At 44.5% G+C, this 72,089-nt stretch overlaps 1 protein-coding gene across 1 annotated transcript; it reads left to right on the plus strand.

The window, feature by feature from the left end:
- The first annotated feature begins 1,065 nt into the window (after positions 1-1,065).
- Positions 1,066-56,949, plus strand: dlgap5 (discs, large (Drosophila) homolog-associated protein 5). Its single transcript, XM_070861709.1, has 18 exons — positions 1,066-1,424; positions 7,085-7,293; positions 8,735-8,845; positions 9,111-9,240; positions 19,557-19,643; positions 27,094-27,167; positions 30,931-31,241; positions 32,391-32,515; positions 32,912-33,005; positions 35,752-35,840; positions 37,987-38,147; positions 39,235-39,336; positions 41,894-42,134; positions 44,194-44,419; positions 46,303-46,345; positions 47,443-47,692; positions 51,813-51,910; positions 55,034-56,949. The coding sequence occupies exons 1-18, from the start codon at positions 1,196-1,198 to the stop codon at positions 55,157-55,159; spliced, it is 2,706 nt and encodes a 901-aa protein (XP_070717810.1). The 5' UTR covers positions 1,066-1,195; the 3' UTR covers positions 55,160-56,949.
- The last annotated feature ends 15,140 nt before the right edge of the window (positions 56,950-72,089 follow it).

Raw genomic sequence — 72,089 nt, forward strand, 5'->3', positions numbered from 1 at the left:
TGTCTGGGAGCGCAGCATCGGTGTGTGCACAGAGGCAGGCGTCATCCGCGTACTGTGTGTCGACGACAGAGGGTTGGGGTGGTCTTGAACCTGGCCTAGAGATGGCGAAGGTTGAACAGGTTCCCACTGGTTCTGTAGATTAGTTTCACTCCAGCGGGGAGCTTGTTGACTGTGAGGTGGAGCATGGCGGCGAGGGAGATTGAGAAGAGGGTTGGAGCGATGACTGTTGTAATGTGGGAAACGTGGCAGCGAACTTGCGCACAGCAAGCTCCCACAACCATCAATGTGATAATGACCAGATAATCTGTTTTTTGTTATGTTATGTTTTTTTGTTATGTTGATTGAAGGTTAAATATTGGACCCAGGACACCGGGGATAACTCCCCTGCTCTTCTTCAAAATAGTGCCTTGGGATCTTTTACATCCACCTGAGAGGGCAGACAGGGCCTCGGTTTAACATCTCATCCGAAAGACAGACAGAAAAAAGGGGGAACCTATAACCCTAAATATTAATATTGGGGTGCGTGTAGTGCCAGAGGACAATTGCTTGTCCAGTCTTAAATTCAAATCTACCGCCTTCAAATTCAACCAATCAGAATGGACGTCTGCTGCGTGCTTGGGAAATTATGGGACGCTGCTGCGTGAAGTCAACCAATCAGAATGGAGGCTTGTTAGTTGGGGGCAGCGACTGAAGGGAGCGTCGGGCTCACGTCCAATCAACTAATCGCTTTCTTACCCACGTGGGTCAAAGCAACCAATCGGAATGGAGGCTTGTTAGTTGGGGGGCCGCGACTGAAGGGAGCGTCGGGCTCGCGTCCAATCACCGAATCGCTTCCTTGCCCACGTGGGTCAAAGCAACCAATCAGAATGGTCGTCTTCTGAGCGGCTCGACGGCCAATCGGAATGGAGGTTTTCTTACGCGCTTGCGTCCGATCAACCAATGGGAATGGACGCGCTTGGCGAGCGAAGATGATGATTGGATGAGTTGAAGGCGTCGCGCGCTTATCAACGTCCCTTCCTGAAACCGACCAATGGGGAGAGCGAGAGGATTGGGAAACGGATGACGTCGACCGACCAATGAGAGCCGGCAGAGATTTGAAAAGACGGGTACAACCGCCGCTGACGGGGAAGCAGCCAATCAGCAGGCGCGGGGCAGATTTTGAACGTTTGGCGGGCGGCTGGAAATTTTCTGGACGATGGACGACACGATGCAGGGTCCGGGAGCGGCGGCGGCCAGCCGCTTCGCCGAGCGCTACAAGGCGGCGGGCGGCTCGCTGGGCCTGGACGTCGAGGCCGTGCGGCTGCGCCAGGCCCGGCGCCGCTCCGCCTCGCAGAAGGAGAACCGGCAGCGGCGCATGAGCCGGAGCCGCCGCCTGGAGCCGCCGCTGGTCGAGGAGCGGGAGGCGGAGAGGCCGCAGGCTGAGCGTGAGTGCACTGCGTTTGTATAGCGCCCCTCCGTTTGTATAGCGCCCCTCCGTTTGTATAGCGCCCCTCCATTTGTATAGCGCCTTTATATAGCGCCCCTCCGTTTGTATAGCGCCTTTATATAGTGCCCCTCCGTTTGTATAGCGCCTTTGTATAGCGCCCCTCCGTTTGCATAGCGCCTCTCCGTTTATATAGCGCCCCTCCGTTTGTATAGCGCCCCTCCGTTTGTATAGCGCCTTTGTATAGCGCCCCTCCGTTTGCATAGCGCCTCTCCGTTTATATAGCGCCCCTCCGTTTGTATAGCGCCCCTCCGTTTGTATAGCGCCTTTATATAGCGCCCCTCCGTTTGCATAGCGCCTCTCCGTTTATATAGCGCCCCTCCGTTTGTATAGCGCCCCTCCGTTTGTATAGCGCCTCCGGTTATATACAGTGGTTACGCCTTTTCCTGTATATAGTGCATTTCATTTACATCGTGCATTTCGCAACCTCAGTTCGCCTCACAGCCCCATTGAAACACCTTCTGAAGTCACTGCTGTAATAGTGGCCAGTTGATGCACAGCAAGATCCCACAAACACTATCAAGTCAGTGGATGCCACTCTTCTTGGCAAACGAGCTAAAGATGGGGGTAGAGGAAACGTTACAAGGACACCCTCAAAGCCTCCCTGATAAAGTGCAACATTCCCCACCGACACCTGGGAGTCCCTGGCCATAGACCGCCCGAAGTGGAGGAAGAGCTTTCGAGAGGGCGCTGAGCACCTCGAGTCTCGTCGCCGAGAGCAGGCAGAAACCAAGCGCAGGCAGCGGAAGGAGCGTGCGGCAAACCAGACTCCCCACCCACCCACCCTTTCCTTCAACCACTGTCTGCCCCACCTATGACAGAGACTCTGGCTCTCGTACTGGACTGTTCAGCCACCTAAGGACTCGTGTTGAGTGGGAAGCAAGTCTTCCTAGATTCCAAGGAACTGCCTATGATGATCTTGAGTCAGAATGGTTCAAGCCCCCGCTCCAAAGTCTTTCACAACCTCCGTATGCCTCACCGCCCCAATCAAGCACTTTCTGAAGTGTAGTAGCTGCTGTGATTGAGGCCAATTGGCACACAGCAAGGTCCCATGAACATTTGTCAGCTGTTGCCTCAGTGAGTAGTGCACTCTCTCACCATTGAGCCAGAAGGTCGTCGGTTTGAGTCCCACACCAGGGATTGAGCACAAAAAAGAATCTACAAGCTAATGAACTCAATTTAGCATCTAATCCGAAAGATGGTGCCTCCAACAGTGCAGCCCTCCACTGGAAGTGTCAGCCTAACTTTTTGTGCTTTAGTCTCTGGAGTGGAACTTGCACCCGCTCTGCCTGCTGACTCAGGCGAGGGTGCTACCCACTGAGCCACAGCTGATTTTTCTTCCCGTAATCCCTCCTGGGTTCTGTATAATCCGCCCACCAGTTCACCTCTGGGTAATCTGCTGGAATAGATCATCCACCCTTTGCTGAGAATGACTTGCATTTATATCATCATAGACAGTCCCTCGAAATCGAGGAAGACTTGCTTCCACTCTTAAAATGAGTCCTATGCGAGAGCCACAGACCCTGTCACAGGTGGGGCAGATGGTCGTTGAGGATAAGGGTGGGTGGGACAAGTTTGCCGCTCGCTCTTTCCGTTGCCTGCGCTTGATTTCTGCATGCTCTCGGTGATGTGTATTTATATAGTGCCTTTTTGACCATCGGATATTTCAAAGCACTTTATAACCAATGAAGTACTTTGTGACTGTTGTAATGTGGGAAATGCGGCAGCCAATTTGCTCACAGCAAACTGCCACAAACAGCAATGTGATAAGGACCTTTATAATCTGAAGTCAATTGAGATAAATATTGGCCCCAAAACACCAGATTTATCTGCGTGCTTTTTATTTTGCATTCTGAAGCTGGCGATAAAGATGTACACACATACAGAGGGCCGGCCTTTTTAATTCTCCTTTAATTTTGAGTGGAATCTATTTCCGTGCCAAAATTAGGCTGAACATTTCTATAAAGAAAAAAATACTGGTCTATGCTGGCAATTACGTTCCACACGAGCCTCCTCCCACCCTACTTCATCTCGCCCTACTCCTGCTCCTATTTCTTATGGTGAAAATATAGAACTCTCTACCACGGAGTGGTTGAGGCGAATAGTGTAGATGTATTGGGAGAGGCTAGATAAGCATATGAGGGAGAAGGGAATAGAGGGTTATGCTGTTAGAGTTAGATGAGGAAAGACTGGAGGAGGCTCGAGTGGAGCAATAACGCCGGCATGGACTGGTTGGGCCGAATGTTCTGTTTCTGTGCTGTATGTCCTGTGTGTGTACTCCTGTGTAAAGTAAGCATCTCTCTAGATGGTCTTGCAGCACATTGCTTAGACTATGGTGGGAAAAATACAGCCCGTCAAGTCATTCTGGACGGGACAGAAATAGAACGTGAGCCAGAGCTCGAGCTGCACATTCGTCTATCCACTTTCACTTCTCGTGCGTCAAAGACAAATCCGAACTGCAGCCAAAGACAAACCTTGGTAATACTTCATTCACATTAATAATTTGCATACGCAATTCATCTTAAAAAGATCTGTTCCCTGATTCTAGGCCCCAATGGTAGACGTCCGTGCCCAGAATGCACTGCATACTCGAATATGCCCTATCCAATTTAGAGTGGAGTCATGGCTGCTCAGCTTCACAACTATTTTACCGAAGAAACTGACCGGCACTGCATCTTGACTCTCCCGGTATTCAGAGTATGATGGCAGGGGAGTTTTTTTCTGGCACCAATTGGGACGACATTAGTAATCTTTGCAGAGGGGCATAAGGATGACTGAGGTGGGGAATTGATATTGATACAGGTACACCAACATCAGTGTCCTCGCCCAGGCTAACATCCCCAGCATTGAAACACTGCCCACACTCGATCAGCTTCGCTGGGCGGGCCACATTGTTTGCATGCCAGACACGAAGCTCCCGGAGCAGTTGCTCTCTGCGGAGCTCCTTCACGGCAAACAAGCCAAAGGTGGGCAGCGGAAACGTTACAAGGACACCCTGGTAAAGTGCGACATCACCACTGACACCTGGGAGTCCCTGGCCGAAGACCGCCCGAGGTGGATAAAGTGCATCCGGGAGGGCATTGAGCTCTTCGAATCTCAACACCGCGAGCGTGGTCAGGCAGCGGAAAGAGCGTGCGGCAAATCAGTCCCACCTTCCCCCGACGACTGTCTGCCCCACCTGTGACATGGTCTGTGGCTCTTTCATTGGACTGTTCAGCCACCAAAGAACTCTCCTTAGGAGTGGAAGCTAAGGAGTGGTTCCGAGGGACTGCGTATGAGATAAAATGAAAGAGGGTACAGTTCTATTTCACAGCACTGAAATTCAGAGACCAGAAGATACCATAACTTTGATTAATTTCTAAGCAGTACATGTGTACATAAGCTAGCATCTGACTATCTAAATTTATGTTTATGCAATGATCCCTCTCATTTTTGCGTGCATTCCCTTTAAATCTGCACGGCTGGCCACTGTGCGATCACACATGCGTAGTATCTCTTCCAGCGGCCTGCACGGGGCTACGCGATTGTTCAGCCATGCGGATTAGGGAGAAAGTTGGTCGGCTGTCCTCAACAGCTCACCAAAACTTAAGGGGCCCTCCAGGCCAAATAATTGCCCACCCCTGGCATAGAGCCACAAATCATCACACAATCCAACTTTGGTCATGGTAGCATTCGGCTCAGTTTCCATGGACTTTAGTTTCAAATATTGGATACGAGGGAAAATCTCTACTCAACAACCTGTCTGTAAAGATGGGGATGGCCCAGGCGAACTGATGGACAGAAAATCCCAACCGATCAAGGGGAGGATGGCTGTACCTTTTGGAGAAACAATGTCCCAAGAAGTCGACTCCCAACTGGTGAATAGCAGGAGATAGCTAGCCCATTGTATGGAAATAAGCCAGTTAACTAGATCAGTTTGGAGATCAAAAGCCATCACTGACCATTAAGGACATTAAAACGTATCAAGATGACATCAAACCTGAAGCACCTTTTGTTACCGTGGAGGCCAGGCCCCGCAAGGCGGAAGAGGCCACAAAGGACTCGAGTGGATGGCTCATCCAGACCTGGGAGGAAGCCCGGAAACCATGCCCTGAGTCCATTTAAAAATCTCTCTCTCTCGCTCTCTTTTTTTTCTCTCTCTCTCTCTCTCTCTCTCTCTCTCTCTCTCTCTCTCTCTCTCTCTCTCTCTCTCTCTCTCTCCAAGAAAAGGTGAGGCCTCACCAAGGACCTGTACAACTGCAGTAAGACCTCCCTGCTCCTAAACTCAAATCCTCTCGCTATTCGTTGCACCTCCCCTTTTACTAATCTGTCACCATTCAGCTGATATTCTAATCATTCCTGTTTTTGCCACCAAAGTGGATTACCTCTCATTTATCGACATACTGCATCTGTCCACTCACCGAACCTATCCAAGTCACCCTGCAGCCTCTTGGCATCCTCCTCACAGCTCACTGCCACCCTGCTTAGTGTCATCTGCAAACTTGGAGATATTACATTCAATTCCTTTGTCTAAATCATTAATGTATATTGTAAATAGCTGAGGTCCCAGCAATGAACCTTGCAGTACCCCACTAGTCAGTGCCTGCCATTCTGAAAAGGACCTGTTTATTCCGACTCTGCTTCCTATCTGCCAACCAGTTCTCTATCCATGTCTATATTACCCCCAATACCATGTGCTTTAATTTTGCACACCAACCTCTTGTGTGGGGACCATGTCAAAAGCCTTTTGAAAGTCCAAATACACCACATCCACTGGTTCTCCCTTGTCCACTCTGCTAGTTACATTCTCTCAAAATTCTAGAAGATGCTGTCTTGGACTGATCCTGTCACTGCTTTCCAAATGCGCTGCTATTACATCTTTAATAATTGATTCCAATATTTTCCCACTACCGATGTCGGGCTAACCGGTCTATAATTCCCTGTTTTCTCTCTCCCTCTCTCCTTCCTTAAGACCACTTAGCTGTGTGAAGGAGCATTGTATATCCTAGCCAAACTAGGGGTTTAGTCTGGGAAGGTTCTTTACTTGTGTACTGTATATTGTATGTTAGGCTGTTAACTTGATATGGCAGGGGCTTGTTGGACAAGCCAGGGTTGTACTTTTGTATTACATTACATCATTGTGTACTGTTTTACTAGTGGTGCGATTGAACTCTATTAACCACTATACGGTTGAGCCCGAAAATCATTGTCCGTGCCAGATCTGTCCATAGTAATCTCTATCGTCCAGAACTTGTAGTAGAAGGTGTGTTTCAGTACGCGCAAGCAAACCACTTACACCGTAGACAAGAAAGGGTTCCTTGTTCAGCAGCAATTTATTTTGGAGTTCCAATTTTGCACTTTGTAGAACTTAAAGCAAAGCCTGAGCCAGTTACTTGACCTACACGAGTCATTCAAGTATAGTCTAGTGGTGCACATTTTTCAGGTCCATTATTTCCTGACTACGGCATGATCACCAAGGGAGGTCCTTTGCCCTGCGCTACTCTCTACTTCTAGTGACATTAGTTACTGAGAAGTTGGAAGATGTTCTATCAACCAGGATATGGTATGTAGAAACTAGTAAGAGTGAAACCTTTTTTTAAAAACTAACTGACTCGCTTTCAGAATCTTCGAGGACTGCAGTGTCATCATCAAACTATCGCTTAGAGATGCTTCACCGTTACAAGGAGGATAAGCTGCTGCGCAAATTGAAGGAGGAGCGTGCAAAGCCTAAGCAAGTCTTCAAAGTTGGGATTTACAGACCGGATGTAATAACATTTCTGGATTTAAAACCTCTGTCACAAAACGCTGTGAAACCCAAACCTAAAGCCAAGGTACAGTGCTCATCTTTTTATTCATTCATGCAATGTGGGCGTTGGCAAGGCGGGCATTTATTGCCCATCCCTAATTGCCCCTTGAGAAGGTGGTGGTGAGCCACTGCCTTGAACCGCTGCAGTCTGTGGTGAAGGTGCTCCCACAGTGCTGTTTGGAAGGAAGTTTCAGGATTTTGACCCAGTGACGATGAAGGAACGGCCGATATATTTCCAAGTCAGGATGGTTTGTGACTTGGAGGGGAACTCTGAGGTTTTGATGCACCCATGCGCCTTCTGCCCTTGTCCTCCTAGGTGGTGGGGGTTGAGGGTTTGGGAGGTGCTCTCGAAGCTTTGGTGAGTGCATCCTGTAGATAGTACACGGTGCGCCGGTGGTGGAGGGAGTGTATAATTAATCTGGCAGATAGGGTGCCAATCAAACAGGCTCTGTCCTGGTGGTGTTGAGTTTCTGGAGTGTAGTTGGAACTGTGCTCATGCAGACAAGTGGAAAGTATTCCATCACACTCCTGACTTGTGCCTTTTGGGATGTTGGGGGTGGGGGTGTGAGTCACTCATCACAGAATATCCAGCCTCTGACCAGCTGGCTGTGTGCATAATCTCCGGCTCGGACAGTGGCAAAATGCATTAATGCAATTTATATTTGCATAGCAGCTTTTATGTTGCAACCTGTTGTTTCTGCGGGGGAAAGGAGGAACTGATGAATTCCAAGCAGGAGAGGGTCACAGAAGTAATAAATTTGTACAATGCAGTGGTTTGGCCACAGAACATTGCATGCCGTTTTGAATACCTGTTATGGAAAGGACATTTGAGCCAGAGAGTAGCCAGCATCCTGCTGAATCTATGCTGCCAGAGATAATAAACTCCTAGTTTGTGATCGTGCAGCCAATGGCTGTCGCAGGCACAATGGACCAAGTGGCTGTCTCCTGTTGGGTACATCTAACTCTGTTTCTGAGGTGGCATTTGAAGATGGAACAAGGCAGATGGGGTTGCAAAGAGAATTTGAGGGCAAAGCCATCATGGTGAAGGCTCTCCTGAGTGTTTGGAGCTCTTTGTTCCTAATGTGGAACACTTCAAAAAGTCACTAATCAGGCGGCATAGATGTAATGTGATTGGCAGAAGAATTAGAGGAGTTTTATGAGGAAATTGTGGGCCTGGTGTGTATTGTCACGCACTGCGTGTGTGGCTGGTTGTAAAAAATTATAGTTGAATTCAAATGAGGAAGCAAAATTAAATTGGGATATCAAAGTCTCCTGGACAAATGCATCGAAAATGGAGAGTTATTGGCGGACATTTATTTTTGTAACTTGCACTTCAAAGATTATTTAATGAAATGCACATGTTAATTAGCTTGTATTCCATAGCACTATGTATATACAATTTAGGATGAAATGTAGTGGAGTTACCATTTGTATTGCCTTTAATTGTCATTTTGTTCCTTTTGTAGTCTGTAGTGTCTTCTACAGCTGATTTGAGAGTGACGAGGTCAATGTCTAAGAAACCGGAGCCATTGATGACAAAGGCACCCAGTGCACCCAGATTCCCAGCTCCTGCAAAGGTAAGTGCTTCAAAGGGCAGCGCTGAAGCACCTCGAGTGATTATGCCAGCAATAGATCGTTTATTTAGAAATGTTCCTCAGTTGGTTAGAGAGAGCCTATTACTGGTATATCTCCAATATAACCTGAATTGTATCACAGTAAATAGTATTTTAGATGCGCACGAACAGTGATTTGCTCACTGTCATGAGGATGTTGTTTTGTTGGCTGTAAAGATGTGAATGAAATGAAGTAGCAAGTGTGAACCTGTTCACTGTTGCATTACAGGCGGGCCCTGTCAAAGACAAAGTGGCAACTAGTAGAGGAGGCTCCACGGTGGTCACTGCTGGGACAAGAAATCAGCATCAAGCCTTTCAACCTGCAGGACCGAACGTGCCAGCTGCAAGGGAGAAAAGGGGTAACTATTTTATGCTGCTACCTTCTTGGAAATGGTCTGGAGGAGTGATTTGCTTTTTTCTTTGGAGGGAGAGAGGAGATTTAAGAGCCAAAGAGATACTCTGGGAAGAAGGCTTGGCGATTTGAAGTATTCAGGGTTGTCAGGAGTCGAGATAAATCGAATGTATTTAACATAATTTCAAACTCTCTGAAAAGGAAGCACAGATACAAGGTCCAGTGAAGGAAGGTGAACAAGTTTCCGTTTAACTACTTTATAATGCAGCAGGTACGTGACTGTATGCACAGACTCACATGGGAGGCATGTGGTTCTACAAATTCAAGATTGAGCTAGAGGAATGTTTGGCAGGGAAAATGATTCTGGTGTAATAGTAAATTATAAATTTTGAGACTTGCCTAATTGTCTGGCATATCTCTTCCAGTCCTATATTAGTTATTATCCCAGTGGGTTGTAGCGGTTGTCATCTCAACCGATAATTCAGTTCCCTCGCACTGGCAGATTCTTTTGAACAAGTTCACTTGATGAAACATTCAGGTTTTCAACAAGAATATTAAACCTGGTGTATAGTACTGTCATTTGGGTGGGGCGGGAGGAACAAAAGGATGTTTGAGTTGCCTCTAATTTTTGATCATAAATATTTTACTGGTTTATCTTCGACGTGGCTTATTTGGGTCTGACTGACTTTATTTAAGAACAAAATCGTAGAAGCCGATAAATGTTTGCACACAAGTACGGGTGTTTTAGGACTGAATCCAGCTGTCAACAGCTGAGCTACCTTCACATGACTACGCAGGGATTCAATGTTCCTGTTAAACCGCATAGCGGTCTGGAGCTCCCACACATGCCATTCAGCGGCTTATAAATGGAAACACTGCATGTGTGGAAATTTGAATGGACCGTGTGCCCCCCCCCCCCCCCCCCCCCCCCAAAAAACAATTAGCGGGAACGTCGCAGGGATGTCATTGGAATTTTGGTAATGTGTAGCAATGAGGGCCATCTGAGGTTATATATTGCAAATCAGCATTGCACACCAGCATTTTTCAAAAGCTGACTTTTTATTTTGCCAAATTGTTTCCAAATTCCATCAGAAAATGTTCCTGAAATCCATAATTTACATGGTGCAGCAATTGCTAATGTATTTAGTTTTGCTTGTGACATGAGCAATCTGCAAGTTATTTGTTTGACGTTTAGCAGTCACATTTTTTCCAAATGTAAATCAATCGCCAAATTAATTTCCTGATTTAATTTTCTTGATGAAATTAGCATTTTTTTGGGGGGTGGAGGAACAGGGAGTTCTCAAAGCTCAATAAAATGTTTCACATGGGGGTGGGGGAATGGGAATACTGGGTCTGTGAATGTAGTGCAAGGACACGCAAGAGTGGTTTAACAGCACAAATGCAAAGAGATACCTTGTGTACATTGAGCTCTAGAATCCAAATGAAAGGGAAGATTTATAAGGCCCAAATTTCCCCATCCACTTTAAAGGGCTCAGCTCCGTCTGGTGCACAGACTTTGTAGATAAAAAAGCACGCCGAAAACCTACCTTCGAATTCTCGTCACTCCTCGAACGCTGTCGGCCCGTGGCATGGCACATCAAAAACTGAGGGGGACGGAGTAAGTGCCATGCTGGGTCCACACAGCCGGCAGGGGGGGGGGGGGCTAGTGGGCCAGCGTGGTTTTCATTGCCAGCAGCGTTGCGCATGCGCGTTGTAGCGTGTGCGCATGCGCAATGGGTCTTCAACCTTGGCAATCGGCCATTTAAAGGCAAAACGTGTTCAACAACATTGGCACGCGGACACATTTCAAGTTAAAGCGAGTTGTGTGATTTTTGGGTGCAGGAAGGGAAGGAGTGAAAAGTCTTAAGTGACTCTTGGAGTGCAAAGGTACTGCATAGGTGCATGCAAGGTAAGGACTGTGTTGTGAAACATCAGAGTGTAAATCCGGTACAGCAATGCAAGAACGTGCAGCGAGAACAAAGAATTTCTTTCATGAAGAAGTGGAGACACTAGTTAATGTCATTGAGGGGAGATGGCAGGAGCTGGACACCAGCAACAGAGGCCGCACAAGGGTGGTACCCAAAGAAATGAAGAAATGCTGGCACCTAGTTTCAGAAGAATACTGCGGAGTGGTGAATACCAGGCGATCTGGGAGCCAGTGTAAAAAGAAATGGACAGGACCTTGATCAAGTAGTTAGTGTAAGTAATATCTTCATTTTCTCAATGGAATTGCAATTGTAAATGTGACCATCTGTATATGTCCCACCCAGCAGAAAGACACCCTCTTTAAAAAGTTACATTTTCACCTTTGCAGAAGAAATTGGCCCACAACAAAAGGGAAAGAACACGAGGAGGAGGAGGCGGCCCGTCAAATCTGCACCAACTGACACCCTTGGAACAGAGTGTCGCTGCTTTGATTGTTTTTCTCCAGGTACGAATCAGTACTGCACAAGCTGGGGCCCATAGGCGTGGGGAAGGGTAAGTCCTGAAAATGCATTGTGACCCTTCAAATCAACCTGCTGCCTGGCCTGCTATGTGTGAGACTACTCATTTCACCCCTCCTGTTTTGCTAACCATTTGACTGGTTATATTTTGTCGAACATGATGCCAATTCAGAATCGTGCGGTCCAGACCAAGGCAGTGGGATGGAGATGGGGGGGCATGGATATGGGGAGAATGTTGATCGTAATATGGATCAGTCCACAGTGCAGGGCCTCACTCTGCCAGACACTTTCAACATTCCATTCCACTCTTTCATCCAACCCCATTCTTGCGTAGTGCTTTAAGTTCTGATGTGGCATGCCAGCGTCTCTTCACGTACCCATCTGCGTTTAGTGATGCAAGTTCTGGTCCGACATTCCATGGTTTCACATCTTCCGAGGTTGCGGGTCCCAGTGGTGGAGGTGAAATGCAGCATGGAACACCCAGGGCCCCACCGCCAGAGGAAGTGGTCCCAGTGGTGGAGGTGGAATGCAGCATGGAACACCCAGGGTCCCACCCTGCACCTCGCACTGGAGGGGTGCCGCGAGGCAGACCCGGGGTAAGGGGGAGGAGAATCCTAATAGGCTTTCCTGAGAAGCAGCGTTCATCAGATGCGCCTGAGGTTATTGCATTGGGTGTGGAGACCAATGACCTTACCTGTTCACTCGAGGGCACCGTCAGAGAGGTGGGTGATGAGTTAACGGTACTGTCGGGAGAAATAGCAGTAATGACACTGGCACTGAAGGTGGGAATGTCCGAGGCAGTGCAAACGATGGCAGAGGCCATCAGGAAGTTAGCTGCTGCAGTAAGGGAGCACAGCCCAGCCAATCAAATGCCACTCCCACTGCAATCCCCGTATCGGCCTCTAGAGACCCAAGCTAGGCCCCCCCCCACCACCACCACCCTGAGGAAGTGCACATTCACTGAGCTGGGTGCAGCCTTTCTTTGCTGCTGTTGTTGTAGTTGTTGCTGCCACTGTTGTAACTGTTTTCGAATTGAAATTGTTTACGAAGTTTTGTAACTTTACAAGTATATGTGTGATCTTTGAGTGTAAATGTTCTCACATTTAATAAGTTGTTTAAATTTACTGTGTTAAAAGTTATCTTAAGGTTTCAAATTGAAATTGTTTACTAAGTTTTGTAACTTTAAGTGAGTTTTTAAAGTGATCTTAGACATATTAAAGTAAAATTTGATACAAGAATGATTTTATTGCACTAATGTAAAGTACATTGTAAAGTTTTCAATAAAGTTTATTCTACATTAAAATTGAATCATGGTCCATTATTACCACACAACATTTACGCACACCTGCAAAAGATAGACATCCCTCCCCCCTTCAGTCATGTGTGCCTTTCGCACCTAGCCATGCCCAAGGAGCGTGCTGGTGAGGCGTGTCATGGCTCGGAGATCTCCTGCTGCATTGGGATGGTTGCCCGTGGACCGAGGAAGCCAGCGACTGATTGCCCTGCAGTATCTGAGACGCACAGATCTGTCCTGGTGCTGGCTGCGAGGGTGGGGGAGTGAGGAAGGACACGGGCCATTATTGATTTGTAGAGAACAATTTAAATGTAGATGGCTTGGCTTTTCGACATTTTGTTTCTCACAGCACAGACTGCTAAATAAAGGTGCATGTATATATTAAGTAGGGGCATATTAAAAGACTTAAAGTACATGGGTGGGGTAAAATACCAAGATGATAATCGGATGCATTACTGATCTCAAACAAACCCATTCGATTTAGAACACGCACTTGCTGTTCCCTCGCGCCAAAGGAGACCGTGGTGGGTTACATCCCATTACTCTTAACAGTCAGTCCCTGACAGGAACATTAATGCAAAAAAGTGAATTCTTAATGAGAGGTAATCTAGTCCGAGGTGAATTCTCCAAGTGATAGGTTGGACTAAATGGGTATGATGTTTTCTGAAGGATCAACTTGGCCACAATGAGGTGTTGTTGACCCATTACGCAACATGTAGCCCTGATCACAATCGGGACAGCGGTGCCTGCCTCAGCCGGGAGCCTACACTTGCTGCTGCTGTGACACCCCCAGCCCCCCCAATCTGCCAGGATCTGCACACAGCCAACTGCAGGCAATGATTGATGGCTGATAGACTTCCTCAACTCGACTGGAGTCTGTCCTGCAGCCAGTCTCAACAGATGACCCGCGACCCACTGCCCCCTCCCCACAATGAGGCTGTGTTGCCACAATGCGGGTGCAGGAACCTCTCCATTTCTTGGGACTTTAATAGCCCACTGCTGCGGGGAGATCCATCAAGCTCCACGCAACGCAACTAAACCAGTGGACAATGCATGGGGGACTGGAGAAATGGGAGGTCCGTCAAGCTCCACGCAACCAAACTGGTGAAAAACTTAAGTCGTGGACAATGCGTGCTGAACAAGGGAACTGGAGAATGGGAGAACTGGAGCACTGGGGAACAGGATACCTGGAGAACTGAACCATGAAGAACGGCTACACTGCTGGGAGTATCCTACACCTAGCCCTGGTCGAAGGACATTGTTGGTGCATGCTCCAGTTGTGAAGGTAAGACTCTTTCTACTAATGATTTATTTTACATTTTCTATTATTTATTAAATGTTATAGTTTATATGGTTCTTGGTTAAAGTGATGTTTTAATGCTTTAGTACTTTAATGTTTAATGCTTCCCACCCCCTGTCTCTAGCTATCTGCGCTGAATTCTTAACTCACTGCAGAGTTTTTCAGAACGTACAAAAGTGGACACTTACTCTGGCCTAAGTTAGTTTGGAGTAAATTTTAACTGTCTAAACTCTCATAAATGGCCAAAACAGGGGTAAGTGGTTGGTAACGCCCCCTTTTTTTGGGAAAAAAAAACCTAACTAACTCAATTACACTGGAGCAACTTGAATGTGGAGAATTGAGATTTTTAAGTTACTCCAATAAAATCTAGTTGCTCCAAAAAAAGGGAGCCAGTCATGGGGAAATTTGGGTCCATAAGCAGCTTCTGATGTCATTAACTCTTGTCCTTTGTGTATTCTGTGCCAAGTGCTGCACAAATCCAGCGAGTTTAAAGCACTTCATATGGTTTGTTATCTTCACTCGAATATTTTCAGTGGCTGGTAGCAACACCAATAAACCACGTACTTACTACATTTAATGACGTCGCATTTGCTTTCTGTTGCCTGATCAGTTCCCCAGCTTCCAGTGTGCTGGATGCTGGAGTTTACCCATCAATTGTTTACATTCACCAAAAGTAATTCGGGTTGTCAATTAATCGCAGTTAATTTTAATGACGCACATTCATAGAGGAAGTTGCGCGGATAGTACCTGCGTAGTGGCCGAGAAATTAGTTGAGGCCAATTTTTGAAATTAAGCACAAGGCCTCTGTTTCCAGCGAGTTGCAGGCGTTTGTCAGTCTCCCGAACTCCAACTTGCCCCCTCGGATAAGTCGTGGGAGATTGGGGAGGAGAACGGGAACGGGGTTAGCATGAGCCAGCAGCGGCACACTGGGAGCTGCATTGTTCCAAATGTGGCCTAACCAGGGATACTTGAAAGGGACCGCCGGAGGCCGCCCAAAAAAAAGTTTTTGCTAAATATAAAACTTGCGTAGATGTGGAGCCATCCTTTCAGGATCCCTGGTTTGGCCACATCTAGAATAAGCAAGCCTGAGCAGAGCGTGCTTTCTGCTCAGCACTGATGAGTTTCCAAGAGGAATCCTCTCGCATGTGTTAGGCCCCCTTATTAACTTGTGCAAGACTCCTATTTTCTGCTGAAGCTGGCCAGAATATCATCTGACTCAAAATGGCATTGGACATTTTTCAGGTGTCCTTTTGATACAGGACATGGCTCCTGTATCAAAATTGGACCGTAGCGCACATTTCATGCTTAAAACCAGTTAAAACCAATTATCGAGATTTAACATTTTTAAGTGAGATGGATCATCATTTTTGTTAATCACTTGGCATTCCTAATGTCTTGCCAAACCACAAAGGGCTATGGCAGATTAATTTTTGTTGCCATGTGAATGTTAAATGGACTGGAGGTCCGATATTTGATTTATGGAATAAAACCCTTTGCCAAACTAGTCTGAAGACAAGATTGTTAAATTTCAAAGTAACAATGTGCCAAATGTGAGTTGTATAAAACAGTTTCTAAACCTGTGCAAATGCAATTTATTGAAACCCTCCATCATAGGCAGTCCCTCGAAATCGAGGAAGACTTGCTTCCATTCTCAGTAGACTACAGTCCAATATGGGAATTACAGTCTCTGTCACAGGTAGGACAGACAGTGGTTGAAGGAAAGGGTGGGTGGGGAGACTGGTTTGCCGCACGCTCCTTCCGCTGCCTGCGCATGTTTTCTGTGTGCTCACGGCGATGAGACTCTAGGTGCTCAGCGACCTCCTGGATGTTATTCCTCCACTTGGAGTGGTCTTTGGCCCTATTTCATTGATGTGAACTGACTGATTAACCACTTAATTGATTTTTCCAGCTGGCTTAACCTTCAACTAGTGGTCTCTTGCTTCAAGTACCTGGAAAACTAACAGGAAAGCAGTACTGAAAGCAAGCTATATCCTGCAACGTAACTTGAAGCCAGCTTTATCGACTCGTTTCTGCATTCTCAAACGTACATGCCTCCAAGACACTACCTAACCATTGCTCCTCCGCAAATGGCAACATTGATCAGACATGGAGTACGTAGACCTGGATTGGCATTTATAAGTGCAAGATTTCAAACTGATTTTCTTGCGCAGCTGCTTGGTGAGAAACTGCAGGAGCCAATCTTGCTGTGCCCCAATAGACACTTGAATGATAGAGGGATCGGGGGGGGGCGGTCCTTGCACATGAAACACAAAGTTAGCATGCAGGTACAGCACGAATTCGCAAGGCAAATGAAATGTTGGCCATTATTGCAAGGGGGATGGAGCATAAAAGTAGGGAAGTCTTGCTACAACTGTACAGGGTGTTGGTGAGACTACACCTGGAGTACTGCGTACAATTTTGGTCTCCATATTTAAGGAGGAATATACTTGCATTGGAGGCTGTACAGAGAAGGTTCACTAGGTTGATTTCTGGGATGAAGAGGTTGTCTTATGAATGGTTGAGCAGGTTGGGCCTAAACTCATTTGAGTTTAGAAGAATGAGAGGTTAATTTATTGAAATGTATAAGATTCTGAGGGGGCTTGACAGGGTAGATGCAGAGAGGATGTTTCCCCTTGTGGGGGAATCTAGAACTAGGGGGCATAGTTTCAGAGTAAGGGGTCACCCATTTAAAACGGAGATGAGAAGGAATTTCTTCTGAAGGTCGTGAATCTTTGGAATTCTCTGCCCCAGAGAGCAGTGGAGGCGGGGCCATTGAATATATTTACGACATAGACAGATTTTTAAACGATAGGAAGTGGAGTTGAGGCCGAGAACAGATCAGCCATGATCTTATTGAATGGCGGAGCAGGCTCGAGGGGCCCAATGGCCGTCTCCTGCTCCTATTTCTTATGTTCTTATGACAAAGTAATGAAACCATCGGGGGTAAATTCAAAGCATTCTAATACCAAAGATTATCTGCTCGAGTAGATAGCGAGGATCAATACAAGCAAGAAAACTCAGTGTAGAAGGGGTGTTCAAAACCAAACATACAAATTTAGATTTTCTATGGAAGTCGAGATAAAATACTTACAATTTTGTTAATCAGGAGGGAAGGAAAAAGTGTGTATAGCGTCACCAATTTCAGAAAGATATTAAGCTTTGTCCGGAAGACCATGGACAATAATGTATGAATTTTGTAGTTCAGTATTTACAAGAGGGAGTGGCAATTTAGGGGCAGAAGCAAAGTGGCTGTTCCAAGGCAGTCGGCATGATTAAGTTTGTGGCACAGAAGAAGGCCATTTGACCAATTTTGTCTGAGCCGGAAAATAGTTCAAATGCTAAGAAGCAATGCATCAAACATGTCATATAATAATGACACGGATGGGAATCAATAATGAGAAGAATGGTATTCAAACCCATGTGTGCAGACACAATGGATTAACAATTCATCATCATAACTGCTCTGCCATCTCATGGCATATAATGGGCGTAATAAAACTCCTTTTGCAGCTGAATCTATGAATAGGATTCGAATAAATAAATCAACTGGGCCGTGTGGGATTTATCGTAACCATCACCTGGAGAGAATAGGTTTGTATTGGAAAGAAGTTGAGCAAACCGATCGGGAAAGCGATCATGGACTTGTGGTTGGATCCCTTACGGCATCAAGTCAATATCTGGCTGCTGTCCAAGAAGCTAATAGGATGTTGAGTTGTGTAGCATAGATCAAAAGAAGTAATCTTACTGCTATTGTAGAGCGTTGGTTAGGCCGCACCTAGAGTATTGTGTGCATTTTTGAAGTGCCCATTATAGGAAAGATTTCGCTGAGCTGGGAAAAAAGTAGAGAAGAGCTACTGAAATCATAAAGGGGCTAGGAAATTAAAGACATGAAGATAGACCAAAATTAGCTGGCCAGATCTGGGGGTGGGATGAAATTGAGTTTTCAAATGAAGGTCCTGAGTTGTAGAGGACCTTCATTATTTATTTGAATTGGTATGCACCAGCAGAACCGCAGGCCTCGAGAATAAACCAGGAAGCTTCAGCTGTGGTATTGTGTCCAATTCTGGGCACCTGATTTTTTAGGAAGGTTGTCGATGCCTTGGAGTGGGTGCAGAGGAGATTTACTAATGGTATCTGGGATGAGGGACATCAGTGGAGCGATTAGCAAAGTTGGGATTGTTCTCCTTTTACAGCAGAGAAGGTTATACAGAGATTTAAGATTATGTTCAGAATTGAGTTTTGGAAAGAGCGCAAAAGAGTCGGTAACCAGAAGACGCCGATTTAAGATAATTGGCAAAAGAACCAGAAGGGGCATGAGATTTTTTTAAGGTATGATCTGGAATGCACTGCCTGAAAGGGAGGTGGAAGCAGATTCAATTGTAACTTTCAAACGGGAATTGGATAAATACTTAACCCTGCAAATGTTTCCTTTATGGAGAAAGAGCAGGGGAGTGGGACTAATTGATAGCTCATTTAAAGAACTCGCTCAGGCATGACCGGTCGCATGGCGGCCTCATGTGCTGTATCAGTCTTCATTGTAAGAGATAACTTGAGGGGGTCTGAAGGGGACATTTCATTATCCAAGAGGTTAAGTCAGTTTGGAATGGCTTACTAAAGCAGATTTTAGAACAATGGATCTCCAAGGTAAAGTTGGACAAGTATCTGATAGAACTGCAATATACCTATGATCTCCTCCAGTCTTGGTGTTTTCTGTTCCTAAAACAAAAAGACTGCAGCGCGTCAGATAGTGCGGATGTAAATAAATAGCAGCAGGCCTACAGATTTATAACACTGTTGGTTTATGTGCCTGAATTGTAGCAGGGTACTGTATTTATAAATAATACAATGGGGCTCGTAAAAGCTTTTTTAAAAATCCCTAGTCGAACTTTAATGTTGAATAGAATCAGAATTTTTAATTTGCTGCCTTTTAATAAAAACTGGGAACTGAAGCATTTATATGAATAATTAAAATTGTAATCCAGCATGAGCCATTTTGATTTCTAAAGTACACACACAAATTAAAATGTTATCCTAAGTTCTGTTCCTTGCTTTGATATCCTTATCTCCATTCAAATCCCATCGTGGCATTGTGTGCAACCTATTTTGCGTAGTAATGAATTTTAATGCAGACTAGATATTTTTCAAATTGCCTTTTGTACTTTACCTTGTAAATAATAGCTGATGGCCTTTCTGCCTTCCAAGTTGAAGGGCTGTATGAATTTGCTGTGCTGTGTTAAGTTATTTGTAATAGCTGCCGCCTTTAATTCTTCCCAAAAATAATTTAGCTGTCCAAGCTGCAGCCGTCAAACCACCACAGACGAGGGGACGGGCTGAGCCAAAATCTGCACCGAGAGCTCTTGGACCTGTACAGGGTAAGGGCAGCATGAGCGAGCGATGGCATGTAACGGCTGTTACGTCTAAGCGGCTGCGCAAGAAACCCAGGATCTGATCCCTTGGCCTGTGAATAGGGGGTGTTAAGTTTGTCTAAGTTGGGGAAGGGAAAGGTCATAGAAACATAGAAAATAGGTGCAGGAGTAGGCCGTTCGGGCCTGCACCACCATTCAATAAGATCATGGCTGATCATCCCCCTCAGTACCCCTTTCCTGCTTTCTCTCCATAACCCTTGATCCCTTTAGCCTTAAGGGCCATATCTAACTCCCTCTTGAATATATCAAATGAACTTGCATCAACAACTTTCTGTGGTAGAGAATTCCACAGGTTAACAACTCTCTGCGTGAAGAAGTTTCTCCTCAGTAAATGGCTTACCCCTTATCCTTAGACTGTATTCCCTGGTTTTGGACTTCCCCAACATCAGGAACATTCTTCCTGCGTCTAACCTGTCCAATCCCGTCAGAATTTTATATGTTTCTATGAGATCCCCTCATCCTTCTAAACTCCAGTGAATACAGGCACAGTCGATCCAGTCTCTCCTCATGTCAGTCCTGCCATCCCGGGAATCAGTCTGTTGAAACTTCGTTGCACTCCCTCAATAGCAAGAACGTCCTTCCTCAGATTAGGAGACCAAAACTGAACACAATATTCCAGGTGAGGCCTCACCGAGGCCCTGTACAACTGCAGTAAGACCTCTGCTCCTATACTCAAATCCCCTAGCTAAGAAGGCCAACATGCCATTTGCCGCCTTCACCGCCTGCTGAACCTGCATGCAAACTTTCAATGACTGATGTACCATGACACCCAGGTCTCGTTGCTTCTCACTTTTTTTCCTAATCTGCCGCCATTCAGATAATAATCTGCCTTTGTGTCTTTGCCCCCAAAGTGGATAACTTCATATTTATCCACATTATTTGCATTTGCCCACTCACCTAACCTGTCCAAGTCACCCTGAAGCCTCTTGGCATCCCCCTCGCAGCTCACACTGCCACCCAGCTTAGTGTCATCTGCAAGCTTGGAGATATTACACTCAATTCCTTCATCTAAATTATTGATGTATATTGTAAATAGCTGGGGTCCCAGTACTGAACCCTGTGGCACCTCACTGTCTGCCATTTTGAAAAGGACCCGTTTATCCCGACTCTCTGCTTCCTGTCTGCCAACCAGTTCTCTATCCACATCAATACATTACCTCCAATACCATGTGCTTTAATTTTGCACACCAATCTCTTGTGTGGGGCCTTATCAAAAGCCTTTTTGAAAGTCCAAGTACACCACATCCACTGATTCTCCCTTGTCCACTCTACTAGTTACATCCTCAAAAAAATTCTAGAAGATTTGTCAAGCATGATTTCCCTTTCATAAATCCATGCTCACTTGGACCGATCCTGTCACTGCTTTCCAAATGCACTGCTAATTTTATCTTTAATAATTGATTCCAACATTTTCCCCACTACTGATGTCAGGCTAACCGGTCTATAATTCTCCGTTTTCTCTCCTTCCTTTCTTAAAAAGTGGTGTTACATTAGCTACCCTCCAGTCCATAGGAACTGCTCCAGAGTCGATTGACTGCTGGAAAATGATCACCAATGCAGCCACTATTTCTAGGGCCACTTCCTTAAGTATCCTGGGATGTAGACTATCAGGCCCTGGGGATTTATCGGCCTTCAATTTCCCTAACACAGTTTCCTGACTAAGAAGGATTTCCTTCAGTTTCTCCTTCTCACTAGACCCTTGGTTCCCTATTTGTGTCTTCCCTCGTGAAGACAGAACCAAAGCAATTGTTCACTTGGTCTGCCATTTCTTTGTTCCCCATTATAAATACGCCACCTGATTCTAACTGCAAGGGACCTATGTTTGTCTTCACTAATTTTTTTCTCTTCACATATCGAAGCTTCTGCAGTCAGTTTTTATGTTCCCAGCAAGCTTCCTCTCATACTCTATTTTCCCCCTCCTAATTAAACTCTTTGTCCCCCTCTGCTGAATTCTAAATTTCTCCCAGTCCTCAGGTTTGCTGCTTTTTCTGGCCAATTTTTATGCCTCTTCCTTGGATTTAACACTATCCTTAATTTCCCTTGTTAGCCATGGTTGAGCCACCTTCCCCGTTTTATTTTTACTCCAGACCGGATGTACAATTGTTGAAGTTCATCCATGTGACCTTTAAATGTTTGCCATTGCCTATCCACCGTCAATCCTTTAAGTATTGTTAAACTGCTATTCTAGCCAATTCACGTCTCGGAATTCCTGGAGCATTGGAACCGGTTCTGGGGGAGGTGGGACCAGTACAAACCGGACGGTCTGCACCTGGGCAGGACCGGAACCAATGTCCTAGGGGGAGTGTTTGCTAGTGCTGTTGGGGAGGAGTTAAACTAATATGGCAGGGGGATGGGAACCAATGTAGGGAGACAGAGGGAGACAAAAAGGAGGCAAAAGCAAAAGACAGAAAGGAGATGAGGAAAAGTGGAGGAGGGCAGAGAAACCCAAGGCAAAGAACAAAAAGGGCCACTGTACAGCAAAATTCTAAAAGGACAAAGGGTGTTAAAAAAACAAGCCTGAAGGCTTTGTGTCTTAATGCAAGAAGTATCCGCAATAAGGTGGATGAATTAACTGTGCAAATAGATGTTAACAAATATGATGTGATTGGGATTACGGAGATGTGGCTCCAGGATGATCAGGGCTGGGAACTCAACATCCAGGGGTATTCAACATTCAGGAAGGATAGAATAAAAGGAAAAGGAGGTGGGGTAGCATTGCTGGTTAAAGAGGAGATTAATGTAATAGTTAGGAAAGACATTAGCTTGGATGATGTGGAATCTATATGGGTAGAGCTGCAGAACACCAAAGGGCAAAAAACGTTAGTGGGAGTTGTGTACAGACCTCCAAACAGTAGTAGTGATGTTGGAGAGGGCATCAAACAGGAAATTAGGGGTGCATGCAATAAAGGTGCAGCAGTTATAATGGGTGACTTTAATATGCACGTAGATTGGGCTAGCCAAACTGGAAGCAATACGGTGGAGGAGGAATTCCTGGAGTGCATATGGGATGGTTTTCTAGACCAATATGTCGAGGAACCAACTAGGGGGGAGGCCATTTTAGACTGGGTGTTGTGTAATGAGAGAGGATTAATTAGCAATCTCATTGTGCGAGGCCCCTTGGGGAAGAGTGACCATAATATGGTGGAATTCTGCATTAGGATGGAGAATGAAACAGTTAATTCAGAGACCATGGTCCAGAACTTAAAGAAGGGTAACTTTGAAGGTATGAGGCGTGAATTGGCTAGGATAGATTGGCAAATGATACTTAGGGGGTTGACTGTGGATGGGCAATGGCAGACATTTAGAGACCGCATGGATGAACTACAACAATTGTACATTCCTGTCTGGCGTAAAAATAAAAAAGGGAAGGTGGCTCAACCGTGGCTATCAAGGGAAATCAGGGATAGTATTAAAGCCAAGGAAGTGGCATACAAATTGGCCAGAAATAGCAGCGAACCCGGGGACTGGGAGAAATTTAGAACTCAGCAGAGGAGGACAAAGGGTTTGATTAGGGCAGGGAAAATGGAGTACGAGAAGAAGCTTGCAGGGAACATTAAGGCGGATTGCAAACGTTTCTATAGGTATGTAAAGAGAAAAAGGTTAGTAAAGAAAAACGTAGGTCCCCTGCAGTCAGAATCCGGGGAAGTCATAACGGGGAACAAAGAAATGGCAGACCAATTGAACAAGTACTTTGGTTCGGTATTCACCACTAAGGAGGACACAAACAACCTTCCAGATATAAAAGGGGTCAGAGGGTCTAGTAAGGAGGAGGAACTGAGGGAAATCTTTATTAGTCGGAAAATTGTGTTGGGGAAATTGATGGGATTGAAGGCCGATAAATCCCCAGGGCCTGATGGACTGCATCCCAGAGTACTTAAGGAGGTGGCCTTGGAAATAGCGGATGCATTGACAGTCATTTTTGAACATTCCATTGACTCTGGATCAGTTCCTATCGAGTGGAGGGTAGCAATGTAACCCCACTTTTTAAAAAAGGAGGGAGAGAGAAAACAGGGAATTATGGACCGGTCAGCCTGGACCTCAGTAGTGGGTAAAATGATGGAATCAATTATTAAGGATGTCATAGCAGCGCATTTGGAAAATGGTGACATGATAGGTCCAAGTCAGCATGGATTTGTGAAGGGGAAATCATGCTTGACAAATCTTCTGGAATTTTTTGAGGATGTTTCCAGTAAAGTGGACAAAGGAGAACCAGTTGATGTGGTATATTTGGATTTTCAGAAGGCTTTCGACAAGGTCCCACACAAGAGATTAATGTGCAAAGTTAAAGCACATGGGATTGGGGGTAGTGTGCTGACGTGGATTGAGAACTGGTTGTCAGACAGGAAGCAAAGAGTAGGAGTAAATGGGTACTTTTCAGAATGGCAGGCAGTGACTAGTTGGGTACCGCAAGGTTCTGTGCTGGGGCCCCAGCTGTTTACATTGTACATCAATGATTTAGACGAGGGGATTAAATGTAGTATCTCCAAATTTGCAGATGACACTAAGTTGGGTGGCAGTGTGAGCTGCGAGGAAGATGCTATGAGGCTGCAGAGTGACTTGGATAGGTTAGCAGAGTGGGCAAATGAATGGCAGATGAAGTATAATGTGGATAAATGTGAGGTTATCCACTTTGGTGGTAAAAACAGAGACACAGACTATTATCTGAATGGTGACAGATTAGGAAAAGGGAAGGTGCAACGAGACCTGGGTGTCATGGTACATCAGTCATTGAAGGTTGGCATCCAGGTACAGCAGGCGGTTAAGAAAGCAAGTGGCATGTTGGCCTTCATAGCGAGGGGATTTGAGTACAGGGGCAGGGAGGTGTTGCTACAGTTGTACAGGGCCTTGGTGAGGCCACACCTGGAGTATTGTGTACAGTTTTGGTCTCCTAACCTGAGGAAGGACATTCTTGCTATTGAGGGAGTGCAGCGAAGATTCACCAGACTGATTCCCGGGATGGTGGGACTGACCTATCAAGAAAGACTGGATCAACTGGGCTTGTATTCACTGGAGTTCAGAAGAATGAGAGGGGACCTCATAGAAACGTTTAAAATTCTGACGGGTTTAGACAGGTTAGATGCAGGAAGAATGTTCCCAATGTTGGGGAAGTCCAGAACCAGGGGTCACAGTCTGAGGAGAAGGGGTAAGCCATTTAGGACCGAGATGAGGAGAAACTTCTTCACCCAGAGAGTGGTGAACCTGTGGAATTCTCTACCACAGAAAGTAGTTGAGGCCAATTCACTAAATATATTCAAAAGGGAGTTAGATGAAGTCCTTACTACTCGGGGGATCAAGGGGTATGGCGAGAAAGCAGGAAGGGGGTACTGAAGTTTCATGTTCAGCCATGAACTCATTGAATGGCGGTGCAGGCTAGAAGGGCTGAATGGCCTGCTCCTGCACCTATTTTCTATGTTTCTATACCACCGAAGTTACCTTTCCCTAAGTTCAGGACCCTAGTCTCTGAGTTAACTCTGTCACTCTCTCTATCTTAATAAAGAATTCTACCATGTTATGGTCACTCTTCCCCCAAGAGTCCTCTCACAAGAAGATTGCTAATTAGTCCTTTCTCATTATACATCACCTAGTCTAGGATGGCTAGCTCTCTACTTGGTTCCTCATCATATTGATCTAGAAAACCATCCCTAATACACTCCAGGAAGTCCTCCTCCACCGTATTGCTACCAGTCAGAATCCCGGTGTTGGGCGCTATCCAGTAAAGCTGATGAGCGGATTGGTCTCAAATAGGATCCCTCCTGCAGTTGAATAGTCTACATATTAGCAATGGCTTAAATATGAATAGCCACTTGGGTGAAGTACTGAGCACCATAAAAGCCCAGGGATCCATATTAATGGGTGTGGGGCGGAGGGGATCATCAAAATTTGAAGCACAGGAGGAGGCCATTCGGCCCATCGTGCCCGTGCTGGCCAACAAAGCTATCCAGCCTAATCCCACTTTTCAGCTCTTGGTTTGTAGCCCTGTAGGTCACAGCACTTCAAGTGCCTATCCAAGTACTTTTTAAATATGATTAGGGTTTCTGCCTCTCGGGCAGTGAGTTCCAGACCCCCACCATCCTCTGGGTGAAAAAAGTTTTCCTCTAATCCTTCTATCAATTGCTGAAAATCTGTGGCCTCTGGTTAGCTCTCTGCTAATCTAATTCGAATAGTGCAAGTTTTAAAAACTTTAAATGCCCTCCTATTATGTTTTTATTCCCCCCCCCCCCCCCCCCTCAAGCCCTGTTGCTTCTGCATGAGGTTACTAGACCATAAGTCCCTTCAGCTGTCAGTGCCTGGACAATGCATTAGTTACGTGCTTGATCAGTGTTCAAACGACACTATGTAATGACCGGATCAGAAGCTGCTCTACAATTGGCTGTAACACATCAAGTAAACAATGCTATGAAAAAGTGGACTCTGCTGTCATCTTTCCACTCCTAAAGCCTTGTGATTCTAAACTAGAATGTAGCTGCTAATGATGTCGGGGGAGGAGAGTTCTGCCTGAGATTTAGCTACTACTTTTGCTTTACTGTCAAGTATCCCCTCAAAACACGCAACTGTTTGTCTTTTGGGAGGAAGAACCTGAAGGTCTTGTCTATAAATAATGGATTCGACTTTTTTCACAGACACAGGATGCCATATTTGAGAAGAAATAACACACTTGTTTCGCAATTTGATTCAATCTCCAGAGCCATATATCGAACGTTATCACACTTTGGGATCTTAGACTATTTTATCATGGGATGAATTTGTATGAGATTACACTTGAGGTGCCTTTTTTTTTCCTCAGGGCCACGTGTTGGAGCCACTGAGACAAAGAGCAGACTGGTCTGTTGGAGCCAGGGATTGAAGTGGTTATCCACAATGTTAACACATTTCAGACTTTCACTAGGTCATTTACTGGAGGTGGTATTTATGCATACAATCATGGGGCTTGTATGGTTCGAATCCACTCTTGGGAGAGGAGTATCTAGTTTCATTGGCGTACCAGCCACTGGAAGGATGGCCCTCCCTCTTCCCACCCACACCCTACTTCCTGTGCTTAGAAGCAACAGAAGGAGAACAAAGACCCACATGGGGAAGACTATTTTGATCTTCCCCCCCCTCCCCCAGTCCCATTTGAAGTTTAAATTTAATATCCTCCCCTGAGATTTTTAGATCTGTGCTCTATTTGAAGTGCTGGTAGGGTCTCCTTGAACACAACATTGAAGATAGTCGCCTGGCTGCTATTTATACACCTAGTTGTTTGCAGCGCTGCCATTGATGTCAATAGCTCAGTGCTAGCTGAAACTGTGTGGTGATTTCCTGTTGACCAGTTTGATTGTGTTTGGCAACAATTTGAGTTTTTTTTTGTTTTCTGAGAAGGAATAAAGACTAATTTGAGTTTATTGTTTGTCTTTAGTCACAAAGCCTCAAATGGCTAATAGCAGAACAAGGAAACCAGGAAAGACTGGAGAGAAATCCAACTGCAAACCGGTGAGGGCTGTCTTACGTTCTTCTGGAGTCTCAACTCTTTCAAGATCAAACTATTTGAGAATATTTCTCCTTCCATTTTTCTGTTTGTGTCTCTTACCAATGTCACCAATATCAAAATGCAGATTTAATTTTAATTTTGCAATTATGACAATCCCCTATATTTTACAATATAATTCTGATATCACTGCTAGTCAAACCACAAATCTTACAGGAGCATGATGTGCCGTCCCTTGGGGAAAAATAAAGCACTTCATTAAGTTTAAGTATATACTAGTAGATCTCCTGTCGTGCTGCACGTGATAGCCAGACAATGTGCTGTTGTACAAGGACAATGCAGCATACAGCGCATTCTTGCTGAAGTGCAACAGTGTATAACTTGGAGTGTGCCTTTTAAAGACCATGGTGGATGTCGAGCATTTAAATCTGAATGGATCTTCTCCCTCAGGTCATTTTAATTTGTTTGCTTGGGCTCTGGTTATTCTTTGAAGGAATGGCACTATGAAGATTGCGGATCTTGAGGGAGCATCTGGAAACATGACTGCAAAATGCTGATAAGCCCGTGGTTTGGTTTACTGTCCTTTTCTGCTGTCTCTTTCTCTGTCCATGATAGCAATGTTTGGTATCTGAAACGAGAAAATCAGTACAAATACTTTTATAAATCACCAGTTAAGACCCTATGGGAATATTTACTTCTATTCCCATATATCCCCTCTTACCCTGTGTAGGGATTTTTCTATTTCCTTCGCTTTCCCACCCCTCTCCCAATCCACGGAAATATTAAATGTACGTCCAAATGTTGCTTTTGATGTTGATGTAATCAGCTGTGCATGCCCCACGTCGGCCATGGTGTCTGGTGCTTGTAACCAGGGTGGTCTCTCTGTTTCCCCGTGTCTCATCCAGTTTTTTGACTCCAGCCTTCGTATTGAGGTAGCTTGAGCTAATTAGGAGGTTGTATGGATTGACCTCGGTGAGCTGTCTGAGGTGGGAAAATTATTTATTACAATATTGGCAAAATGGTCCTCCCACACTCTGAGGCGACTATTTTGTTGGTCCAGTGTATAGTATGAGGGGCATTGCTGCAAAACAAGCCTGATCAAAGTTCTGCTATATATTCAACAAGGGTAATGCGCACTCTACAACAGATCTTCCTTGGCATAGCTTGCAAAGAGTGTTTCGGAGTGAGTTGCATATTGCAACTGACAATTGGGAAATAATTCAGTGAAAATGAAACAATTATTTCTTGGCTCCTATTAGTATTTTCCTACCTGCTCAAGTAGACAAGTCTTGTTCGCCTTGCATCACAGTTGTGTAAATAAATCTGTATGTAATGACTGCAGTTACATAAATTAACAACTCCTTGGATCAAATTACCTTTGTTCAAAAGTTAATGCTTTGCTATTTCATACAAAAATGCAGTTACCTTTAAATTATTGACTCATAGCAAAAGGCCATGGTAGCTTGTATTGCTGGATAGGTGAAGGTTGGACCTAACAAACCAGTTCCTGGACTGTTCTGTGAATGGACAGTGCTGCTATTATCAATCTCCATCTTCTCCACATTCCTTTTTTAAAAATTGGGCTCCAGTGTGGTTGTTCATTACATTCACGAGGGAGGCAGCTGCAACAACAACTTACATTTGTTGAGCACCGTTAATGTAGAAAAATGTCCCGAGGTACGTCACGGAAATAGGCACCGATATCGGGAGAGTGTTGTCAAAGAAGATGGGCTTTGAGAAAGAGCAGTAGTTAGGGAGGGAATTTCCGAGCTTTGGGCCTATGTAGCTGAAGGTGCCATTGATGGGGCGAAGGACAAAGGAGCCAGAGTTGAAGGAACACTGCTTAAGGCTGGGGAACGGCGAGGCCATGAAAGGATTTCAGCACGAGATGAGAATATAAAATTTGAGGCATTGGGGAGGACTGGAAGCCAATACTGTGTGCTGAGAGCTTACGCCACAGACTGCTTGGTTATACTTGTGCATGCTGGCAGCTACGTTGTTGGGGCTTTGGTCTACCCCATGAGTTCCAGCCACGGCTCCCAAATGAAAACCTGGCGAGAGACATTTCAAACCCATGGGATCATTTTCCTTCAGCTTTGTTTCCAGTTGTAAATATTCGGCTTCATAAGAACGAAGATTGCAGCCGAAAGCCTCCTTTAAAAAAGGGTCCCGACTGCTGCCAACGAGTCGGAAGTAATTGCGTGTGCACAATCCCAGTGTGTGTCTTCGTTTGTTGTCGCTGGACTTCCTAAAATAAGGAATAAAGAAGCGACTTTTTTTAAAAAAAAACCTTGTTCAGTTGTAGTTTTATTTATTAATTGTGTGAATTGTAGGATTTATTCAGGTATGAGCTGCTTGTTTGTGCACTAAATTAGTCGGTCAGAGTTGGCTGTTTTCAGGTGGGGGATAGTTTGGCCTCCACACCGTCTATTTTGCCCACAGGTAGTTGGATTTGAATGAGACACCAGAAGTATTGGGAGATTCCTGTAACAGATGTAGGGACGGTGGATTGGGGAATCTCTAACACTAATGAGACATTATTCGTGATGAGTTTCAGCGCTTCAGATCCTCCCGTCTGTTGTGAACATTATTTATTTAAATCTGGGTCCTGACCGTTATGCGCAGAACCCTTCTGCACAGCTTCCAGTTAGTTGGCAGCAGTCTCTCCATTTAAAGTATTCATAGCGTTTGCCCTTTTTATGGTGGGCTTTGCTGACTGTTCAATCTGGATTGTTCCGTGCACCCCCTTCTCATTGGGAATTTATTGACTTGCTTTTCCCTCTTTCATGTTTCTCAGTTGTGATTTGTTGCTGTTCTCTGTGAAATTTGAGCTAATTGGGTGGGACATTGAAGCAGAAAATTGTACTTGTGATGACAAAGTGCACATGGGATGTAATGTTTGTGTTTTAAGATGCATCTGTTGCAGTTCCAGAATTGCATTTTTCAAATGTGCAAATTTAGTTTCTTCTGACCAATCTGACCAAGCAAACGTTTGTCTTTAGGACATGTCTATTTATGACATGTGACTTTAAAGATTACACACACTGCTTACTCAGAATAATATGCTAAGCTACTCTCCACTCCAGGGACTTGAGCACAAAAAATCTAGACTGATACTCCGGCGCAGTACTGAGGGAGCGCTGCACTGTCAGAGGGGCCATCTTTCGGATGAGACGTTAAACCAAGGCCGGTATGCGCGCTCAACTGGACATAAAAGACCCCACGGCACTATTTTGAAGAAGAGCGGGGAGTTCTCCCTGGTGTCCTGGCCAATATTTATCTCTCAATCAATATAAAACAGATTATCTGGTCATTATCACATCACTGTTTATGGGAGCTTGCTGTGTGCAAATTAGCTGCCACGTTTCCCACATTACAACAGTGACTACACTCCCAAAGTACTTGATTGGTTGTAAAGCGCTTTGGGATGTCCGGTGGTCGTGAAAGGTGCTATATAAATGCAAGTCTTTTTCTTCTAAAACTGTCCTCCGATTTCATATGTGCAGCATCACAGGAGCTCCATTGGAATTTGCTTAAATAGATGAAGTGGAATTTTAAAGTCTTGAGTTTGTGTTTTGGTATATGGGGAAAATAGAATAAAATTGTGTTATCACTACTCAATGTTACATCAATTTTATTATTTAATGAGCACCGTAGATGACTGAAATATATTCCTGTAGCCTTGTACATCATCTAAAGAAGCTTAGTTGGAACCAGTTAATAGTGGAATTAAGTACTTTGATGCTTTGAATCAAAACTGCTTTGCAGGTTGCTGTTGATAAGCTCGCGTCTGCTCCTTGTAGAGAACAAGAAATGGAAATCATCCCCGAAAGGGAAGTTCAACCACTAAGTTCCGAGGAGCTGATTGCACCAACTGAGAGTGAGGAGGGACACCAGATTCCACCTCGTACACCGGTATTACATGTCGGTCGTGCGGGCAAGAAAGTCTCCTTTGCCCCTGAGAACTATGTCTTTGCACCTATGGATGGGTTGGCTCCATTCAAATTTAACCCACTCAGCCCCCGAAGTGTAGATGGTTTCTTTGCATCGCATACCTGGAGTCCCATCGTACGCAAATCGTAAGTATTACTTTGTGCAAAATTCTTGTTTCTAACCAGAGGGTTTTTTGATGAACAAGTTTTTGACAAACCTTTTGGAATGGGGACAAAAGTTGAGCAATGTTTTTATCACTATCACTCAATTAGTGTTCTTTGCAGTTTCCATTTGTAGATTCTGTGTCTGTCAACCCTCTTTCAACATGTTTTCTTCAAAATAACATCTGTTAACTGGAAGCGTCAATGTGGGGTACCTGCAAGGAATGTTCTGCAGCTAATTTGTTTTATTCCTTTTTGTTTATATTTACAGCAGTTATAGTTTTTTTTTTTGTGATGGGGACTTTCTGGTTCTGAAAGGGTTTATAAAGAAGACAGCATGTAATCCCACTAAGACTGTGAACATTTGTAGTGAATGGTCTACTCCTGTCCTTGTGTTCCATGCTCATCCACTCAGTTGTGCCATTTTGTTAGCTCTGTCTGCTCCATTTCCATCTTCTGCCCTGTCTTCCTGCATAAACATCGCCCTTTTAGATGTCTCTGTTCAATTCTGCACGGGTGGCAGTCATCATTGATGTTCCCATGTGCTGTGCCATGCACTTTAGACTGGTTATCCAGAGTGGCTACGAGGAGCTTTGCTAGAGGTGTTTGAAATCATGAAGGGTTTAGATAGAGTAAATAAAGAGAAATTGTTTCTTGTGGCTGAAGCGTCGCTAACCAGGGGGCACAGATTTATGGTGGTTGACAAAAGGACCAGAGGCAACACAAGGAAAAACCTTTTTACACAACGAGTGGTTAGGATTTGGAATGCACTGCCTGATTGGGTGGCGGATGCAGATTCAATAGTAGCCTTCAAAAGGGAATTGGATAGTTACTTGAAGGAGAAAAATTGCAGGGATATGGGGAAAGAGCGGGGGAGTAGGACTAACTGGATTGCTCTTCAAAAGAGCCAGCGCAGATTCAATAGGCTGAATGGCCGCCTGTGCTGTACTGCGCTATGATTCAAGTGTCATTATTTTGGCTGGTCCCTATCTTTTTGTCTCAAACTTGATGATCCACTTGCATAGGAGGCTGTGTTTTGTCACTTTAGTTAGACTCAAGATCTAAATTCTCATACTTTTGCTCTCATCCTGCCAAAACAAACGCTCAATTGTATTTCTGTTTCCCTTTGTCCAGGAAAAGTAACTTTGGTTCTCCTACAGCAGTGACCTCAGTAACCAGAACTCTGAGAAATAGGATTGCACCAAAAATTGAGTCTGAAAGTCTCCCTGAACCAACACGTGAAGACCCTGTTAGTACTGGTGAGCATCTGATGGGCCTAGTTGAGTGAATAATTCATTTTATGGCACTATAATCTTTGTGCTTGTGTCATAAATGCTGTAAAATCTCATACTGGCATCCTTTATAGCTTGAAGCAGAATGAAACACTGCATTTAAATTTGTTTTTTTAAACTAATTTACAAAAAATAGTCCTAGCTTTTCATTTGCGTTAACTGCTAGAATTTTATCTTAGAATTAATTATTGCTTTAAACTGCCAAGCATCTTTTTATATAGCATCTTATTTATCGTTAACACTTTTTTTTTTGCCATTAAAATTGTGTTTGGATTTGTTTTTGATATTCTTCTCACCTACCAGTTTGAGCTTCATTTGATCATCCAGTGATTTTTAAACTTTTTTTTTACCCCTTTCCCTTAGTTGTCGAAGTACCGACGTTGGACAAACCGCAGGATTCTTTTGCAAGCTGTACAGCTGATGTCAGTGGACCAGTGCACGATGTTGCCTATTTCAGGTTAGGCACCTAATCAATGTTAGCATGCAGTGACAATCCTCACAGCACTGACGTGCAGGTTGCATTGGATGTGGCAAACCAATTTTGTGAGCATTGTAGCTTCCTGGCCTTCTATCTTTAGTCAGATGACAGGGTAGAGGCAGAGTGAGCTTCCTAAATAGCCTGCAAACCAAGCGGCGGCGACTTGGTAAATTGGGTGGTTTGACTGGATTTAGTTTCTTTTGGGTCCGAGTTTGGTTGAGTTACCGCCGACTACCGCAGAGTTTTCTCGGCGGTCTCCGTTTTCTGGGTGTGTTTGGTGAGGTCCTCACGGGGACAGAAAACCGCTGGGGAGCGTGCGCCAGCGTGCAATGCCGACAAAAGTCCTCCCTCCCGAGATTGGTCCGGGCGGTCTTCTGCTCCAGCAGCAGAAGAAACCGCCACGTGGGGGGCAGGTCTTACCTGAACGGTAAGTATGAAGACCTGCAAGAAAAGGTGGGTGCACTTGTTTTCTTCTTTTCTTTAGCAGCGATTTTGGTGGATGGGGTCCTCTGAAGGATTTGTAGGTTTTTTTTTCATTTTCATTTTCCTCTTTTTCCCCCTCCCTGAGCCCGACTCTATTCTTGGCGTTACTTGGCCGAGGATCGCATTTGCCGCCCAGATTTTGACCTGCCGCTCAATCGGCGCCCGAGGCCCATTTTTTTCCACCAAACTTCCACCCAAAGTACCGTCAGGATCTTAGCAGTCCTTTCGACGGTATGTGGGCGGAACTTAGGTTTGACCAAACTCGGGCCCTTTTACCTTCCTTGTTATAAGAACATAAGAATTAAGAGCAGGAGTAGGCCATACGGCCCCTCGAGCCTGCTCTGCCATTCAATAAGATCATGGCTGATCTGATCATGGACTCAGCTCCACTTCCCCGCCTGCTACCCATAACCCCTTATCCCCTTATCATTTAAGAAACTGTCTATTTCTGTCTTAAATTTATCCAAAGTCTACCGCTCTCTGAGGCAGCGAATTCCACAGATTCACAACCCTCTAAGAAATTCCTCCTTATCTCTGTTTTAAATGGGCGGCCCCTTATTCTAAGATTATGCCCCCTAGTTCTAGTCTCCCCCATCAGCGGAAACATCCTCTCTGCATCCACGTTGTCAAGGTCCCTCAATAATCTTATGTTTCTATAAGATCACCTCTCATTCTTCTGAATTCCAATGAGTAGAGGGCTCCTTTGCTCTTCCAGATTTTGGGGGGAATTTGATACTGTCGTGCTGTTGTGTCTGTAGGGCAGTTGGAGAATGTTGAATCAAAAACCGAGCCCTATCTTTAATCTATGCACAAGATCAGGTTTTTATTTTCTACATTGGCTACCTATGACCGGCAGTCCCAGACCATTTTTGAGAATATTTTTGGTGTTTTTCCTTTTTTTAAAAAAAAGTAATCTATTTTGCAAAGACCATTGATTGGATGCCAATTTGGCCTGATGGTTTGTGTACTAGCATCAACACACTTGTTAACGCACACTTGCAGCAAGTAATAAGGCCTAAATATTAGCAGCTGATCTGAAGATGGGTCTCTGTTGCCGTCAGCTGTGAACAGGCTTGTTAAGTTAATTGTCTGCAGTGTCATCGACCATGCAAACCTTGTACGCCTGGTGGCACTGCAATAAGGTGGAAATCCATTAATACACTCAAAGTAAATGTCTGGCTTGTGTGAGCATTTTATAAAGTCTTCATGCCTGCTAATAGATATCAGCATGCAATGAATTCAGCAAATGGCAATGAAAAGCCTGTGAAAGTGATTTTTTTTCCCAAATGTTTGATAGTCGCCTGATGGTAAAGCCAGAATGTAACTGAACCGTACAAGCCAAAATGTCCTACTCAGTGGTGAGTTAGCTGATTTCAACTGTATTGCAAGAGGGCTTCTGCAACTTGCCTCCATGCACTGGCTTATAAAGGGGATAAATTGGCCACTCCTAGTCCTGACAACAATCTAGTGATCCTTAAAATTGCATTTGTGTGGCCATAACCTAGCACCTTTTTACAAAAGGGCGTAGTAAAACTAATCTGGGCTGTTCAGACTAAAAAGTGAATTGTTTCCCTCTTTTGAACATACCAACAGTGTCCGCTGTGGCTCACTGAGTTGCACACTCGCCTGAGTCAGGGAGAAGGTTGTGAGTTCATGCCCCACTCCAGAGCTTGAACACACCGATCTAGGCTGACACTCCAGTGAAGTGCTGAGGGAGTGCTGCACTGTCAGAGATGCCGTCTTTCGGATGAGATGTTAAACCGAGGCCCCGTCTGCTCTTGGGTGGACATAAAAAATCCCATGGCACTATTTCGAAGAAGAGTGGGAGAGTGGTGTCCTGGGGCCAATATTTATCCCTCATTCAACATAACACAACAGATTATCTGGTCATTATCACATTGCTGTTTGTGGGAGCTTGCTGTGCACAAATTGGCTGCCGTGTTTCCCACATTACAACAGTGACTACACTCCAAAAGTACTTTGTTGGCTCTAAAGCGCTTTGAGATGTCCGGTGGTCGTGAAATGTGCTATATAAATGCAAGTCTTTCTTGAACAATACCATCAAATCTCAGCACAGCATCTTTATAATGCTTATTTCTGAAATAGTTTAACACAGTACCTGTCTATTCTGATGTCACATTATAGTGGACCACATGCCCATCGAGAACCAGCTTGACTATCTGGAAAAAGAAAGTGTGGATCACTTTAATGTGAACGTGTTTGTAATTCCTTTCCCTTGCAGAGGAATCATCGTTTCTGAGACTGCGAATTTGACTGGGCTTTGCCAGCAGTGGGAAGGATGGGCTAATGCAGATGAGGTTCCAGATGGCGGTAAGATGAACTTTACCAATGAAGCCCATTGTAGAAAAGCAATTCTCAAACTACTTTGTCTTGGAACCCTTTTAATGCTGTAATTAAAAAAAAAAAATAATAATTCTGGTTTCAATTACACACCAAAAATTGCTCTGCATGTACCAGTCTCAAATTCTGTTAGTCTATGACTTTTTGCATTTCCTAAATTGCATTTCGCACTGGGTTATTCCAAACATTAAATTAGTGACCATTTACTCATGCTGAAAATGGCACATTGTTTATAAAATACCCAAATGTTTAGCCAACTTTCTTTTTATTTGTTCACGGAATGTGGGCGTCGCTGGCAAGGCCAGCATTTATTGCCCCTCCCTAATCGCTCTGGAGAAGGTGGTGGTGATGAGCTGCCACCTTGAACCGCTTCAGTCTGTGTGGATACTTCTCCGTCGCGGTTTGGTACAGCTGAGTGGCTTGCCAGGCCGTTTCAGTTAAGAATCAACCATATTGCTGTGGGTCTGGAGTCGCATATAGGCCAGACCGGGTAAGGACGGCATCGTTCCTTCCCTAAAAGACAATAGTGAATCAGATGGGGTATTTTTTTTTTATGACAATCCGGTAGTTTCATGGTCACCATTACTGATGCTAACTTCTTTTAAATATCAGATTTATTTAATTAACTGAATTTAAATTCCCCAGCTGCCGTGGTGGGATTTGAACTTGTGTCTGGATCATTAGTCCAACACTGGATTAGTAGTCCAGTAACATAATTACTATGCTACTGTACTGTACATTAATGTGCATTCCTTCATTTTATCGGAAGAGGTGATTAAACATGTTTGTTCACAACTGGAAACTACATTTAAAGAAAAATTACATTGCAGCCCAGATGGGTGGAGATTGTTGGGGAAAGTATAATTCTGTACATCTTAAAACAAAACATGCACAAAAAATAAAGCTGTTTGCATCACATTCTTTACAGGCACTTGGTTGTCATCCCTTAGATTTCAATGTTTGTATTCTTGGCCATGAGGTTTGGTTTCCTGTTTAACAGCAATGAATAAATTCATGTTTTCCCCCCTCCTTTGCCTCCACTGGGTGGCACTGTGTGCTATGGTACGGAACAATATTTGAAAGGAAGCTTGAATCAATCTATAAGGGTTAAAATATCCTTAAACATTTTTTTTTAATCATTGAGTGACAGCACTGTTACATGAACTTGTCTTTCATAAATCTTCCATGATGTATGTGAATTTCTAGTTCAGACCTGTCCTCAGTGAGAGCTGTGATTTGTCATGGGAATTCTTGCAACCATGCCTTTTGAAGTCTGCTGTCACACTTTGTGTAATTTCCAATAATTCAGCATAATTGGACTAGAGTATTTTCCCTGTTAATCTGCATCAAATGGTCAGTCCTAGCCAAAAGGTCATTTTTGACAATTTCTGAATAGAGGCGTTGATGCAATGAAAATCCATCAAAGACGAACTTCTCCCATTGCCACAAAGATTGAGCTTCGAAGCATTTATTTCTAAAGTTATAAAAATACAGAAATGTCATACCACCGTCTCAAGAAAACCTTCATTCCTTCCTCTAAAAACTGATCTTGTTGCCTCTTGCCCTCATTTTTCAAATGTTGTTCTTTGAGTAGCACTGGCAAGTATGACCATCTTCCTTTGTGTTAGGAAAGACTCCAGCCACTGGTGGGGTTTTGTTCCTTTTTACCTCCCTCCGCTCTTTTTCCCCCCCCCCCCCCCCCCCCCCCTCCCATTGACCTCTGCTTTGCTCGGTTGGTTGATTGCTGACTTGATGTAGAGGGTGGCTACTATTGCCACGATCTGTTACAGCAGGTAACTTATTCCACAAGTAGAATTCATTTTTTGAGTAAAATGGCGTCCACCTCATGTCCTTGCTTTTAACTTGTGCATCCCAGTCAGCACAACTGTAATGGAATGAATGACATGTAAACTGTGGTTCCATTTAAATCTTTTGCTTTAGTGAATAATTTGCTGTGATCAAATTTGTCCGTTTCTCTAATCTTGGGTGCTGCCATCAGTCTACAAAATCATTCTTTATCCAAAAGAAACACATTCCTAGTTTTAGTCAGAAATTACTTAAAGGGTATCCTCTCAAACATTTGTATTCCGTTTCAAATTATTCTTTTGTCGTCCAGTTAAGGATTTGCTTCGCACGACTGTGGGACAAGCGCGTCTCCTGATGGCTGAACGATTCAAACAGTTTAACGGGCTCGTTGACAACTGTGAGTTCAAGACAAGCGAAAAGGAAGTTACCTCGACAGATCTGGAGGGATTTTGGGACATGGTCTACTTCCAGGTATCAACTGTAGGTTTCCTTTTGAGCACCAGAGTCGAAGTTGAACCAGTCGCTGTGATTAAACACTGGAGCTAGCTGTTGTTCCCCCTTCGAGTCTTCTGGGTGAATGGTAGATGCTATAACTTGAGATTTAAAAGGAGTTGATAAAGAATAACTCCACTCTCCATTCGTTCTGCAATTCCTCTTCTGAAGGCACTGACTTCTATTGGAGTACAATTCTCTGGGCACCAGTCATCCTCGGAGCTCCCAAGTAACAAACCTCAACAAAGATAATTGGCAAGGACTTTGTTTTGGAGAGAGAGAGAGAGAGACTGGTGGCATTCAGGCATAATCCTGACCTTGCCCATTATTTGCTTGCAATGGGGATCACTGGGTATTGGTCAGAATTAGCAGTCCTGGTGACTACCCAGTTCCCCTCCCCATGGCACAGAGGCTGCTCCGCTAACTCAGCACGGTCTGAGGATCAACCGGAGATCTTCAAAAGTCACTCGTCGGGAACCAAGAAAATTAGTGGTAGACAGTTAGCAGGAAATGGGATCACAGCAAGATGGGGAAGAAACTGCTCGTGCTTACTGAGGTTTCAGTATGTCATGCTGACGGAAGAAGTTTTTTTTTATGCAAGTCATTGAGCGAAGCATTAGAAAATAGACAAAGGGAGAAAACGGGTTAACAAGGACCAGTTAGCTACTATAGGGTGACTGGTAGTAGGCACTTAATGTAGAGAGGTGAAACCCCTGAATTTTTATCAATCAGCTGTAACTGTTGGATCAACTGAATTCAGCAAAAATGAGAAACTGGAGCCAACACCACATTGGGAAGGAATCAAACGGGAAAAGAAGTCTCAGAACAAACATGAGAGTTGCTGCCAGAAAACAACATCCCAATATTCTCTCTCTCCCAGTTTGGAATATAAATGGATAAATGTTTTCTCTTTTTTTTTTTTTCCCCCCCCCCCACACACCCCTGAAAACCACCATATTTTGTGCTATTTCCTGTGGCTCTCAGCTTGCTTTCTATTTTCCTCCTGTTATGCTGATCTGTCGGTTCTGGGTTTATTACATCTGAGCTTTATTTGTCCCTTCTCCAGGTCGAAGATGTGAACAAAAAATTTGAGCGTTTGAAGGTGCTTCAAGAGAATAGCTGGCAGGAACTGAACGTGTTGCCACCATTACCCAAAAAAGTGGCCACGGTAAGAGACAAGAAATTGTTAGGGAATCTGTCACTCACTCCAGTGCAGATAACACGGTGCTTAAGAACATAAGAAATGGGTGCATTAGTAGGCCATTTGGCCCCTCGAGCCTGCTCCGCCATTCAATAAGATCATGGCTGATCTGATCGTGGCCTCTGCTCCATTTCCCCGCCCGTTCCCCCATAAACTTTTATTCCCTTATTGCTCAAAAATCTGTCTATCTCTGCCTTAAATATATTCAATGACCCAGCCTCCAAAAGCTCTCTGGGTCAGAGAATTTCACATATTTACAACCCTCAGAAGAAATTCTTGCAGCCCCTTATTCTGAGACTATGTCCCCTAATTTTCGTTTCCCCATGAGTGGAAATATCCTCTCTGTAACCACCTTGTCGATAAGATCACCTCTCATTCTTCTGAACTCCAATGAGTATAGGCCCAACCTATCTTCATAAGTCAACCCCCTCATCTCCAGAATCAACTTGGTGAACCTTCTCTGAATAGCCTCCAATGCAAGTATATCCTTCCTTAAATACGGAGACCAAAACTACACGCAGTACTCCAGGTGTGGCCTCACCAATACCCTGTACAGTTGTAGCAGGACTTCTCTGCTTTGATACTCTCTCCCCCTTGCAATAAAGGCCAACATTCCATTTGCCTTCCTGATCACTTGCTGTACCTGCATACTAACTTTTGTGTTTCATGCACAAGGATCCCCAGGTCCCTCTGTACTGCAGCACTTTGCAATGTTTCTCCATTTAAATTATAATTTGCTTTTCTATTTTTCTTCCAAAGTGGATAACTTCACATTTTCCCACATTATACTCCATCTGCCAAATTTTTGTCCACTCAATTAGCCTGTCTATATCCCTTTGCAGATTTTTTGTATCCTCACAATTTGCTTTCCCACCCATCTTTGTATCACCAGTAAACTTGGCTACATTACACTCGGTCCCTTCATCCAAATCATTAATATAGATTGTAAATAGTTGAGGACCCAGCACCGATCCCTGCGGCACTCCACTAGTTACTGTTTGCCAACCGGAAAATGACCCATTTATCCCGATACTCTTTTTTCTGTTAGTTAGTCAATCCTCTATCCATGCTAATATATTACCACCAACCCCGTGAACTTTTATCTTGTGAAGTAACCTGGAATGTGGTATCTTATGTACCTTCTGGAAATCCACATTTACTGGTTTCCCCTTATCCACCCTGCTCGTTACATCCTCAAAGAACTTCAGTAAATTTGTCAAACATGATTTCCCTTTCATAAAACCATGCTGACTCTGCTTGATTGAATTATGCTTTTCCAAATGTCCTGCTACTGCTTCCTTAATAATGGACTCCAGCATTTTCCTAACGACAGATGTTAGGCTAACTGTTCTATAGTTTCCTGCTTTCTGTCTGCCTCCTTTTTTAAATAGGGGTGTTACATTTGCGGTTTTCCAATCCGCTGGGACCTCCCCAGAATTCAGGGAATTTTGGTAGATTGCAACCAATGCATCCACTATCTCTGCAGCCACTTCTTTTAAGACCCTAGGATGTAAGCCGTCAGGTCCAGGGGAGATTAACCTGCAGTTTATTAACAACCCCCTTCCCGAGATGTCTGCGCTCCTCTAATTCTGCCCTCTTCAGCATCTATGATAATCGCTCAACTGTTGGTGGCTGTGCCTTCTGTTGCCTAGGCCCCAAACTTCTCCGCCTTGCTACCCCGCTTTCTTCCTTTAAAACGTTCCTTAAAACCTACGTCTTTGACCAAGCTTTTGGTCACCTGCACTAATTTCTACTTGTGCGGCTCAGTGTCAAATTCTTATCGCATAATACTCCTGTGAAACGCCTGGGAAGTTTCACTTTGTTAAAGGAGCTATATAAATACAAGTTGTTGTGTATTTAAACTGGCAAAAGCAAGAATATTGATGGTCACTGGGTACTGATGAACTTTTTTCTTAAAGAATAAAGGGGTATTGACCAAAAAGTACAAATGGTAATTTTCTTGCTGTCCATTCTCTCTGCATAAGGCCAGTATCTTTATCATTGGACCAGGACCCATTAGTGACTGGTCTGATAAAGCAGTAAATTTATCTTTTTTTTTAAAGAAGCTACTTCTACAAGCTTTTTATACACTACCTCCAAACATCAGCAGTATGTTCAAAAAAAAAATGTTAAAGTTCCTACAAAAGCACTCTCTTTTAAGCATACCGAGTTACTGTAATGCGAAGGGTAAAGTAATCACTAAAGAGGTGTGTGCACGAGTCCTGAGACAGTTCAAAGGGAATAGCAGGCGTCAGCCAGCCAGACATTAGAAGGGAGCTAATTGTCATTGTTAAATGCTCGCTCCCAAGGTTTTTTTGTCCTGTAATGGAGGTGTAAACAATTTGTGTTGCAGTTGTCGTTTTAATCCCTATATTAAAAGTAGCTTTATTAAGGTAACACTGAATTTGGGTGGTAAGATTATAGAAGATGGTAAAACAAACTGCTAAATGTAATTTAAATGGTCTGTTGTGGATTTGGCCAGGTGTGCTTTGTCTGAATTTGATAACTTTGCTTTTCTTTTTAGAAAAAGGCTGCCATGCCGAAACCCACAGAAGGCCTTGTAATAAAAACCAGCAAAGCTCCAGCCCCGAGCCGCCTTGCTGCTTTGAAGGCAGCTATGAAAGCCAAACTGAAACAGGAAATGACAGACTCCAGCAATAAAGAAAGTCGGAACGATGACGTGATTGTGTTTGACGCAGGATTCTTCAGGGTGGAGAGTCCTGCAAAAAGCTTTGCCAAGATTTGTTCCACACACATCCATTCAGGTGGCTGTAAATGCCCTATTTTAAAAATAACTGCCAAAACAACCTTTGTATATCGACCATGTGTCACACATGTTTAGTGGAAAAACTGCCCCCGACCTGAGCCAAATTCCTGTTTTGAGCCTCACTTAAATGCTGCCAGCGCCCCACTCCAGCTCGCCAGTCGGGAAGGATGCTCCTCCTAGGCCCCAAAAAATCAAAACTGAACACTTCTTGGGCCTTTTCATATTTGAACAGCCACCTTTTTTTTTTAAAAAGGATCTTTGGTAGCTCGTGACCTGATGCAACTAGGCGGAGCATGCATGGCACAAGCTCTTCCCATTTGTACCTGAAACATGCATTTGGGGTTCTGCGCGCATCCTAGGAGTCTAATGCCTGTTTCAGGCAGGTATCCTGGACAGCAAAGCCAGTATAATGTCCAGGTCAAATGCGACAGATTATGAGCGATTTGGAGGCGTACCACCCATTTTATGGGTGTCAAATGTGCCATTGTACGCTAAATTTCTCCCCCAAAGAGTGTGAGTGCAGTGAGGTGTGAGCTTTTAAGCTGTCCTGTGGCACCACCCAACACTTTACTGTAATACAGTTAGCAGAGGTGACTTGGCAATTGCTGCAGGAGGGATGTAAATGAGTTATTTTCTTTGGGGGGTGGGGGGGGGGGGGGGGGAGTGGTATGCCTGTCTGTTTTCTCTTTACCTACCCCACTCCCAAATTGTACATTTTGACACTTGTTTTTTTGGTGCATATTAGCATTTTGGGATCTGCTGTAATTGAGTGTCAATCGGTTTGATTTTCTTTAAGTTAATAAAATGATTGCAACACCAGTCAAGGTGGAGATCGGTAGACTGTAGGGGAATCGAGGGATATGGGGATTGGGCGGGAAAGCGGGAGTTGAGATCGAAGATCAGCCATGATCATCTTGAATGGCGAAGCAGGCTCGAGGGGTCGTGCAGCCTACTCTTGCTCCTAATTCTTGTAGTCTTACATTATGTTCCTCTTGTATTTCCAAACCGTGGCAATTCCACAAATAAATGAAACCAATTAGTGCATTTACACCAGGCAGTTTATCTATATATCTATCTACATATATATATCTTGCTACATGTATGTATATATGTGTGTTATATTCTCCAGATGTGGGTATTGGCAAGGCTGGTATTTATTGCCCAACCCTAGTTGCCCTGAGAAGGTGGTAGGGGGCTACCTTCTTGAACCACTGCAGCAGCGAATAATGCAACTGAGTGGCTTGCTGGGTTAAGAATCAACCATGTTGGTGTGGGACTGGAGTTGCCAGACTGGGTAAGGACGGCAGATTTCCTTCCCTAAAGGACATTAGTGGGTTTTAACTGAATTCGAATTCTCAGACTGCCCACGGTAGGATTTGAATTCGGGTTCCCTGCATTTAGTCCAGGCCTCTGGATTACTCATTCAGTTACATGAACACTACGCAACCACATTCACTCACGCCAAGGAATAGCCACGTTATCTCTAAAACAAGCAGCTGCAGCCAATATTGAAGGAAATAAACCAGACAAATAAAAGATCAGCCAGGCATCCCTTTTTGGGAATAATTAAAAAGTGCTTGTAAACTATAGTAACAATTTATAACTTTGGGGATCAATACCAATTAAGCACATCACATCAATAGCTCATTGAAAATTTATCTGTGTCAAATTTGTGCACACCAAACAAAATGAGACAGTAACATCTGCTTCCAATCCTGCTCTCCACCCTATCTAGTTCTGACATGCTCTAAACCCACCTCTCAAATGATCTGATTGGTTGATACTGACAACCTCCAGTGTTTAGAGATGTTCATTAATAGCACTAGGAATTCCAAGTGCTGAGATTATCTGGAATTGTGTCCAATATAGACCAGATAAATCTCAACGCTGAAGACAAGATCTTGCATTTGTGGAATTTGCTCCATTTCGTTATCTCCAAGTAGCAAATTTGCAAAAACATTTAGCCTTGAATTCAAGTTGTTTGGTGCATAGAGGTTTGAAGTGACAGCAATTCACTGAGATGTTAATTGGGCTTGCTCTAACTAATGTTTGTGCAGAATCTCCCAAGACTTGTCCTACAATCGATCAGGCATCAAGACAGCAACTGAAAGAACAATGCCCTGCTACTGAATCAAGTGTGCACAACTCCACTGCCCCTACTTCTCCCGTGCCCTGTATGGCAGACGGTCCAACCCAACAGACTTCTGGAAATCCTAACAACTTGCCAGAGACTGAATCGCCCGCAATGATGATAAACGTCATTAGTTCCATGGCTGGAGAGAGGTGAGTCTTCTGCGTGCCTACTTCATTTTATTAAAAACTGACGATTTAAGAAAAGAAAAAAAAAATTCTATTTTCAATCATTTTGGAATTGTGTTGGTCTCCCGTTCAAAACAGTACTAGGCCTTAGCATCGACTCACCTGGCCACATAGCTTCTCATGTCCAATTGAAAGCTATTTTTATCACTGCAGGTTGTAATGTGTTTTTTGTAATTTCCTAACCTGGCATTTCCAAAATTTTAAATCCTTGCAGTAAGGAGGCCACTTTATGTGGTAATTTTAATGTTTACTGCTCTGCAACACATTCTTCATTTTAAAATGCGACCACTTCCTGGTTGCTGACAGTAGTACACAGTCAAGACTAACTTTGCTGGGTTAGGAACAGGAGGAGGCCGTTCAGCCTCGAGTCTGTCCTACCATTCAGTGAGATCATGGCTAATCTGCGACCCAACTCCATATACCTTGGGTTAATATAAATCTAACTATCTCCAGATTGAATACTAACAATTAATCTAACATCAGTTGCCATTTTTGGAAGTGTTCCAAACTTCTACAAACCTCTGAAGTGTTTCCTAATTTCACTCTTGAAAGGTCTGACTCTAATTTTTAAACTATGCCCCCTAGTCCAAGACTCCCCAACCAGTGAAAATAGTTTCTCTCTCTCTCTCTCTCTCTCTCTCTCTCTCTCTTTCTCTCTCCCCTACCTGTTCTCCTTAATGTCTTGAAAACTTTGATCAAATCACCATTTAACAATCTCAATTCCAGGGAATTCAACCCTGGTTTGTGTAATCTCTCGTAATTTAACACTTGGAGTCCGGGTATCGTTCTGGTAAACCTATGCTGCACTCCTAGGCCAATGTATCATATCCTTCCTAAGGTGGGGTGCCAAGAACTGCTCACAGTGCTCCAGGTGAGGTCTAACCAGGGCTTTGTACAGCTAAATGGCCCAGATTCTCCTCCTGCCCCGTCTGAAGCATCAACTTTTATGCAATTGAATGGAGGCATCCAGGGACGTGCGTGGGCTGGTTGTGTTATCTGAGCAACTCTGGATAACAATGGGGTGCCATTTAATTATTTTTAACCGGCTAGGAGATGATTTTTTTTTTTAAATTTCAAGTGCATGTGCAGATGAAGGTTACTTTGTACTGAAAAGCATTCTTGAGGCGTTCCTCCTCTCAACTAATTGATGGTCTGAGTGGCCTTTGCCTCGAATATCGCTGAACCCATCTACTGCAGAGCGCGCAGAGCTGGGGCCAATGCTGTTCTTTTGTTGTGGGAAGAAAGCAGTGAACCAGCTGTTGCATTCTTACCCTTGTGTGCAATCAATTAAAATGAATGGACATCTTGCAAGGTATTCTTTCCTTGTTCCAAGCAATACAGTGTAGGAATATAGCTGCACAACATCGTTATTCTCTCTGGAACCAGTAACACAGGAATACTTTGACCTAGTTAAACTTGGTTCATCGAACTCCGAGTAACCTATAGTTACAAGAGAGCTGCTCTCCACTAGGTGAAAGTTGTACTTTTTTGTAGCTTCTAATATCTGCTGTGCATGAGGTATTGGCTATAGTTATCACATTTATTCCAGGTCTGGTTAATTATGGATCTCTCTAAATATTTAACATTTGATTTTTGGCTGAGATCCTTGTGTACTCCACAGCACAGCATTCAATAAAACAAGAAGTGGCAGGATGCCGATTCATGTCTTGAGTTCTTCTCTCTTTTTGGCTGTCAAGAGCACTGAGCAGTTCAGAGAACATTGACCATTAGAAGGAAGTGAAATCTGTCTGGAATAAACCCACTGTTGCTTGGCTTGCTGTTCAATGGTTGTATGCATGACCCCTCCTCCCCTTACAAGATTACTAATGAGCATTTCTTCTTCTTAGGACGGCACAGGAGGCTGCCTGTTCTGAAAAGAGCACAGAAGAGGTAAGATGAAATAATTGAGCCTTTTTATTAACTAGCTTTTCTTTTTGGTCTTCCATCTTAAAAATCCAGTGCCAAAGATTATCACGTGTAGTAGTTTTCAGTAGATGTTCTAAGCATCCACGCTGTACCACTTCTTGGCAAGATGACTGGGAGCTGGTTGCGTACTCTTGGCTAGGGCAACCTTAAAGAGGAGGGAAATGGACCATAAACGACTATTCTTTTGCTGAGTGGGAAATGCCATACCAGAACATTGACTGATTTACCACCAGTGGCTGTTGAGGTCAAAACACTTAAACTGGATTGATCAGTGTTTGAAAAGGCAGAATATAGAGAGAGAGAGAGAGAGAGCGGTGAATTGGATTAGAATAGGCAGCTTTAGAGCACAGACACTGGACGATTGGTCCTATGTCCCCCTCGTTTCTTGCTGAGCGAAGGGTGATGGAGCAGATGCAGGCAATATTTAAATGCCGAGTGGTATCCTTATTCCTTTCTTGTGTTCTGGCCTTGAATGAGATGGCCCTGTAGCTGCGATGAAACTGTGTCCCCAATAACTCAAGTTGAGAAATTGAGCCATGTAGATCAAAAGGTCTGTGATTTGAGGACCAATCTGTGGCGCAGTAGCTTAATGTTCGCCATGGCTAAAGCACCCCAGGTTAGCAAGGGGCAAATCCATCCAGGGTTCCTATTCTGTTGGCAAACCAGCAGCTCCTGCTCTTGTGTATGTCTGGTAAGGACAGAATCTGGCTCAGATATGATGCCCTCACAGTCCAATGGTTGGCAGCACCCAGTGAATAAGGGGCATTTGGGCAAGTTGCTGGATAGAAACCTCAGGAGAGGATGGGGTGAAAAACTGGTCAAAGAAAAAAACACTTGCCAGTAGCCAAATGCTTTTCATTTTTCTGCCTTGACTTGGAGAAGATATTTCCCCCTGTTGAGAAAGAGAGTTGGGCTGGAAACTACTTCATCCTGCCCTAGTTGACAAGGTCCGTTCCTACTCGTATTGACTTGGTTATGAGGCTGTCTGTACTATTTGGGAGAGGATGACGAGGGAGATTTTGGGGTTTTTCTAAGGCCTAGATATCTTTTGTGTTCCCTAGCTAAGTACTTCACCGGACTTTACAAAGTATCTCCAGCCCAGGAGCCATGTCCGTGACTCACCAAAGTTTCATGATGATGAGAGTGATGCCAAGAGAGATTCTACTCATGATGATGGGATGTCAGGGCTGCCGGCATCTCCCTTGGCTTGTGAAGATGTGGAAATGAAGAGTCCAGCGAGTGAGCGAACATCACCAACTGGTGCCCACCCAATTCCACAAGAGGAAATGCTTCGCCTGGCCAATAGTTCAAGTACGTTGAACTGTTGCGTGCACCTCGACCTATTAATTGGTGCACGTCAAAGGGAGAAAATAATTGATGCAAGAAATATATTTCCAATTCATTGGAAGATTAGAAAGATATTGGTAAAAGTACCAATTGTAGATACCCCGTACCTACATAATGAAGTCCTGTATCTAGTGCATGTCCCATTATACTGTGGGTGCTCTAAATGACTTTTTAATGAAAGTGAAAATTTTCTGAAATTTGCAACTGTCCTCTGACCTGTAGTTAACTACCTAGAGTTGCCTATTTAGTGTCAGCTATGGCTCAGTGGGTAGCACACTCACCTCTTGAGTCAGAAGGTTGTGGTTTCAAGTCCCACTCCTGACACTTAGCACAGAAAATCCAGGCTGACACTCCAGTGCAGTGCTGAGGGAGTGCTGTACTGTCGGAGGTGTCATCTTTCGGATGCGACGTTAAACCAAGGCCCCGCCCCGTCTGCTCTCTCATGGATGTAAAAAAAAAAACATGGCACTATTCTGAAGAAGAGCAGGAGAGTTATCCCCGGTGTCCTGGCCAATATTTATCCCTCAATCAACATAATAAAACAGATTATCTGGTCGTCATCACATTGCTGATTGTGGGAGATTGCACAAATTGGCTGCCACGTTACATTACAACAGTGACTACACTCCAAAAGCACTTCATTGGCTGTAAAATGCTTTGAGATGTCGGGTGGTAATGAAAGGCGCTTTATAAACCCAAGTCTGTCTTCAGAGCAGAAACCTTGTATACGCACAGGTTAGCAAATGCCGATTGCAACTGTGCTTTGGACCCCAGGCAGAATACATGAATAGTGCCACCATCAGCATATGGAGAGAATACCACTTTGTTCAACTAATGTCAAGTTCTGACACATACCTATATTGAAGGCACTGGACTAGTCGGTGAAACCTGTGAACAAATGATCCTTGCAACTCTGGGATTTGCATTCCAATCCAGCCTGGTACCTGACTGAATTGCACGTTTTCTCGGGTCCTACGTAAGCTGATTGGACTGTATCTGCCGAAGTTTATCATGTATAATACATTTCTGAAAGAGCAGGTGACAAGTGGGATAGAGGGGAGGGGAGGGGGGGCGTCGGTTGTAATTCCATTCCCTGGCACTGATGATGCCCGCTTGAATATTCTGGTATGGTACACCACAAGCAAGCCACGGGTTATGACTGCAAAGTCCACCATGGCAAATTGCTGAATTCAATAAGTTGGGTAAAGTGAGCGAGCACCAGAAAGATGATTGAAAGCTGCAGCATTGTCATACATTTTTAAAAGAATATTGATGAGATTCCAAATATAATTGCCATTGAGTTTGTTCTTTCAAAACTAGGTGTCTAACAGCATGAATGCATTTTAATAAGCCGATCTTAACAATTCTGCTTGGCAGTGGATGTCATGCTTTCTTCCCTCCTTACCCCTCATTTCACACCCTCCCCCCCCCCCCCCCCCCCCCCCCCCCCCAACTTTCTATCCTGCTCTGAAGGGACTGGTTTACTTTATGCTTACCATTTCATGAGTGCTGTCTGGCACGGTGACCATTCCTCATCTATGGCTAGAGATTGGGTCTATTCACCTGGGAAATGGGGGTGCAGTGCAAATACTAAGACCAATTGGAAATTAGAATTACATCACACATGCAGCACTGAAACAGGCCATTCGACCCAACTAGTCTGCTGGTGTTTATAGTCCACGCAAGTCTCCTCCCACTTCATCGACCTCGTTCGGCCATTTGATATATCTTTCTATTCCAACTTATAACTTTAAAGACCTCTAGCAGGTCTTCTCTTTCTAAAGGAAAAAAAAGGGCCAACCTGTTCAATCCTGTCTTCAATCTACATCCACGGTTGCACTTTCTCTAGAAACCTGAGCTTGCTTTTCCCCAAAGGCCAGTGATGGTAACCATATGGCTCCACTGGCTCAGATTGGCTGTGGAACTGAACCCAACCAGTCAGTGCCTTCAGGGGAGGGAGATGGAGGGGAAAGAGGGTGTAGAACTGAAGCCAGCCAGGCTCAGCACCTTCAGGGGAGAGCGAGGGGAACCAGTGAGTGTAATTGAACCCAGCCAGAGTTAGCATCTTAAGGGGAGGGGGACCAGTGTGTGTAGAACTGAACCCAGCCAGAGTCAGCACCTTTCAGGAGAGAGGGGAACCAGAGTCTATATCTAGACCCTTTAATGCCTTAGTTCCACACTAGACGGTACACTACACTTACCACCTGAACTCAGTCATCCAGATGTTATTTAAGAAAAGGAGCAGTGTGTAGCCTAACAGATCTTGGCAGGCCAGGTATATCTTCAGGGAAGGAACTATATGACCCAGATACAACAGCTGTGCCATTTGAATTGAAGATTCTGTCCAGTTGCACCATTTGCCCCTTGATCATTTGGCTCTGCTTCCAGACCAGATCTGGCTGCCTTCAGCTCATTTTCAGCAAACAGCAGCAGTTTGAAATGCCAGTCGCTCTATAGCACAAGACCAGCCATGTCCTTGTAAAGAGCTGCACAGCGAAACAAAAGTCAAGTTGCGAAATGTAATTGAAACTATCTTTTGAGACCTCTTTGATTCATGGTGTGCTTGTGTAGTGCTTGTTTTGTTTTAAATACATGCACTAGTTTTTCAAATGTTTGTAATGTCAGTAATTGGGGTTGGGTGCTAGGACCTAACGCAATGCTAAACCTTTTCAATGCGCATACACAAATTTGGAACATTTTTTTCTGCACCAGCTGAGGTCTGGACTCTGTAAGCATCCGAGAAGCTCATTAACCTAGGGTGCTTCAGTGAACTTGTCAGTTCAATTGTGTCTGCTTTAATTCAGCTCCTCTGCACTGTCCAGTTCAGTGACAGCTCCAAGCCAGTCCTGTTTATTTCCATAGCATGCTTTGTTCAACCAACTATTTGGGGGGAGGTGGGAATCAACCAAGATGGATGGCCAAAGGGATGTCGATGCTTGACTTTATTTTTAAAAAGATGGCGAGGCTACTAAAAGAAAAAGACTTGCATTTAAATAGCACCTCTCACTGGATGTCCCAAAGCGCAACACAGCCAATTTTGAAGTTTGTAATGTAGGAAACACTGCAGCCAATTTGCCCATAGCATTTTGATTGAGGGATAAATATTGGCCAGGACACTGGGAATAATTCCTCTCCTCCTCTTTGAAATGGTGCCACAGAATTTTTTACGTCGACCCGAGAGCAGGCGGGACTTCGGTTTAACGTCTCAGCACTGCATTGGAGTGGCGGCTCGGATTTTGTGTTCAAGTCTCTGGAATGGGACGCACAACCTTCTGACTCGGCGGCGAGGGTGACATTAATTTTACTATACAGTGGCTGTATTTCACACTGAATAGAGTTTCTGCTGTCTGATGTGCAATTCCATCATCATCTCCAGGTGGCGCTCAGTGTGACCAGTTAAGTAATGAGAGCAGACAAGCAGAAACCTGCCTTTCTGTAAAGTAATGGCAAAATAAATGCTATTCATCCAGTAATATCTGGATCAATACTATTTTTGCCATCAGTCACATTGTATCTGTGCCCACTAGGAGTTATGACTTTCACTATTGTAATGTATTTGCTTCATGGATTCTTTGCTTAAGAATTCATAGCAGCACCTTGCTATTAAGAACTAGTTGGTTTATTAGCAAAGGTTTAACAATCACACTGCACATTACCAGTCCATCCACCAGGCTCACAACCACATCATCATCATAGGCAGACCCTTGTATCAAGGATGACTTGCTTCCACGCCAAAAAGTGATGAATTCACAGGTGTTTCAATGAGTGACCTGATATTCTGGATCCCGAACTGCAAGTTGAAGGGTGGAAGTTGCACACCAGCCACCACACCGCCTCATCATGGATCCCCTGAAACCAATTGGCTGGGGTTTTATGGAATCTTGTGGACACCATGTGACTGGCTAAGCCACTCACAATGCAACAGCTCTCCAACTATTTTGGTAGAACAATAATCAAGTGCCCCTTGACTAAAGGGGGAACAGTTCCACAACCCTGTGAACAGACTCAGTGCATACCTTACACACACGTTTTATCTTTCTGTTTGTATTACTGCTGCTTCTTGATTGCATTGTCCTTTTTCTAGGTCTGATGACCACCGGTTCCATTTCAGCCGCACTAAAGACTCCCTCCTCTAATTCCGTTGGTGATACATTGGGCATGGGAGCTACTCCCAATAGTGTGGTAAGGAAATGATCACTGCAGTAACAAAACTGATTTCCCGCCCCCCCATATGTGTTCTTCTCATCACTGCCCAGACATTCAGCAGATGACTCATTTTCAGCTCTCTGTAAATGCTGCTCTTAAATCAGTTAGCAAGTACAGGTCAGTGGCCTAGGCTGTGTTACTGCTTTCCTTTCCTTAAAGCTATGACTTGCAGTGAAGTATGGTTTCATAGGTGGCCGCACATACATCATTTTCTCTTTTTAAGGTCCTTAACTGTGTTGTTGCCACCCAATCTATGCCTACCTTTCGCATTAATTCCATGTTTGAACTCCTTCGGTCCAGCTTCGAGTCCACCGTGGTCAAAATCGCTAACCGCTTCCTTTGTGACTGCAGCCATAGTTTGCTGTCTTGTGCTCGCCTCAACATCTCTGCAGCGTTCACGTAGTCACGTACTCCATTTTCTCTCCGCTGTGGCCCACTTCCATTATGAGGGCGGGTTGCATAGACTAGGCTAATCTCCTTGAGAATAGACGGTTAAAGGGATGATCTCATTGAGGTGTATGATGATTAAAGGAGTTGATCGGGTAGATAGAGACTCCATTTCTTGTGTGTGAGAAGTCCAGAACAAGGGGGCATAACCTTCAAATTAAGGCCAGGCCATTCAGGGGTGATGTCAGGTAGCACTTCTTCAGACAAAGGCTAGTAGAAATATGGGGGGGGAAACTCCCAAAAAGCTGGCGAGGCTGGGGGGTCAATTGAAGATGTAAAAACTGAGATTGAGAGATTTATGTCAGGCAAGGGTATTAAGAGTTATGGAATCAAGGTGGATAAATGGAGTTGGGATACAGATCAGTCACGATCTAGTTGAATGACAGGCCACTCGAGGGGCTCAGTGACCTATTCTGTTTCTTCCTCTCTTCCTCTCTCTTCCCCCGCCCCCCCCCCCCCCCCAAACCTGCTTCTTTGACTACAACGACAACTTGTATTTATATAACTCATTTAATGTAGTAAAATGTCCCAAGGCGCTTCACAGGAGTACTTAGATTAAAAATTTTACACCAAGCCGCACAAGTCGAAATTAGCGCTAGTGACCAAAAGCTTGGTCAGAGGTATGTTTTAAGGAGCGCTTTGAAGGAGGAAAGAGAGGTTTAGGCAGGGAGTTCGAGCTTGGGGCCTAGGCAACAGAAGGCACGGCCACTAATGGTTGAGCGATTGTAATCGGGATGCTCAAGAGGGCAGATTTAGAGAAGCGCAGACATCTCTGGGGTTTGTGAGGCTGGAGGAGATAGAGATCGGAAGGGGCGAGGCCGTGGAGGGATTTGAAAATAAGGGTGCGAATATTGAAATCGAGGTGTTGCTTAACCAGAAGCCAATGTAGGTCAGCGATAGGTGAGTGGGACTTGGTGTGAGTTAGGACACGGGCAGCCGAGTTTTGTATCCCCTCTAGTTTATGTAAGGTAGAATGTGGGAGGCCAGCCAGGAGTGTATTGGAATAGTCAAGTCTAGAGGTAATAAAGGCATGGATGAGGGCTTCAGCAGCGGATGAGCTGAGGCAAGGGCAGAGACAGGCAATGTTAGAGGTGGAAATAAGCGGAGTTAGTTATTCTGCAGGTATGTGGTCGAAAGCTCATTTCAGAGTCAAATATGACACCAAGGTTGCGAAGCCTGGTTCAGCATCAGACAGAAGTTGCGGAGAGGGATGAAGTCAGTGGCTAGGGAACGGAGTTTGTGTCGGGGACCAAAGACAATGGCTTTGGTTTTCCTAATATTCAATTGGAGAAAATTTCTGTTCATCCAGAACTGGATGTCAGACAAGCAGTCTGGCAATTTAGAGATCGTGGAGGTGGTGGAGGCTGTGTTTTTGGATGGTGTTGACAACGGACAACATGTAGATGAGAAATAGAAGGGGGCCCAAGGATAGATCCTTGGGGGACACCAGAGGTAACGATGCGGTGGCAGGAAGAGAAGCCGTTGCAGGTGATTCTCTGGCTACGATTTGATAAGAATGGAACCAGGCGAGTGCAGACCTACCTTCAATCACCACCTGAGCTCCTCCCACCACTGGTTGCCATCTATGTTTTCCTGTGTGGAATGTCTGGATGCTATATTTATCGTCATAAACTAGCAAGATATAGTTAAGTAATTTGTCCATATTCCCATTTTAAACCTGAGCCTGGGAAGTGTTGGTGTAAAGGTTCTCACTGACATGGGATTCTCTCGGGTGGTTTGATAATCAGAGGTGTAAACTACAGCTTTGTGGTGCCTTCCTTTTCCCCTCCCTAGCCTGGAGGTACCCAGGCCGGTTTTGAACAACTGCCTTCCTACCTGAAATTTCTCAACTGTTTGTTGATGCCTGGAATATGACTAGTATGGTTGGCTCATTGCCACCGCACTGGGAGAAAGATTGGTGTACGTACACCTCTAAAAGGCAAGCCTCTTGGTCCCTGTATTCAGTCTTCTGACTTTTTGGGGGGATCTTACCTAAGAAAGAATATACTTGCCTTAGAGGAAGTGCAACGAAGGTTTGCTGGACTGATTCCTAGGATGAGGGGATTGTCTGAGATGAGGCCTATATTCCCTAGAATTTCGAAGAATGAGTGGCGATCTTGAAAAATACACTTCTTATGGCTTGACAGGATAGATGCTGGTAGGATATTTCTCCTGTCTGGGAGGTCTAGATCTAGAGGGGGGTGTCCACAGTCTCCAAATAAGGTGATGGCTATTTAGGACTGAGATGGAGACATTTCTTCACTCAAAGGGTTGTGAATCTTTGGAATTCTCTACCCCAGAGAGCTGTAGATGCTCAGTCATTGAGTTTATTCAAGACCGAGGTTGTTAGATGTTTGGATATTAAGGGATATGAGGATAGTACGGGAAAGTGGAGTTGAGATCGACTATCAGCCATGATCTAATTGAATGGCGGAGCAGGCTCGAGGGGCCCAATGACCACCTCCTGCTCCTATTATGTTGCATTCCATGCTTTGTTCCTACGGGTTGATTTCCACTGCAAACACCAATAGCTTTTTAAAACTTTCAGGTCTTGAATTTCCTTCAGTCATTCAATTTTGGCCATTTTTAAACTTTGTTTAGGTACTGTAAATAAATGTATAAAATATACTGACTCTTGTTTGTGTTTTTTAGCAACCTACAGGAAATTGGATGAGCCCCTTCGAAACCGTGATGAAGAGAGAAGCCCAACCAGTGCTTCCCCATCAAGTAACCCTGCAGGATTTGATATCATTCAGTCCCAGTGGAACACCTCAGTAATGAAGATTAGAGACCCAGAGACCCTAGCTACTGAAACTATGTCCTGTCTTTCACTCTCTAGACCATGAAGGATTTGTACCAAGACACTTCCTAGTCGATGACAATATTCTGGATTCTAGCTGAATGGACACACTGGTGTGCTGCCCTACCATCTGTCTGCAGTGGAGGAGAGCACTGGATGCCAAAGATCCAAGCCATATTTGCTACCTAATAAAGTACGCCTTTGACTATGATACGTCAAATTATTTCCCTTGGGGGGGGGGGGGGGCTATAACCCAACTCTCTGGAGCAATGGACTATTGCTTGCAGTAGAAGTTCATGGAGTGTTTGCTGCAGTTGGGTGCCGATATATCAACACTCTGCAGGGCAGCATTTATTTACTGACTTGTTTTTGATATAAGCATGTTCCTTTGTGATACTGTGTGGATTAATGAATTCCTATAGACTAGATGTGAAGACTATAAAAAGATGCAGTGCATTGGGAAACCAATATTGTGCCTGACTGGTAGTGATGTAGCCGGGTTTGATTCCTGTCCATCCCTACATGACATGCCCTCGAAATTGCCAGCTCCAAATGATATTGCGGAATGGAGGCTTGTTACTTACTCGCGCCAAGGAAGAGTGTTAGCTCCTGAGCTGCTCTCGTGTGCTGCCTTGCCCTGGTTAGAAGGCCACCCATGTTCTCAGTGGCTCCAGAGAAGCCGGGCAGATCTGAATTGATACCTCCATGAAAATTGATAGAGCTTTCCCAGCATCTTCGGAGCTGGAATTGGTGAATTCAATAATCTGGAACCTTTGGCCCATTTTTGTTTTTAGGATAGTACCTGGAACATTGCACATCCCTCAAATACTTGACAACTAATATTTGAATGGAGCTTTCTGGAAAACTCTCTTTCGGGTAGAGTCAGGTGACTAGGTGGATTTTGGACAGGGTTAGCTGTGCAGCAGACTGCCTAAAGCATTTTAAATGCAGTGTTTGGGTTCTCTCGCTTAAAGTATCTCCTCCTCCACTGCTCCTCTTTACAAGATCCTTTCAGTTATGAACGCCTCTTTTGGCCTCTTCTATGTTGTAATTGATGAAGCGTAATTTTTTGTAAATCTCATTAGCAACTTGGGTTGAAATGTGACCCCCGTGTGCTATTGTAATAAGTTTATTGCCATTAAAATTCAAGGGTGTTTTATCAAATTATGGAATTGTGCAGCAAGTGCCAAATATTGGTTTGTATGAAATTTGCCTGGTTAATGTTAATTGTTGTAGCCATATAAGCTGTCACTCCTACCCAGGGGTGAAATCCTGTGCTGCAACATGAGGTCCATTCAATAGCTTGACCACAAATAAAACTCTGGTTCCATTTTGTCTGGTGCTTCGACCTGCCAAACACAGGCTTGTGAGATTGACTGCTACACCATGTGCCTATACCGGCAGATTTTATTGTGTTGGAAATTTTCTGGTTTGCGATTTCCATATTCCCTGTCCGATCCCAATGACTTCATGATTTGAAGTAGAGCGATTGGATTCATGGCACCTTTTTCCTGTTTAAAAACCAAAGTGACTTGCTCAATAACTTTGATCTCCACTGTCTTAACTTCCTAATCCCAGCAGTGGCAGGTGCAGACAATGCAGTATTTGTTGCCCAACTTTTATGTGCAAATGTTAATTTTAAAACAGGATGAAAATGATGATGAAATTTGTAACTGAGTGCGGAATGTCTTGCCTATATATTTTTTTTTGTATGTATATTTACCTAAAATAAAACTGGTTTCACTTCGAAATTGTTTTAACTGAACAACTTCAGAGCTGGTGGTTTTTTTCACCTGGGTTCATACGAAATCGCGAAGGAGGCGTCACAAAGACTTGCTGCCGTTCTTTGAGCTCTTAATTTTCAAACCTCACTATTTAACAGCATCTGATATGGTCTGTAATGGAGCCTGTTAGAAAAGGCTCAAGTCACTGATGCTGTGGTAAAATCCTAGATGTACTTTTCTCCGTTGCTACAGTTTGGACTTTCTATGCTTTGTGATTTTTATTAAGTTCCATCTGGGAAGCAGAAGAGTTGCTCTGCCCTTTGAAGCATTTTATCCATCCAACCCTGCCCCAGGCCAGATATTTGTCCAGCTTTCTTCGGCTGGCTTTGACTGGGAGTTTGTTCAACCTGCATGGCAGGGAGTGTTGCAGCGGTGGTGTAGTCTGGCTTTCCAGTCTCCACCGTTGCTTAAGGTGTGTGATCTTTTCAGCCATCGCCCTGTTATTCATGCAGCAATATGTGAAGTTCAATTGCAACATCACTTTGGGAGCTCTGCATGTATACATAAATTTTACAATGCAGTGGTTATGTTAAGCAAACGAGGCAATAATTATACATCCGCAATATCCCACAGCAGCGCTGATTAATTTGGAGATACAGGGTATTTGTCATACAGGGTCTCGGTTTTTAAATGGAAGTAGAAATGCATCACTGAGCTGGAATGTTGGCCTTGATTATGTACTTGGTTTGGGCCTTGAGCCTCTCGTCTGCTAATCCCAAGGCAAAAGGAGACAATTGTACTAAGCTGTGGGCTTTGGTGCTGTGTGAGCCTCTTGAGCTCCTGGGGAGATATCAAATGTCATTTTGAAGATGGGATGCAAAATTGGGAAATTATGAAGCGAATTAAAGATCAAAAATAAATGTGGTGAGAACTGTTTTTTTTTTAAATGTTTCGTGGAAAGTTTAAGAATGATCAGGCATATCGATGCTATATCTTCAGAATTTAGCTAAAGTTCGCTAGATGGTAACCAAATATGGTAATTGGGCCATTTGGCTAATGGTGTAATCTGTGATCAAGAACGACAGATGTTGGCCTTGCACTAGCCAGTCTGATTTTTTTTTTTTCACCTGTTTAATGGGTGGAAAAATTACGGGTTGGCAACTGCAGAAGGAGAAAATCTTGGCTATCCTTTCTGATAAACCTTCCAGCAAACCATGTAGAAAATTGCTACTTGATTGATTTTGTTGCTCCACATATAATGTGTTGGTGGCCATTCCAAGAGAAAGGAGAGTTGTAGACCTCTGTCTATATTTTGAAGGCTTCTGGCCTTTTCACCTCGCACATAGTGTCTCCAAGGTGATTGGACAGGTTAGATGCAGGAAGAATGTTCCCGATGTTGGGGAAGTCCAGAACCAGGGGTCACAGTCTAAGGATAAGGGGTAAGCCATTTAGGACCGAGATGAAGAGAAATTGTGAACCTGTGGAATTCTCTACCACAGAAAGTTGTTGAGGCCAGTTCGTTAGATATATTCAAAAGGGAGTTGGATATGGTCCTTACGGCTAAAGGGATCAAGGGGTATGGAGAGAAAGCAGGAATGGGGTCCTGAAGTTGCATGATCAGCCATGATCATATTGAATGGTGATGCAGGCTCGAAGGGCCGAATGGCCTACTCCACCTATTTTCTATGGGGCCAATTTTCCCCAACCCCTTTTTTCGGCGCACTTGCCTTAAATGCGCCGATTTTGCGCGCTGGAAACGGTGCCGAAAGAAAGGAACCCCATCCTGCCCACTCTGCCGACTCTCCGGTGTCCCAGCGTGGCATAGATAGTGAAGTGGGGGGCGGGGCAATAGGCCAGCGCAGAAAGCACTGCCAGCAGCTTACGCGCATGCGCAGTGAAGTCTGCGCGCATGCTCCTCGCCCTCCCAGCATATCCTGCGGGTTGTGAGCAGGACCCCATGCTCGCAGCCCCTATCCCCGGTCGAAGGGACGCCCCGATCTTCGCCACAACCTATCCCCGGCCGAGTGGCCTCCCGCACCGGCCGGCCCGCTGACTTCCCGGGCCGAGGTAGGACTTAAGTTTTATTTTTAATTTATTGATGGTTGTGCTTGAGAGTTGATTTTGGGGGTGGGGTGGGGCGGGGGGAGGGGAGAGAGAATGTGTTTTGATGTGGCGGGTGGGGGGGACTTTTTTTTTTAAACTTGATTCTGGCATAAAGGTAGGACTTCTATTTTTTTATTATTGATTGCTTATTACTTTTTGTGGTTTGTTTAGTGCTTTGTAAGTCTTGGTGTAGGTCCTCTCAGCTTCCTTGTATTTTTTATTTATTAACTAATTGCTTATTTTTGTGCTTTGTTTAGTGCTTTGTAAGTCATTGCGCTTTAAATGTACTAACCTGCGCCGAATTCTTAACTGCCCGCAAGGTTTTTCAGAGCTGGCTACATATGCTGACCGAAGTGGATTTGGAGTAAGTTTTAGCTGGCCAAAGTGGCATAAATGGCCAAAACTGGTGTAAGTGTCTGGGAACGCCCCCTTTTGGGGAGAAAAAAAAACTGAACTAAAAAAATCGTACCTAACTCTGGAGCAAATTTTGGGGGGAAAATGGCACTTTTTAAATTACGCCAGAAAATACAACCCCCTCCAAAAAAAAATTGATGCAAGTCATGGCCAACATTGGGCCCACTATGTGTTGGTGGTCATTCCAAGAGAAAGGAGAATTGTCAACCTGTGTCTATATTTTGAAGGCTTCTGGCCTTTCCACCTCGCACATAGTGTCTCCAAGACCTTGATAGCCCCACAGTACAGAAACCTTGGAACTCTCCATCCAATCCTTTTGCAACCATCTTTACCTTTCTACTGTCGATCTCCTGTGGCATTGCTCAAGGTGGGCTACAGGATACAGCAGGGCTACAATGTCATCAAGTGGGTTTAGCATTTAACTACAGTGCCGCATGAGCGGTTTACATGGAGAATTCTGATTGTCAAACATTGTGACAGCAGGAAGTGTTGACAGGAAATGTATGTGCGCACAAAATTTTTAATAATATAGAATAAATCTTTCCCAGGAAAGGCAAGTTCTGATCTATAGCCTGCAGCTACCCTGACGTCTAAGTAGTCCCGAGGGCTTAGTAGACACAATACATGACCATTAGAGCTTTCAGTGGCTTGTGTAGAAGCTAGAATGTTGTAAATGGAAGTGGTGATGTCTGCTGCATGTTTTATGCTGTGAGAATTGACTAGGATTTAAACCCACCTATTTTGTGGTGTACATAATGACGACTCTTCCTCGGGCTCACTAACAAAAGAAATCCTTGATTTCCCATTTCATGAAAAATATCGGCACTTCACAATTCTTCTTCCTCCGCCCTCTCGAATCCCTTAATTCCAGATGGTTTCTAAATTTCATCCATATCATTTGAAGCTGCCACCCATTGATTCTGTTGTCCTCACACATCTGATTTGCAAAGCGTCATTACTGCCTGACCTTCATTGGCTCCCGATTAAGCCATGCCTCAATTTTAAAATTCTCATCCTTGTTTTCAAATCCCTCCGTAGCCTCGCCCCCCTCCCTATCTCTGTAATCTCCTCCAGCCCCACAACCTTCTGAGATCTCTGCGCTCGGCTAATTCTGACTTCCCTTGAGCATCCCCGATTTTCATCGTTTCACCATTGGCCGTGCCTTCAGCTGCCTCGGCCCGAAGCTCTGGAATTCCCTCCCTAAAGCTTTCCGCCTCTTTCCTCCTCAAGACCTACCTCTTTGACCAAGCTTTTCATCATCTACCCCAATATCTCCTTTTGTGGCTCGGTGTCAAATTGTGTTTTATAACGCTCTCCTGTGAAGCGCCTTGGGGTGTTTTATTATGTTAAAGTGCTACTTAAATGCAAGCTGTTGCCCAAAGTAATTTTCTAAAAGTACCTTTAATGCAATGGGATTCGCATTGCTCAGAATGTTGTCATATAAGAAGATGGGATATAAAGACGGCCATCTATTACTAGAAATGCTGTAACAAGGATGGACAAGGCTTAGAAATTTAAGTCATCGGTTAGCAAGAGTTGATCCAACCAAACCACATGAGCAGACCAACTAATTCTCCCAGGGCTGACTGCAGGTGGAAGGCTTCTGCAAGTTCCAAATGCACAGCGCCCTGTGATTTCCCATTTGGATGACTGCCCGTTAATTTACCTGTCGAGAGTGCAACATTCAAAGGTAAGCTCACCTAAAAATGTCTAACCTATTATAATTCTACAAAGTTATGTGTTTAACTTATTATGCATTTGTTTTAATTTGCTATATGGTATTTGGGTTTGCTCAAACTTGGGCTGAGAATGTTCCCATTGAAACAGACTTTGCTATGCAGATTCGTGGGGTAAAAATCACATTGAATTTACAGCAACAGGCCATACTGGCCGATGTCGGTGTCTATGCTCCACACAAGGCTCCTCCCACCATACTGTTGAGGGGGATGACTCATCAGGGGAGAGCAGCAGCAGCCAGGTTCATGGCACCATGGCCGGCTCTGCTGCACAGGAGGGCAGAAAAGAGTGCGAGAGCAATAGTGATAGGGGATTTGATTGTAAGGAGAATAGATAGGCGTTTCTGCGGCCGCAACCGAGACTCCAGGATGGTATGTTGCCTCCCTGGTGCAAGGGTCAAGGATGTCTCGGAGCGGGTGCAGGACATTCTGAAAAGGGAGGGTGAACAGCCAGTTGTTGTGGTGCATATAGGTACCAACGATATAGGTAAAAAAACGGGATGAGGTCCTACGAGACGAATTTAGGGAGCTAGGAGTTAAATTAAAAAGTAGGACCTCAAAAGTAGTAATCTCAGGATTGCTACCAGTGCCACATGCTAGTCAGAGTAGGAATCGCAGGATAGCTCAGATGAATACATGGCTTGAGCAGTGGTGCAGAAGGGAGGGATTCAAATTCCTGGGACATTGGAACTGGTTCTGGGGGAGGTGGGGCCAGTACAAACCAGACGTTCTGCACCTGGGCAGGACCGGAACTAATGTCCTAGGGGGAGTGTTTGCTACTGCAGTTTGGGAGGAGTTAAGCTAATATGGCAGGGGGATGGGAACTTATGCAGGGAGACGGGAATAAAATGGAGACCGAAGCAAAAGATAGAAAGGAGAATAGTAAAAGTGGAGGGCAGAGAAACCCAAGGCAAAAAACAAAAAGGGCCACTTTACAGCAGAATTCTAAAGGGTCAAAGTGTGTTAAAAAGACAAGCCTGAAGGCTCTGTGCCTCAATGCAAGGAGTATTCGGAATAAGGTGGACGAATTAACTGCACAGATAGCAGTTAAGGGGGTACGATGTGATTGGCATCACGGAGACATGGCTCCAGGGTGACCAAGGCTGGGAACTGAACATCCAAGGGTATTCAGCATTTAGGAAGGATAGACAGAAAGGAAAAGGAGGCGGGGTGGCGTTGCTGGTTAAAGAGAAAATTAATACAATAGTAAGGAAGGACATTAGCTTGGATGATGTGGAATCGATATGGGTGGAGCTACGGAATACCAAAGGGCAGAAAATGCTAGTGGGAGTTGTGTACAGACCACCAAATAGTAGTGAGGTTGGGGACAGCATCAAACATGAAATAAGGGATGTGTGCAATAAATGTACAGCAGTAATCATGGGTGACTTTAATCTACACATTGATTGGGCTAACTAAACTGGTAGCAATGCAGTGGAGGAGGATTTCCTGGAGTGTATTAGGAATGGTTTTCTAGACCAATATGTAGAGGAACCAACCAGGGAGCTGGCCATCCTAGACTGGGTGATGTGTAATGAGAAGGGACTAATTAGCAAGCTTGTTGTGCGAGGCCCCTTTGGGAAGAGTGACCATAATATGGTAGAATTCTTTATTAAGATGGAGAGTGACAAAGATAATTCAGAAACTAGGGGCCTGAACTTAAGGAAAGGTAACTTTGATGGTATGAGGCGTGAATTGGCTAGATTAGACTGGCAAATGATACTTAAAGGGTTGACGGTGGATAGGCAATGGCAAACATTTAAAGATCATACGGACGAACTTCAACAATTGTACATCCCTGTCTGGAGTAAAAATAAAACGGAGAAGGTGGCTCAACCGTGGCTTACAAGGGAAATTAAGGATAATGCTAAATCCAAGGAAGAGGCATACAAATTAGCCAGAAAAAGTAGTAAGCCGGAGGACTGGGAGAAATTTAGAATACAGCAGAGGAGGACAAAGGGTTTAATTAAGAGGGGGATAATAGAGTACGAGAGGAAGCTTGCCGGAAACATAAAAAATGACTGCAGAAGCTTCTATAGATATGAGAAGAGAAAAAGATTAGTGAAGACAAACGTTGGTCCCTTGCAGTTGGATTCGGGTGAATTTATAATGGGGAACAAAGAAATGGCAGATCAATTGAACAAGTACTTTTGGTTCTGTCTTCACAAAGGAAGACACAAATAACCTTCCTGATGTACTCGGGGTCTGAAGGTCTAGTGAGAAGGAGGAACTGAAGGATATCCTTATCGGGAGGGAAATTGATGGGATTGAAGGCCTGATAGTCTACACCCAGAGTACTTAAGGAAGTGGCCCTAGAAATAGTGGATGCATTGATGGTAATTTTCCAACAGTCTATCGACTCTGGATCAGTTCCTACGGACTGGAGGGTTGCTAATGTAACACTACTTTTTAAAAAAGGAGGGAGAGAGAAAATAGATAATTATAGACCAGTTAGCCTGACATCAGTAGTGGGGAAAATGTTGGAATCAATCATTAAGGATGAAATAGCAGCACATTTGGAAAGCAGTGATAGGATTTGTCCAAATCAGCATGGATTTATGAAGGGGAAATCATGCTTGACAAATCTTCTGGAATTTTTTGAGGATATAACTAGTCGAGTGGACAGGGGAGAACCAGTGGATGTGGTATATTTGGACTTCAAAAGGCTTTTGACAAGGTCCCACACGAGAGATTGGTGTGCAAAATCAAAGCACATGGTATTGGGGGTAATGTACTGACGTGGATAGAGAACTGGTTGGCAGACAGGAAGCAGAGAGTCGGGATTAACGGGTCCTTTTCAGAATGGCAAGCAGTGACTAGTGGAGTGACGCAGGGCTCAATGCTGGGACCCCAGCTCTTTACATATATTAATGATTTGGATGATGGAATTGAGTGTAATATCTCCAAGTTTGCAGATGACACTAAACTGGGTGGCGGTGTGAGCTGTAGGAAGACGCTAAGAGGCTACAGGGTGATTTGGACAGGTTAGGCGAATGGGCAAATACATGGCAGATGCAGTATAATGTGAATAAATGTGAAGTTATCCACTTTGGGGGCAAAAAACACAAAGGCAGAATATTATCTGAATGGCGGCAGATTAGGAAAAGGGGAAGTGCAGCGAGACCTGGGTGTCATGATTCATCAGTCATTGAAGGTTGGCATGCAAGTAAAGCAGGCGGTGAAGGAGGCAAATGTATGTTGGCCTTCATAGCAAGGGGATTTGAGTATAGGAGCAGGGAAGTCTTACTGCAGTTGTACAGGGCCTTGGTGAGGCCCCACCTGGAATATTGTGTTGAGTTTTGGTCTCCTAATCTGAGGAAGGACATTCTTGCTATTGAGGGAGTGCAGCGGAGATTTACTAGACTGATTCCTGGGATGGCAGGACTGACATATGAGGAGAGATTGGATCGACTGGGCCTGTATTCACTGGAGTTTAGAAGGATGAGAGGGGATCGCATAGAAACATATAAAATTCTGACGGGACTGGACAGGTTAGATGCAGGAAGAATGTTGGGGAAGTCCAGAACCAGGGGACATAGTCTTAGGATAAGGAGTAAGCCATTTAGGACTGAGATGAGGAGGAACTTCTTCACTCAAAGTTGTTAACCTGTGGAATTCCCTACTGCAGAGAGTTGTTGAAGCCAGTTCATTGGATATATTCAAGAGGGAGTTAGATATGGCCCTTGCGGCTAAAGGGATCAAGGGGTATGGAGAGAAAGCAGGAACGGGGTACTGAACAAATGATCAGCCATGATCTTATTGAATGGTGGTGCAGGCTCGAAGGGCCGGATGGCCTACTCCTGCACTTATTTTCTATGTTTCTATACTTCATCTAACCTTATCAGCATATCCTTCTATTGCTTTCTCCCTCGTGTACCTGCCTAGTTTCCCCTTAAATGCAACTATGCGATTTGACTAAATTACTCCATGTAAGAAAAGACCTGGAATTATATAACTCCTTTCATGACCACTGGATGTCTCAAAGCCCTTTACAGCCAATTAAGTACTTTTTGGGGTGCAGTCACCGTTGTAATGTGGGAAAGGCAGCAGTTAATTTTCGCACAGCAAGCTCCCACAAACAGCAATGTGGTGATGACCAGATAATCTGTTTTCGTGATGTTGATTGAGGGATAAATATTGGCCCAGGACACCAGGGATAACTCCCCTGCTCTTCTTCGAAATAGTGCCTACGGGATCTTTTAAAGTCCACTTGAGAGGGCAGACGGGGTCTCGATTTAACATCTCATCTGAAAGTCGTGGCAAGTTCCACATTCTCATCCCTCTCTGGGTAGAAAGATTTCACCCGAAATCTGTATTGGATTTATTGGTGACTATCGTTTATGGTCCCTAGTTTTTGATTCCCTCACAGGGTAAACATAAAGATATCATACCCCTTCATAATTTTTTAAAAACCTCCATTAGGACAATCCTCGGCCTTCTCTCTTTCTTTTTTGTGTCTTTCAAATCTATCATGTCGTTCAGTTATATGCAGCAACAGAGTGGTATGTTTTATTTTAATTGGGATGCAGGTACAAGTTGAGCAAATTATGAAAATTCCAATTCATAGGGTTCTAATCGAATACCTTTTCTGCCCTTGTGTTTTTGCCTTGTTCGTAGTTCTCGTTTAACCCTAGCCCTTGATTATATGGACCACGCACCCTTCCCCAACCAGATCTGCCAACCAACAAGAGGTCCACATTAATGACGACAAAGGAGGAGGCACCATGGGTCCCTCTCCACCAAAATTGTTCCCGTTGGAATTGGAAATTGTGGAGAGGAGCAGACACCAGCCCATATCTGACTACTCTGATGCTTGCTACAGATGGCTGTTCTACCAAGCCACTGGTGGTAAAGTTCCTATTTCCTTAGTTGCCCAGTCACGCCATACTCTGTACTAAGTTTAGCTGGGAGTGAAGGTGGCTGCCCTGGGCCTCTGCTGCTCTGATCTGGCCGGAAGAAGATAAGTTTTGGAGCTTGGAACAGAAGTAGGCCATTTAGCTCCTTGAACCTGCTCCACCATTGAATGAGATCATGGCTGATCTGTGACTTAACTCTATATATCTTTGCCCTATAATCGCTTAATAACTTTGGTTAATGTCAATTTCGGATTTAAAATTAACAATTGACCTCGCAAGAACTGCCATTTGCAGAAGAGTTCCAAATATCTATTGTCCCTTTGTGTGTAGAAGTGTTTTCCAACTTCACTCCTGAAAGGCCTGTCGCTAATTTTTTACTAATTGCCCCCTTTTCCTAGACTCCCCAACCAGCAGAAATAGTGTTTATCTAACGAATCAGTTCCCTCTAATATCCTGAAAACTTCAACCACCCTTGGGTCAATTCTCCACCCGATTTTTCACTCCATCACTTTGAGTATCCTAGATTAGAAATTCGGTTAAGCGGGTCTGTTGCCGACTGACTCATTGAAGCACTACGGTCAACTTGGCTCAATGGTCGTATTCGTTCCTCTGAATCAGGTGATGGATTGAAGCCTCAATTTAGCACTTAAGCACATAATCTCGGCTGATCTTTCAGCACAGTACTATATTATCAGATGCTTTCTTTCAAATAAGATATTACATTGAGGTCTCACCTTGCTGTTCAGGTGGATGTGAAATATCTTGTGCTTTTTTGAACTAGACCTGGTCAACATTCATCCCTCAACCAACAGAACAGGTTAACATAAGAACTCGGAGCAGCAGTAGGCCATTCGGCCCCTCGAGCCTGCTCCGCCATCAACTCCACTTCCCTGCCCGCTCCCCATAACACTTGACTCCCTTATCATTCAAAAATCTGTCCATCTCCACCTTAAATATATTCAATGACCCAGCCTCCACAGCTCTCCGGGGCAGAGAATTCCAAAAATTTACGACTCTGAGAGAAGAAATTCCTACTCCTCTCCGTCTTAAATGGGCGACCCCTTATTCCGAAACGATTCCCCCACGAGGGGAAACATCCTCTCGGCATCGACCCTGTCAAGCCCCCTCATAATCTTATACATTTCAATAAGATCACCTCTTATTCTTCTAAGCTCCAATGAGTACAGACCTAACCTGCTCAGCCTTTCTTCAAAAGACAAACTCTTCATCTCTGGAATCAACCGTGTGAACCTTCTCTGAACTGCCTCCGAAGCTGGTCATTCAACTCGTTGCTGTTGGTGCAAGCTGGCTACCATGTTTGACTACAAAACAGCAGGGAGTACAGCAACGTAATGGCGGTGAACTGATTTGGGATGTTCTGAGGGCATGCAAATGCTAAATAACTACAAGTCTTTACAGTCGCACCAGCGTTCCCATTGAGCTGCGGGGCCACTTGCTGGCTTCACAATGGAAAAACCGCGTGCGTGCGGAAACTTGAATTGGCCACGCGACCTGTTAAAGGGGCTGTGCACCCAAAAACAAATGGGAGGGAACATGGAGCAGTACCATAAAGACTGAATTGAAAAAATCATACTGAAGCCTATTCTGCAGTGTATATGTAGTCATTGTTACAAGCAAAAAAATCTAGGCTGACACTCCCAGCGCATTACTGAGGGAGTGCCGCACTGTCGGAGGTGCCGTCTTCCAGGTGAGACGCTAAACCGAGGCCCCATCAAGTAGACATAAAAGATCCCGCTATTTCGTAGAAGAGCAGGGGAGTTATCCCCGGTGTCCTGTCCAATTTTATCCCTCACCCAACTTCGCAAAAACTGATTGTCTCCTCGTCATCACATTGCTGTCTTGTGGGAGCTTGCTGTGCGCAAACTGGCTGTCGCGTTTCCCACATTGCAACAGGGACTCCACTTCAAAAGTTCCTCATTGGCTGTAAAGCGCTTTGGGGGCGTCCTGGAGTGGCGAAAGGCGCTATATAAATGCAAGCCTGTGTGTTAAAAGCAGCTGAACAAAGGGTTAAATGGATTCCTCTGGCTGTACTTCCTTGGGATTCCGCACCATTTGGGCCTGGAGATTAATAATAAGACTATGTATAGAGCTATACTCGGTTTGAAATGTGAGAATCTGCATTCCACAGTCAACAGATGTATATTGGGAGGGATACTCCAGTGGGAAGATTTATTTCACTATACAATCCAGCGGCGTTTATTTTCCATTCATGCTCTCCCACTCTTAAGCAACTGGAAATGGAATGGTTAGAATATACTTCCTTCCCACCACACCTCAGGAGCTACCTCGGTTTGCTTCGAACTCGCCTAGCCTCGAGTGTTTGTTTTACCCTGTTGCTGTCCGATAACTTGCCTTGAAATTGTAACGCTTTGTTCCTAGTCACTGACGGATATTTTAGAAATCTTGGAGAGTGTCCAGGGTTCACCGATCAGGACACTACCAAGGTTAAGATTTGAATGATCAGGGAGTCCAGGGTTATGGGGAGGGGGCAGTGAAGTGGAGTTGAGGCCAAGCTCAGATCAGCCGTGATATTAAATGGCGCGGAGGAGGCTCAAGGGGCCAAATTGGCCGCCTTCTGCTCCTATTTCTTATGTTCTTAAGAGCGAAGGCTGTGTCAATCTGGAAGTCCTGATGCTAAACTTGGATTCTAAATGGGCCCAAGGTATGTAGGGGGTGAGGTTTGGTGAGGGGGGTGGGGGGCGCGGGCGGGGGGAAGAGTCATAGGGAAGTGTGAGCTTTTAAAGGGTCGGGGAGACAGAATGGGTGAGTCTGGGGGTTTGCTCGAACTGAGCTCGATGTACGGCGTGAAGTTGAAAATCTGACAAACCTGCAGGTGGGAGGGCGCTTTATTTATTCCCCCAAAAAATGCAACGGGGCCTGCTCAGAGAATAAAGCTTCCCACTCCACAGTCAGCTGAGCTGGTATGTGCAGCCACGCTGCTCGTCAGCTTTTCAGTTGGAGTAAAATGTTACCACGCAGGCAACCATGTGAAGACAGCCAGCTGGAATGTTAACTAACTCCAGAGTATCACAATAGAACTTCAGCATGGAAAATAACATTTCAGTTGCAAGCCGTATTTATTCTTAGCTGAGAAATCTGATGAGGTTCTGTGCATTTTTTTTTTTAAGTTCTAGGATAACCAATATGTTGGAAGACTTTCATTAGAATCATAGAGCAGTACAGCACAGGAGACGGCCATTCGGCCCATCGAGTCTGCGCCGGCTCTTGCAAAGAGCAACCCAGTTAGTCCCACTCCCCCCCACGCTCTTTCCCTATAAGCCTTGCAATTTTTTTCTCCAATCGAATTGAAGGTTGCGATTGAATCTGTATCAACCACCCTCTCAGGAGGCGCAGTCTAGATCCCAGTCACTCATTGCGTAGAGTTTTTTTTTCTCATGTCACCTCTGGCTCTTATGCCAATGGCCTTAAATCTGTGCCCTCTGGTTATCGACCCTTCAGCCATTGGAAACCGTCTCTCTTTACTCTATCTAAACCTTTCCCGATTTTGAACACCTCTGTCAAATCTCCTCTTGGCCTTCTCTGCTCCAGGAAGAATAACCCCCAGCTTCTCCAGTCTATCCACATAACTCATCCCGGGAACCATTCTCGTAAATCTCTTCTGCACCCTCTCCAAAGCCTTCACGTCCTTCCTAAAGTGTGGTGCCCAGAGTTGGACACCATACACCAACTGGCTCCAACATGATATGTGAGCAGCTCACGATCAGTAAATTTACTTCCCAGTGTCATATTCAGCTGTGAAGGCCAGCAAGATTCCAAATTTAATCCTTTGTCTCTGCTGACTTGATTGCTAACCAGGGGCCGTGCTAGTGATTCAACAATTCGCTTCAGTGGTCTTGAGTTAGAGGTGTAAAATTAGCCAGGATTTCCAGTCCTGATTATTATTGGAAAGACTGAAGTCATTGGTTTCAGTCACTGCCACAAACTCCGTTCCCTAGCTACACACTGACTCCCTCCCTCTCCCCAGCTTCTGTCTGAGGCTGATCCAGACTGTTCACAGCGTTGATGTCATGTTTGACCCTGAAATGAGCTTTCGATCACATATCTGCAGCATAACTAAGACCGCCTATTTCCACCTCCCTAACATCGCCCGTCTCTGCCCCTTGCCTCAGCTCATCCGCTGCTGATGCCCTCATCCATACCTTTGTTGCCTCTAGACTTGACTATTCCAACGCACTCCTGGCCGGCCTCCCACGTTCTACCCTACGTAAACTAGAGGTGATACAAAACGCGGCTGCCCCGTGTCCTAATTCGCACCAAGTCCCGCTCACCCATCACCCCCTGTGCTCGCTGACCTACATTGGCTCCCGGTTAAGCAACGTCTCGATTTCAAAATTCTCATGTTTACAAATCCCTCCATGGCCCCGCCCCCCTCCCCATCTGTGTAATCCCCTCCAACACCACAATCTCTCCCCCACCCCCGAGATGTCTGCACTCCTCTAATTTTGCCCTCTTAAGCATCCCTGATTATAATCACTCAACCATTGGTGGCCGTGCCTTCACCTGCCTGGGCCCCCTCACTAAACCTCTCCACCTCTCTACCTCTCTTTCCTCCTTCAAGATGCTCCTTAAAACCGACCTGTTTGACCTAGCTTTTGGTCACCTGCCCTAATTTCTCCTTATGCAGCTCGGAGTCAAATGTTTTAATCTCTTAATACTCCTGTGAAGCGCCTTGGAACGTTTCACTACGTAAAAAGGCGCTATATAAATACAAGTTATTGTGACTGCTCCTGAATAGTGCATCTGTCTGGACTGTGGCAAATATGAACTATTTCTGTCAGAGCTTTCACATGGTTTTTTTTTAAACTGTCTGTCACTGTACATAGATTAAAAGTCAATTTTATTCACAGAAAAAACATTGTAGTTTATTTTTGATACAACAGATGCAACATTAGTCATGATGTCTAAGCCAGATGCCTCAGGGAGGAGCCAAGCCATCCAATTCAAAGTTGATGGTCACGTGAAATTGACTGAAATGTGCGTTTGGCAATTTCCTTTTAACTTTAAAGGGAGTTATTTCAACTTTACTTCCTTGTTTGCTGGAAAGTATTGATATAGATAGATTTTTGGAGTCTAGGAGAATCAAGGGATATGGAGATTGGGCAGGAAAGTGGAGTTGAGGTCAATGATCAGCCATGATCGTATCGAATGTGGGAGCAGGCTTGAGGGGCCATAGGGCCTACTCCTGTTCCTATTTCTTATTTCTCGGCCTGACTGGTTCAAATGCGAGAATCTATCAGAAGCCTTTTCAAGAGCGGTAGTCTTGGGAACGGTAGCAGAGTGGTAATGTTACTGGGCCAGTAATCCGTTAGGCCTGGACTAATAATCCAGAGACGCGAGTTCAAATCCCATCACTGCGGTTGTGGAATTTAAATTCGGTTAAATAAATAAATCTGGAATTTAAAAAAATGCTAGTCTCAGTAATAGTGATCATGAAACTACCAGATTGTTGTAAAAACCCATCTAGTTCACTGATGTCCCTTTAGGGAAGGAAATCTGCTGCCCTTACCTGGTCTGGCCTATATGTGACTCCAGACCCACAGCAATGTGGTTGACTCTTAATTACTCTCTGAAATGGTGGTTCACCACCACCTCACGGGAAATTAGGGATGGGCAATAAATGCCGGCCTTGCCAGCAACGCCCACATCCCGTGAATAAATAAATAAAGTCAGACCAGATAGCTTAGGGAGGAGGAACAAGATGCATTGTTTATATATTTTTTTTTTTCTTAATTGAGCTAGGTTAGTTTACAAACATTATCTGAACACTGAGCTTAAAATATCTTGCTGTCTGGCAAGTTTATTCAGCTTTAAAGAATGGCACGAGACTTGGCGGTGGGTGGAGTAGGAGCTAGTAGCAAGCTAAACATCACAACACGGGTGTAGGTTGGTGCTGCCTATTGATTCAGACTAAATGAAGTGACTGTCCTTTGATACCGTGGTGTTGCACTTATTTTTGAGCTTCGTACCGATGTTTGACTGCATATTGTTACAGTTCAGAACTATTTTAATCAATGTGAATTAGAAATGAGGCGT

Source organism: Pristiophorus japonicus, chromosome 19 (assembly GCF_044704955.1).
Source record: "Pristiophorus japonicus isolate sPriJap1 chromosome 19, sPriJap1.hap1, whole genome shotgun sequence".
In the NCBI taxonomy this organism is placed as follows: domain Eukaryota; kingdom Metazoa; phylum Chordata; class Chondrichthyes; family Pristiophoridae; genus Pristiophorus; species Pristiophorus japonicus.

What these genes read in the sequence shown, in the direction of transcription:
- dlgap5 (XM_070861709.1), top strand. Translation starts at nt 1,196, where the DNA reads ATGGACGACACGATGCAGGGTCCGGGAGCGGCGGCGGCCAGCCGCTTC. An exon ending in AGCTCTTGGACCTGTACAGG is followed by an intron (nt 19,644 to 27,093) that starts GTAAGGGCAGCA and finishes GTTTGTCTTTAG; the next exon opens with TCACAAAGCCTCAAATGGCT. An exon ending in TGAAGACCCTGTTAGTACTG is followed by an intron (nt 32,516 to 32,911) that starts GTGAGCATCTGA and finishes CCTTTCCCTTAG; the next exon opens with TTGTCGAAGTACCGACGTTG.